At 43.0% G+C, this 72,089-nt stretch overlaps 1 protein-coding gene across 1 annotated transcript; it reads left to right on the top strand.

Moving 5' to 3' along the window:
* The first annotated feature begins 24,732 nt into the window (after positions 1-24,732).
* On the top strand, positions 24,733-61,677 carry FOXO1 (forkhead box O1). Its single transcript, XM_072134461.1, has 3 exons — positions 24,733-25,916; positions 57,028-58,350; positions 60,250-61,677. Exons 1-2 carry the CDS (start codon positions 25,380-25,382, stop codon positions 58,336-58,338), a joined length of 1,848 nt encoding a protein of 615 aa, XP_071990562.1. The 5' UTR covers positions 24,733-25,379; the 3' UTR covers positions 58,339-58,350; positions 60,250-61,677.
* The last annotated feature ends 10,412 nt before the right edge of the window (positions 61,678-72,089 follow it).

Genomic DNA, 72,089 nt, shown 5'->3' with positions numbered 1-72,089 from the left:
GACTAGAAATATTCAATTGGAAAAGGTATGCTAATTAACTCTACGTAATCTGACACCCCTGGAGATCCTATGTAATCTGACACCACAGAGGAAGGGATTTAGGGGAAACAATTCTATATAACATAACCATCAATGTTATTTAGGTGTACAAAGGCATCTAGACCCTTCTTGAAGCTCTCTGCTGTCCCTGCTGTGACCAACGCCTGAGGCAGGCTATTCCACAGATTGACAGTCCTCATAGTAAAAAACCATGTCGCCTCCGGTGATTACTCCTTGATCTATCTAGACGGAGACAGTGCCCCCTCGTCTTTTGATTTGATTTATTCTGAAACAACTTACCACCATGTTTTTTGTATGGATATTCATATACTTATATAAATTACCTTATATACTCGAGTATAAGCCTAGTTTTTCAGCACAAAAAATGTGCTGAAAAACCCAAACTCGGCTTATACTCGAGTCAAAAAATAAATATATCTAAACTCATCTTTCCAGTGACCCCTGTATATCTTCTGTGCGATCTGTCCGGCAGCGGCGGCAGGCTATATACACTGGGGCAGGGTCTGGCTGGCTATATACACTGGGGCAGGGTCTGGCTGGCTATATACACTGGGGCAGGGTCTGGCTGGCTATATACACTGGGGCAGGGTCTGGCAGGCTATATACACTGGGGCAGGGTCTGGCAGGCTATATACACTGGGGCAGGGGCTGGCTGGCTATATACACAGGGGCAGGGGCTGGCTGGCTATATACACTGGGGCAGGGTCTGGCTGGCTATATACACTGGGGCAGAGCCTGGCTGGCTATATACTGGGGAGGCTGTGACCAATGCATTTCCCACCATCGGCTTATACTCGAGTCAATAGGTTTTCCCAGTATTTTGTGGTAAAATTAGGGGCCTCGGCTTATACTCGGATCGGCTTATACTCGAGTATATACGGTAATCATGTCCCTTCGTAGTCGTCTCTTTTCCAGACAAAATAAATCTTTTCTCATAACTAAGACCCTCCATACCCCTTATCATTTTTTTGGCTCTTTGTTGAACCCTCTCCAGCTCCAGGGCATCCTTTTTATGGACCGGTGCCCAGAACTGGACAGCATATTCCAGGTGTGGCCGAACCAATGCCTTTTACAGTGGTAATATTACATCCCTATCCCAAGAGTCCAAACCACTTTTGATACATGACAAGATGTTGCTGGCTTTAGAGGCAGCTGATTGACATTGCATGCTGTTATTTAATTTATGATCTACTAGTACCCCCAGGTCCTTCTCAACAAAGGACTCAGATTTACACCCCCAAGGACATATGTTGCCTGTGGATATCTAATTTGACACCTCAGGAGATTCTGCTTAATCTGACACCTCAAGAGATTTTACATAATCTAGCGCCTCAGTGAGAATCTGACAACTCAGGAGATTCTGCATAATCTGACACCTCAGAAGATTCTGCTTAATCTGACGCCTCAGGAGATTCCACTTAATCTGACTCTTTAAGAGATTCTACGTAATCTGGCGCCTCAGTGAGAATCTGACAACTCAGGAGATTCTGCATAATCTAACACCTCTGAAAATTCTACATAATCTGACGCCTCAGGAGATTCTACTTAATCTGACGCCTCAGGAGATTCTACTTAATCTGACGCCTCAGGAGATCCTATGTAATATGACACCTCAGGACATTCTACGTAATCTGACGCCTCAGGAGATTCTACGTAATCTGACACCTCAAGAGATTCAACATAATCCTCAGTGAGACTAAACATAATCTGACACCTCAGATTATCTGACACATCTGATTTTGTTTTGTTGCTAGCTAGTTGGAATTCATCAGAGATTTGAAAGAGGGAATCAGATTAGAAAAGAAGGAGGGAGGATGATAAAAGCCAAAGTAAGATGATATAGAAGCAATGAAATATTATGTTATTATTAACTCACTAGGGTCAGACTGGCCCAACCCAGTACCAGAAATCAGAAGGACAATCTGATTTGGGGGTGACTTGGATCTATATGATAGGGGTTGAAGCATAACGACGCTGCTGCCTAATATGTCAGGGAATTCCAGAGTTTTAAGCCTGAAGTAAAGGTTCACATGTTTATGAGAATTGCAAATTCCTAATTTACTCCTATCATCATATTGCCCGAGTCGTAGCAATCCAATAACCAAGAAGGGAAGCTGTGTGGAATTCACAATTCCCATGGTTGCTTTTCAGAAGTTTTTTATGTTGGTAGATCATGGGCATGACTGGGAAACGAGATCTCTGCAGATCAAACATCTCCATTAAGCTTTATGGCAGTGACGCAAGTAGTAAAAACTCTACGTTCAGTGCTCTCATTGCGTTGAATGTGCATGCTCTGCACAATCTCCGTTCAGTCCAGCTGCAGGAAGAGGTTTGCGGACCTCCATTCCCAAAGATTGCCCCATATCTACAAAATAGGGGGAACCTTGCTGAACACAGGGTGTTACAGTGATATCACAAGAACAGGGGCCCTTTATACCCCTCATTGAATGGAGAAGCTGGTTGTGCATTCACTTTATTTGGAACTGTCAGAGATACCAGTGGGTGCTGGTTGGTTATCTCCAGCAGTCCCATAAAAATGAATAGAGCAGTTGTACATGCATAACCAGCCATCCCATTTATTTGTGGATAAACATGACCCCCATTCTCCAGATAATTGGAATCAGTGGCGTAACTACAGTGCTAGCAGCCATAGCAGCTGTTAAGGTGTCCACAGTGTCAGGGGGCCCCGGGTATCTGAACTGACACACTAAAGAATGGAGGATGTATAGTCAGTTAGTCAGTTACAGACAGACCCCTCTGACCTCTGCTGAAGCTTTCTGATTGCTTTACTATAGTCCCAGATTTCAAAAATCAGCTGTAAGGTGTCTGTAATGGGGCTCTGTCTATACAAGTTACATCCCTGGTTGGAGGCCCCAGCTGTCAGACCTCCACTGATCAGCAAGTCATTCTTGTAGGAGGAAATATCATGATATGATTAAAATAACCCATTAACAAAGCATATAAATCAGTGTAAATCAGATTTTTTAAAAATTAAAGCTCCTTTACATTGTAAATTTATTAGTATATAGAGCTTTTTGCTGATATTTTTTATTTAGCATTAAAGAGGACCTGTCACCCAATTTATTGGCACTAGGAGCTGCTTACTAAAGTAAGTAGCTCCTAGTGCTCGATCAAACACCCCAGTGTTAGAGTGATAGCGTTACCGGAAACCTCCGGTATTGCTATCTAACACTGCGGCAGGGTACAGTTTCATTGTCGGACAGCTCGCAAAGCTGTCCGACGTATTCATGAGGGGGCGGGGTTGGGGCGTGGCTATGGGCGGTGACTGCTGCCTAGTGCGCGGCAGTCACTGCCGGCCTATGGAGCTAGCGGGGCGGTCCGGGGAAGAGGCAGTGCCTCGGACCGCCCCCTCATGAATACATCGGACAGCTTTGAGAGCTGTCCGATGATTACTTTGTACTCCGCCGCAGGTTTCCGGTAACGCTATCACTCTAACACTGCAGCATTTGTTCAAGCACTAGGAGCTGCTTACTTGAGGTGACAGGTCCTCTTTAAATATTAGATAATATTCTAAATGATATAATGTAACTTTATTGCAGCCATTAAATATAGTGAGAGTCATTTTAGTGGCACGTTCTTCCTATATCAAGAATATAATAAGGTCAAATAGAAAAGACAACTTCCTGCATCTCTCCAGAAAGGCAGGTGAAAGCAAAGCTGCTGAACAAGTTTTGGTCTGAGACACTTGTCAGGCTGCTGTCAGGGTGGGTATTTCCACCATAGTTTCAGACTACACCCACCAGGGTGAAGATGTAACCTACTATATCTATATGCAATATGGAAACTTGCTTTTTGTGGTCTGTGATAATAATTATTTGGTGTAGAAAAAGAATGACAAGGCATACATAAGAGCATGACAGCTAAAATGTGATAAAATGTGAAATTCACTAAGATTATACACAGATGATGCTTCTAACATACAACCAGTCATAATCATAAACGGGGTCGGGCAGTGTCAGAAAGTGGGACACAAAAGTGAAACACAGTGTACATGAGCTAAAGGGGATGAGTAAAAGTCTGTCTGATCTTTCTGTAACCCTCTACAGTTTCCCCATTATATATGGGGTCACTATACAGTTTGAGGGGAATGACCACAGGAACGGGGGTATTATAGATGGTGGGCATTATACTATGTGGTGACCACTAAGGGGGCATTACAAAGTGTGGTCCCATTAAGGTGGGTATTGGAAATACTAGGGTGTGGGAAGGAGTGAGAAAAGGGTATGGCTGAAGGTATAAACGTTTTCACCTTCTGTCCCTCTTTGTTCATCACACAAGTTATGTTAACCAATAATAATAATAATAATTCTTTATATAGTGCACACAGATTACACAGCGCTGCACAGAGTTTGCCAAATTGGTCCCTGTCACCATGGGGCTCACAATATAATCAACCTACCAGTATGTTTTGGAGTGTGGGAGGAAACCGTAGGACCCAGAGGAAACCCAGTAAATACTGTAAATAAGTACAGGCAGTCCCTTACTTAAAGGGAACCTACCACCACCTATAAAGGTAGATCGGGTGGTAGGTGGATCAATGGGACGTGAGGATAGCCCTTTTAAGGGCTAATCCTCACGTCCCCACACTTTTTTGTTAACTTTTATTAGACTTTTATGCAAATTTACTTATGCGGCTACTGGGGCGTGGAGTAGCCGCATCTGAGGTTACACGAGGCGGCTACTCCACGCCCCGGTAGCCTCCTACTCACCATCTTCGGCGCGCAGCTGCGCGTAGCTGCGCGCCCTCGTCCGGTGATCCTGCCGTCTGCGCATGCGCAAAAGAGCAGTCCCGCGCCTGTTTTGGAGCAGTGACCACGCAGGCGCGGGCCTGCTCTTCTGCGCATGTGCAGACGGCAGGATCGCCGGACGAGGGTGCGCAGCTACGCAGCTAGCCCCAGTAGCTGCATGAGTAAATTTGCATAAAAGTCTAATAAAAGTTAAAAAAGTGTGGGGACGTGAGGATTAGCCCTTAAAAGGGCTATCCTCACGTCCCATTGATCCACCTACCACCCAATCTACCTTTATAGGTAGATTTGTGGTGGTAGGTTCCCTTTAAGGATACCCAACTTACAGACAACCCCTAGTTACAGACGGACCTCTCTGCCCAATGTGACCTCTGGTGAAGATCTCTGGATGCTTTATTTTAGTCCCAGGATGCAATTGTCAGCTGTAAAGTGTCTGTAATGACATTTAATTGATAATCCTTGTTCCCATTACAGCATAAAAATGTTGAAAATCCAATTGTCACTGGAGCTACAATTATAAACTATACGGTTCGGACTTACATACAAATTCAATTTAAGAAAAAACCTAAAGAACTTATCTTGTATGTAACCTGGGGACTACCTATATATTAAAACCCCTTAGCATTGAGAATGTAGTTTTAGAGCTTTTGCTCATTTTTGAGCAGAACTTTAGCATTATACTATTGTAATACAATCTTCTAATTCACTTTATTGCAGCCATTAAACATACAGATATTATAGTGGCAAATTATTCCTATACAAAGCACATACTATGGTTAAGTAGAAAAGACAACTTACTGCATCTATGTGGAGAGAAAGCACAGCATGTTATAGAGCAGGAGGAGCTGTGCTAACATACATGGAGTTTGGGGAAACAAGATTCACTATAACTTTTGCATCAATGATGATAGATCATCCCTGATAGAGCGAGTTCACGCATCCAACTTTTTAAATTCAGTCATCCAGATCAATAAATGAATTGTAAAATGATAACATATAAATGACTGATTGTATCTCTCTTCTTTTTTTTTTCAATCCTGCATAAAAAAAAACCCCTGAATTAAAAAAACCTAATCTCACTAATCTAACAGATAAATGACTGCTGTTGCGTCATCTTCTTAATTAAATGCTAATTAAGGAAAATAAGGTTATTTAATTACTAGGAAAACAACATAATCCCCTGGATGTCATTTTAATATAAATCCATAGCACAGGTTATTACTTAGTACACAGGGAACATACAGAAGGCTTTACTCACTATACCTCCACCTACATTTCTTCTTGTGAAAAATAGTAGAAAAGGAAAAACGTCTCACCGAGTCTAATCAGTCCCTTCCACTGCACGGAAAAAATCGGGGTCAGTCCACACATACACAAAGAAAGAATAATCCAGCATAGAAAAGTATTAAAAACTACTACTACTTTTTTTCTAAAATTATTAAAAACATAGTAACGCCACGGCAAAAGAACAGTTACGACGCGTTTCGGATCAACTCTGATTCTTAGTCATAGCTACAACTAATAATCGGGAGTTGATTTTTTTTTGTGTATACATTTCTTCTTATATCACTCATTTGGGTTCTGTAATTCTCTAAATTTATCATATTCAGGTACTGTTGAAGCCGTGATACAATGGGGGTCATTTACTATGGGCCCGAATCGCGTTTTTCCGGCGGGTTACCCGAATTTTTCAGTTTTTTGCAGCGATTTTCCTTGAATTGCCCCGGGGTTTTGGCGCACGCGATCGGATTGTGGCGCATGGGGGGGCGTGACCATAAGAAAACCCGACGGATTTGGAAAAACCGCCGTATTTTTTTTTAAAAAAGTGTCGCTAGACACGCGCTTACCTGCACCCAGCCTAGCTTGGTGAACTTCAGTGCACTCTGACGAACTTCAGCGCAGCAGCGACACCTAGTAGACATCGGGGGAACTACCTTAGTGAATCGCCGGAAGACCCGAATCCTCCACACAGAACGCGCTGCTGGATCGCGAATGGACCAGGTAAGTAAATCTGCCCCAATGAGTACTTACTTTACCTTAAAATAGTCTTTTTTTAGGCCTGAGGGCATGGTCTTATTCGGTTCCTTGTTCATTCTCCTCAACAAGGATTTCTAGTTTCACATCCTCTTTCTTCTACAGTAGAACAAGCAGGACTTTTACTTTTCCAACGTCTCTGCATAATGACCCAGATTTATCAAATGTGCAGTCTGTACTGTGTGCAGTTTGCCTGTGTATAGTGCAGGGAGTTCCAGATGAATTAAAACTGGTGCACGATCTTCATTACTCTGGTGCCCCCTGCACTGTTGGGGAAGTGGGCACCAATTTTTGGTTCATGCTGCAGAATTGTGGTGCAGACACAATTGTGGCGCATGTCAGTAATAAATGTGGTGCAAACTCTGACTTCTTTAAAGGGAACCTACCACCACAAATCTACCTATAAAGGTAGATTGGGTGGTAGGTGGATCATTGGGACGTGAGGATAGCCCTTTTAAGGGCTAATCCTCACGTCCCTGCACTTTTTTGAGAACTTTAATTTGATATTTATTCAAATTTACTTATGTGGCTACCGGGGCGTGGAGTAGCCGCTTATGAGATTACACGAGGCGGCTACTCCACGCCCCGGTAGCCACTTTACCCCTCCTACTCACCCATCTTCGGCGCGCAGCTCCGCGTAGCTGCGCGCCCTCGTCCGGGGAGCCTGCCGTCTGCGCATGCGCAGAAGAGCAGGCCCGCGCCTGCGCGGTCACAACTCCGAAACAGGCGCGGGCCTGCTCTTCTGCGCATGCGCAGACGGCAGGCTCGCCGGACGAGGGCGCGCAGCTACGCGGAGCTGCGCGCCGAAGATGGGTGAGTAGGAGGGGTAAAGTGGCTACCGGGGCGTGGAGTAGCCGCCTCGTGTAATCTCATAAGCGGCTACTCCACGCCCCGGTAGCCACATAAGTAAATTTGAATAAATATCAAATTAAAGTTCTCAAAAAAGTGCAGGGACGTGAGGATTAGCCCTTAAAAGGGCTATCCTCACGTCCCAATGATCCACCTACCACCCAATCTACCTTTATAGGTAGATTTGTGGTGGTAGGTGCCCTTTAAGTGCACATGCTTTATCGGAAGCCCTGACACAAAACTGGCGCCGACACTTCTTAAATACATGTGCAAGCTCCAAAGACGTTCTTTTCAGTGCTGAGTATGACAGAAAACTGATTCAGCCAGAATAATAGATCTGGGCCAATATCTATTAGATAAAGATGGATAAATATTGTACAGTATATACAAGAAAGTAAGCGGCGTCCAGGAGGTCAGAGGTAAGTTTATTAGACTTAAAGATACAAGATGCTGTAGATAAAGCAGAGATATATAGATATCAGATAGTTAGCTAGTTAAGTAGAGATGTAAAGAAGATAGATATATGATAGATAGATAGATAGATAGATAGATAGATAGATAGATAGATAGATAGATAGATAGATATATGATAGATAGATAGATAGATAGATAGATAGATAGATAGATAGATAGATAGATATATGATAGATAGATAGATAGATAGATAGATAGATACATAGATAGATAGATAGATAGATAGATAGATGATAGATAGATAGATAGATAGATAGATAGATAGATAGATAGATAGATAGATCCAAAAACATCTGGAAGCAGGAGAAATACAGGGATAACTGCTACACGGCAAACTGCTGGTAAAAGGCACCAAAAATTGTGCAACCCCAATGCCCTGATTGATTGATTGATTGATTGATAGATAGATAGATAGATAGATAGATATGAGAAAGAGACAGGATAGGTACTAGATACTAGAAATTAGATACTGTGGATATATATGGGATGATAGGTGGATAGATATAGATAAAGGATGGGTCTGCTAGATCTAACTAGCGCTGACCACCGGTAGGGAAAGTATCAACGGCAGTGAATCACTGACTCAACTCCAACATAAAGATGTTGTTACCGGCTCCATTTTTTGGAACCGTTTTTCTTTTGGGCTCGAGGAGCAGCTGACTGTGCCCGGACGTGGAATTACCTGAATATCTGCACCTCATATATGACTACATGCATACTAGCCATGGAGGCTTATGGTGAGCACCCATTCCATGGGAACCATTCTATTCCATTCTTTCCGTGTACCTGACGATATTACCCCAGGCGCAGCCCTCCGTTGTTTGTTTTTCTCTCTATATACAGTTGGATAGATATGATCCTTTTTCTACCCACTTGATTTTGGAGGGCAGTCTCATTTTTTTTGAGTAAATAGATAGATATGTAGTTGGATGGATAAATAAATTGTCACACAATTTATTGTCCCCTGTTTTTCCAGTTGAGTAACATTGCTACTGTTTTATTAGAAGGATCCCCTAAAATGGGGCTTATGATGAGGTTCGCCTCTAATCTGGACAGCAGTGCTCTCTTTCCTTGTCTTACCCATACATATCTGTAAATGCATTGTTGTAGGCGTATAGGTAAGGTTCTCTCCCCAGCTGACCTGAAGTACAAAAGTTTCATGTATCATATGACTGGTGTATGAATCATCACATAAATGTCTTGTTATGAAATCCATCCATATCTCTCAGATCTGTGGATTTTACTCGCAGCAGCCTTGACTAACTACAGAGACACATAGTGAACTGTATAGCAAACTGTAACATGAAATGGCCATTAAAAACATGAATAATATACACAAGTTGCAATTTGCGCCACACGAACCAGATGAATCACTGTTGTGTCACACGAGTTTTGGTTTTGCGCCTGAATGAAGCGCATTCAGCGACAACCATCTGTAATGAGTTCAGTTTATTGGTCTATTTAATCACATCTGATGACTTTGCGCTACAAACTATATTAAGCCACAGGTATGGCGCAAAAGGTAAATTCCAAGTTAACTACCACACTGTGTGAATGTAGCCTTACCTCAATTCCTTGTTGTTGATGAGGATGCAGACTCCCCAGGGGCTGCAGTGGACGCAGTACGTGCGATCGGTAACCAGGTCCCAGTGTATTGTTTACTTACCCGGTCCATTCGCAATCCAGTGGCGAGTTCTCTGCGGTGGATTCGGGTCTTCCGGTGATTCATTAAGGCAGTGCCTCCGACGTCCACCAGGTGTCGCTCCTGCGCTGAAGTCCGCCGAGGTCCGCCGGAGTCCACGATCCATTGCCGGGTGAAGGTAAGTGCGTGTCCAGCGAAACTTTTTTTTAAAATGCGGCGGTTTCACCCAATCCATCGGGTTTTCGTACGGCCACGCCCCCGATTTCCGCCACAATCCGATTGCGCGCGCCGAAATCCCGGGGCAATACAGGGAAAATTGGTTGCAAAACGGAAAAATTTGGTTAACTCGTTGCAAAAACGCGAATCGGGCCCTTAGTAAATGACCCACACTGGGTCCTTTTTTATCAATTGAATGCGTTTCCCTAGAAGCGCATATGCGATGAGGCCGAGGCCCGCCCCCTGTGCGCTAGCATTGCATTATAAACGCAACGCAAGCAGAACGTGTGACCACGGCCTTAGGGCCAGGAACTGGCTGGAGTGTTGTTGCGCTCATAATTGTACCTGAATGAAAAGTCGCTAATAATGATGAATAATTAGAAAATTTAAAGTCGCTAGAACAACCACAAAATCAAGTGATCTGGTCCATGAACTACTTTCTACAACTAGTATGACTAAAAGGGGAATGGCCTTAATGAAGGGGCATAGCTTCACATAAAATGGGACACGTGGCAAAAATGATACAGTTGGGTCAGAATTTTGGCATATCTGGTATAAACAAAACCAGCTAATAGGTACAAAGTTGCCACACATGAATGTGGCCTAAGGGTGCTTGTACACAGAGCGGCCCAGTAAATTGCAACCTGGAACAAGTGGAAGAAGTGGAAGTGCTGCAAACAGTAATACTACATACCCCTCAACTCATTACTGTTGTGGGCCCCATTGACACCATGGGCCCTATAGCAGCTACTATGTCTGCTATAGTGGTAGTGAAGTTCATTGCTCACTAAGGCTCCGTTCGCACTAGCATACTGCAGTACTATGCAGTCCTACAGTATATGCTATCTAGTATAACAGTCATGGTTCCAGCCAGTGTGAACAAGCCTTATTACCGTACTTCAGTTTTGATCTGTATCAAAATTCTGTATCCCTCATATTTGATAGGATTACTGCTCTTTTTGTGGGAACCACTTTGCTCTGAACAGTTTGTGCATTTAGTTTGTCAGTAAATTTGCACAATTCATGTTTGTCAAATAATGCTAAAAAAAACATAATTTGGCAAACACAGCGGACTGCCTTACAGAAAGGAAAATCATCCTAGTGCTAATTTTCTTCCTTTTTTTTCTCTTAGTTTTGTTCCAACGCAGAGGTCCGCTAATAAGATGTCTATTGTGTTTCCAGGGCCTCGATCTGACTTATTTATTATGGCTCATTGATGTCAGTCTATTAAGTGCTGAAAGTACCTGCAGAGAATGTATGTAGAGGGCAAAGAAACCTCATACGCCAAGCTGTTGGAAATATTTTATTTTGGCTGCCCCATTTAGCAGAGCGCATTGTTTCATAAGTGCTTGAAAAGTTACTTTTCTGCCAATTCTCAGAAAACTTTTCTTTGACAATCTGTTTTCGCTTCAGTTTTGCAGATAGGTTCGAAAGTCCTGCCAGGAAAATTCCCACAAATTGTAATAGGACAGGCAGTCCCCGGGTTACGTACAAGATAGGGTCTGTAGGTTTGTTCTTAAGTTGAATTTGTATGTAAGTCGGAACTGTATATTTTATAATTGTAACCCCAGACAGAATTTTTTTGGTCTCTGGGACAATTGGATTTTAAAAATGTTGGATTTCATAGTTTCATAGTTTATATGGTTGAAAAAAGACACTTGTCTATCAAGTTCAACCAAGGAAGGGAAGGGATTGGATGAGGAAGGGATTTAGGGGAAACAATTCTATATAACATAACCATCAATGTTATTTAGGTTTAAAAAGGCATCTAGACACTTCTTGAAGCTCTCTGCTGTCCCTGCTGTGACCAGAGCCTGAGGCAGGCTATTCCACAGATAGACCGTTCTCATAGTAAAAAAGCCCTGTCGTCCCTGGTGATTAAACCTTGATTTCTCCAAACGGAGCCAGTGCCCGCTCGTCTTTTGATTTGATTTAATCTGAAACAACTTACCACCATATTTTTTGTATGGACCATTCATATATTTAAATAAATTAATCATGTCCCCTCGTAGTCGTCTCTTATCCAGACTAAATAAATCTAGTTGTTTTAATCTTTCCTCATAACTAAGACCCTTGCCTGGGCAGTTCCGTGCACGCAACTCTTTGGTCGTCAGTATTGGAGTGAGTAGAGCTGACACAAACTCTCTCCATAACTAAGACCCTCCATACCCCTTATCATTTTTGTGGCTCTACGTTGAACCCTCTCCAGCTCCAGGGCATCCTTTTTATGGACCGGTGCCCAGAACTGGACAGCATATTCCAGGTGAGGCCGAACCAATGCCTTGTATAGTGGTAATATTACATCCCTATCACAAGAGTCCATACCACTTTTGATACATGACAAGATCCTACTAGCTTTAGAGGCAGCTGATTGACATTGCATGCTGTTATTTAATTTATGATCTACTAGTACCCCCAGGTCCTTCTCAACAAGGGACTCTCCCAGATTTACTCCCCCAAGTAAATATTTTGCCTTTGGATTATTGGCCCCCAGGTGCATAACCTTACATTTATCCACATTAAACCTCATTTGCCAAGTGGATGACCAAACATTCAGTTTGTCCAAGTCACCCTGCAGCCTGTGAACATCCTCCATAGACTGTATTACACTACACAGTTTGGTGTCATCTGCAAAAATAGACACAGTGCTATTAATTCCTACATCTATATCATTAATAAATATATTAAATAGTAGTGGGCCAAGCACAGAACCCTGAGGTACACCACTCATAACTGGTGACCATTCTGAGTAGGAATCATTGACCACAACTCTCTGGATACGATCCTTTAGCCAGTTTGCAATCCAATTGCAAATGATTTCTGCCAAACCAATAGCCCTAATTTTACCCATCAGGCGTCTATGAGGGACAGTGTCAAATGCCTTTGCAAAGTCCAAGAACACAATATCCACAGCTGCTCCTCCATCCAGGCACCTGCTCACCTCTTCATAGAAGCAGATAAGGATAGTTTGAAAACTTCTATTCTTAGTAAACCCATGCTGGCTGTCACTTATTTGATTTGCTATTTGATGTCACATACTCCAGTATATAGTCTTTTACTAACCCTTCCAGTATTTTCCCCACAATGGAAGTTAAGCTTACAGGCCTGTAATTGCCTGGCGAAGTTCTAGAGCCCTTTTTATATATTGGCACCACATTTGCCTTGCGCCAGTCACTTGGCACCACACCAGACATTACGGAATCCCTAAAGATGTTAGACAGTGGTACAGCAATAACAGAACTGAGTTCTTTAAGAACTCTGGGGTGTAACCCATCTGGTCCAGGAGCTTTGTACACATTGATTTTATTGAGCTTAGATTGGATCATGTCTACATTCAGCCAGTCTAGTATATCACAGGATCCATGACCCGCACTGGCACCACCCACGTCAGAAGTTCTTTCTTCTATCGTATAAACGGAGCTAAAAAACCTATTAAGTAACTCCGCCTTCTCTTGGTCTCCAGTCACCGATGCCCCATTTTCAGAATAAAGGGGTCCAACCTGTTCTGACCCATTTTTTTTTGCATTGATATACCTAAAAAATTTCTTGGGATTTGTTTTACTATCTTTAGCCACCTGTCTTTCATTTTGTATTTTGGCTGATTTGATTTCTTTTTTACAGATTTTGGTAAGTTTTTTGTAAGTTTTGAAAGCCTCAGGTGACCCGTCAGATTTATATTTTTTAAATGCCCTCTTCTTCTCTTTAATTGCCCTTTTAACTGTAGCTGTAAGCCACGCAGGGTGTAATCTAGCCCGTCTATACTTGTTACCTATTGGAATAAATTTAGAAGTATAAAAACCCAGAATAGATTTGAATTTCTCCCATTTAACATTAGTATCTTCATTTGACAGAATCTGATGCCCATCTATATCCTGTATTGCAGCCCTGAATTTTTGGAAATTAGCCCTCTTAAAATTCAAAGTTTTCGATTTTCCCACCTGTTTCTCTTTTTTAAAGTTTAAGAGGAAAATAATTATATTATGATCGCTGTTCCCAAGGGGTTCCCGGACACTGACATTTTGGATAATCCCTCATTGTTAGAAATCACAAGGTCCAATAATGCGTCACCTCTTGTGGGATCTTCTACAAGCTGCAACATAAAATTATCCTGCAGAAAGTTGATAAAATGTCTCCCCTTCACAGATGAAGAAGAGCTCTGACCCCAGTGAATATTTGGAAACTTAAAGTCTCCCATTATCACAATGGTCCCCCCCTGTGCAGCCCACTCCATCTGTTTATATAGGTGACCCTCTATTTCCTCAGAGATGTTAGGGGATCTATACTAACTTGTGGATCTCCTTATCCACTGCCTTGGTCCCACATACACTGCCCATCTCACCACCCTCCAACATAACCTGCCCCCTCTCTGACCTGTCTACCCCTTCAGTGTCTTCCTTTTCCTCCTCCCCCGATCCTAGTTTAAATACTCCGCCACCCCTGCTAGGATCTTCTCCCCCAGCACAGCAGCCCCCCTTCCATTTAGGTGCAAGTTATCTGCGGAAAACAGCTTGTACCCCAATGAAAAGTCAGCCCAGTGCTAAAGGAACCCAAATCCCTCTGCTCTACACCAGGATCTGAGCCATGCATTTAACTCCCTGAGCTCCCGCTGTCTGCTCTGTGTAGCGCATGGCACAGGTAGGATTACGGAGAATACTACCTTGGAGGTCCTTTCCTTAAGCTGTGAACCTAGCTCTTTAAAATTATTCTTCAGGCTCCTCCACCTACCATCTATTCTGTCATTGGTACCAACATGGACCACGACAGCTGGGTTATCCCCAGCCCCTCCCAGTAATTTATCCACCCTTTCCACCACATGCCGAACCCTGGCACCAGGGAGACAGCAAACCATTCGGTTGAGGCGGTCTTGGCGACAAATTATTCTATCCGTCTTCCTTATTATAGAGTCCCCTACAACCACTAGCTGCCTTGGCTTACCTGCACTCCCATCCACCCTACTACTAGCTGGTCTGCTCCCCCGGCAGTAAGGGAGAGCAGGATCCGCTAGGGCTGCCATTTCTGACACTGACGTCCTTACAGCATTGCACAATTTAGCAATTTTGCTTGGATGTTCAGAGTCAGAGTTGGCCTTCCTTTTCTTTGACCCCTTCCTACCCCCTCTATTTACAATAACCCAGCTACCCACCTGGCCCTGCTGGCTTTCCTCTCCACCCTCCACTTCTACCATGCTTATTGCTTGCTCAGTGAGCAGCATACTTCTCTCAAGATTGTCAATTGCTCGTAGCCGTGCAATATCTTCCTCCAGATCTCTAACACGAGCTTCCAGTAGAAAAATATGGGCACATCTGTCACAGCGGTATTCACCCTCGAACTCTTGCTCCAGCATTAACAATAAATCTTAATTGCAGACACCTGTGATAACTGTTACAGCTGTTTATTGGAGACTAGGACTAAATTACAGCAAATTACCAAAATCCAGAGGTCAGTTTGTAACTAGGGGTCATCTGTAAGTAGGGGACTGCCTGTAACTTCCCAGGATCAGGATTAACATCCAGCGCTACAGCGGTGGGCATTTTTAAAAGGAATTTCACATTTCATTGGGGGGATTTATCAAAGCTTTACACCAGTTTTCTGACATAGAAGACTTGATAAAGTAGAAATTCCTGGCTCACGGCTAGGAATTGCAACTATTTCTCCCCTTTTTTCTTAAAATCAAGGGCATAAGAAGCTAAAAAAGTGTGGATCCTGCCAGGAAGTGCACACACCAGTATGTAAGTGTGTTTGGTTTCCTACATCCAGGTGGCTACATTCACACGAACTGGATCCTGACTGAGAGGAGAGGGGGAGTGAGCTCTCCTCACCCCTTCCCTCTCCATTGAAAGACAAGCATCCACGATGCAAATCTGCCCGAACAAATAGGACATGTCGAATATTTTTTGATGCACTCAGTTTCACTGCAGTGAGACACCTCACCGCGACCGGGTGCCATAGACCCCAATAGGGGATGTGATCTTGCTGTTTTTGGCGATTTACTTACAGACATTAGTAAGTGCTCAGGTTCCTCCCTAGAATCGTGTCTCTTACACAATCATGGGGCCTTTTTATCCTTTTGCTTGTGCCACATCTGTTTGTGGTCAAATCTTGCAAATTAGGTCCACATCCAGGGAATTGCATATCCATTAAAATATAATTATCTCTGCATTGCTTCATCGGTTTGTGGCTGCAACGTTTTGTTTCTGCTTCTAATAAACTGCACAATTATTATTGGATTGTGAGGTATTTTTGACTTTACAGACTTCCATTAAGTCTGAAGTTGTTCTGTTCTCACTTGTCTCATAAGCTAGTGACTAGTGAGTGTCACATTATTGGGTGGTCTCATGTTTTCTTTTACTAAGGCTGTTGTCTAAGTTTTCATCTGATACACTGAAGGACAAGAGACATCAACGCGTGCACCAAATTAACATAGGACAGCGCAAAGTCACTTGGATATAAACACTGCTTGCACCAAATGTATTATTTGCATAGACTAGTTTTCACAATACGACTGAGTTCACAATTTGCAAGTTGGTGCAAATTTCCGTTTAGGCGCAAGTTTTGGCACAAATTTACACCAGTCCCCACGCCAGTCTATGCTGTGACTTTTGATGGTTTTTTTTATGCGACTGTCGCCAACAATGCGTGCGGAAAAACACAATGCCAGCAGATTTATCAAGGGCCAAATCCACTTTAATGAATCTGTAAGCAGCGGAGCTCCAAATACAGACCTAGAACTGTCTTAAGGAGTCGCTCTAATTAAAAATTACCCCCCTAAGATATAATTAATACAGGCAGTCCCCGGGTTACATACAAGATAGGTTATGTAGGTTTGTTCTTGAGTTGGATTTGTATGTAAGTCGGGACTGTATAGTTTATGGTTCAACAACAGGAACTGTATAGTTTATAATTGTAACCGCAGCCCAAATTTTTTTGGTTTCTGTGACAATTAGATTTTAAGGATTTCGGATTGTCATAAGAATCAGGATTAACCATAAAACTTAATTAGACACCCGTGATAACTGTTATAGCTGTTTATTTTAGCCTAAGTCCAAAGTAAACTACCAATTACCAGAGGTCCGTTTGTAACTATTGGTTGTCTGTAGGTCGGGTGTGCTTAAGTAGGGGACAGGCCTGTATATAATAATTTATAATTACAATTTTACAAATTCAATTTACAATTTGATGACACTGCCCACACGTGTAGACCCTGACCCAACTACAAACCTTGGCCACTTTAAATTCCCAATCCGCCCCTGTTTCTGGATAAGAGATAGAGGTCGAAATGATTTGCCATGGGAGTGATTCACACAGTAAATGTTTGCTCATGTGTCAATATAAGTTTAGCTTCACCTTAGGTTCATCAAAGGTAAACCTGAGTTTTACTACTCTGATTCATCTAGCCCCAGCCATGAGCAATACTTGACTTCCTTGTAACCTCTGTTATAGCATCTACCATACTAGTAACCATGGGTTTGGTAGTAGTTTTACGGCTATTTACTAAAGGCAATTGTCCTGGTTCTATAGAAAAATGCCTAAAAACGATGTTTTTTTTGCAGCAATTCAATGTGCCAATCTCATTTCTGCTATTTTGGTGTCAGCACTGTATGACGGGCAATGGGCCGCTTACAATAGTACCTGGCACTTCTTCTCTATTGCTAAATCAATGTTAGTAGTTGCAGAGAGATTAAATATATGCAGAGTCATGGATTTCGCCTTCCAGCGTAGGCTGTTTTTTTTTTAAAGCTCCCTTCTGCAGAAGTTTCATATTGCCAGTCATGAGGAGAGTAAGTTCAGAGGATCTGGCTCTGACGGTCAGCCACAGCGAGCTGCTTCAGCCAGGACGGAGCCAGAAAAGAGAAGACCTCCTATGAAAGCCCTCTCTGTACAAACCGGCTCTGCGAGGCTGCCAGCTGGCATCGGGGGTCTGTTCATGGATTGTCCCTGACTTTCTGGTAAAAAAATGTCACATACAGTTCTCTCTTTCGAAATAGGAATGTTGGTTAACAACAGATCGGCCCTCTCCGCTTTCTAAGGCTTTTATTACACTTGAGACCTACAAGTCTTATATAATAGTAATTTATTCACTCAGAAAGACACAAATGTGAATAAAAACGAAATAAATTTTATTATTAAAGCGGTCAGCGGTTTCGATGATTTCACAACTAGGATTAAAGGGATAGTCCATGCCGCATAAGTGATGAGATATTTCTAATACAGGCAGTCCCCGGGTTACGTACAAGATCGGTTCTGTAGGTTTGTTCTTAAGTTGAATTTGTATGGAAGTTGGAACTGTATATTTTATCATTGTAATCCCAGCCAGAATTATTCTGGTCTCAGTGACAATTGCATTTTAAAAATGTTGGGTTGTCATGAGAACCAGGATTGGTGTTAATTGTTTTGGTGTTTATTAATAAAAGATATTATTTTGTTGTCCTATATACACATCTCCTTTTTCTTTTCCTTAATGCTATAAGAACCAGGATTAACAATAAAGTTTATTTGCAGACACCTTAATCCGTTACAGCTGATCATTGTAGCCCAAGGCTAAAGTACAGTAAATTACAAACATCCAGAGGTCCGTAGAAATATATGAGACTTAAAGGGAACCTGTCACCACATTTTCACAGATACAGCTAATGACAAGTTCCCGTAGAGCCCTATCAACTAATGGATAACCTTCTTTTAGCTAAAAATTGTTTCCCTTACACTAGCATATTAACTATATGCTATATTACCTAGCATCAGAGGGGGGCGTGTCCTGCTCAGTTGGCACCTCCCACCTACTCATTCCCATGTCCCATGCTTCTTCTCAGCATGTCATATTACCAGGGTGATGTCATCTAAGGTCCTTTTACCCAGTTACATTTGCAACAACTACCCCATGTATGTATCTGATCACATGAAATTACAGCGGCCTAGTTCCTTATCAATTGTAACTAGGCTGGTGTCAAGAAACCACTATGATAATGTCTTCCACTGTAAAACACAGTTTTATTGATATACATTAAAACATATTTAAAAACACACACCCCATGTGTGTGAAGTGAAGATACTTTACACACATGGGGTGTGTGTTTTTAAATATGTTTTAATGTATATCAATAAAACTGTGTTTTACAGTGGAAGACATTATCATAGTGGTTTCTTGACACCAGCCTAGTTACATTTACTAAGTATCTAATTTCTAGTGTTTACCCATGTATTTGGGACTTACTGAGGGTTTACATACCATATCACAGCGGCCTAGTTCCCCAATCAATGGGTAGAGGCCCTCAGTGACATATTGAAAAGGAGTTGATGGCACCGGCTGGATCTGACTCATTCGGTCTCATCCTATATCGAGCATCATTGTTATTACTGGATTTGTATTTGCTTACCAATAAAATCTCCTTTAACAAGAAAAGGTTGCGTGTCCCGAAACGTTTGCAGTTCTCCATGTAGGTGGATGAGCCTTAGTAGACAATTCAGGTACTGCAAGATTCTTACAGCATTGTTTAGCCAACACTAAAGTGTAACACAGTCATATTTATCAGAAAACAGAGACTGACCGACCGTGGAGACGACTGGTCACCAACCTGGTTACTAGAGATTCCTAATGAATGGGAATGAAACATACAGAACTTCTCCAATATAGAAGGTCCATAAAGGATGATTTTGGAATCACTAGGCTACCAGCAAAGCATATTGCCCCAAACTAAGAAAGTTTTGATTAAAGGAAACCTACCACTTGAAGTGGCAGGTATAAGAAGGAAATACTGAGCACCAGCTGAGGGAGGTACGTGCTCGGCACACCATGCGCGCGACCGTGCACGCGGCTCTCATTCACTTCCTATGTAGCTGCGTGCACGGTCGCGCGCATGGTGCGCCGAGCGCGTACCTCCCTGCGCCAAAGCAGCTTCGGCCATACAGTTTAAAAAGTGTTTTAAACCGCGATACTGCGGTTTAAAACACTAACAAAAATAAGCTCCGGCACCAGCTCACCCTGACCTGGTGCTCGGTAGTTCCCCCTTATACCTGCCACTTCAAGTGGTAAGTTTCCTTTAATAGAAATAAAAACATAAAAAAGAAAAAATCAAGTAAAAATTATATATAGAAGGGGAAAAACACAACCAATTCAATTATAGGTTGCATCTGTTATAGTAATAAAATTAATTACATTTTTTTTTTTTACTGACATGTCTTTCAGTACAGAGGGGTATAGTTATAACTATTTCAGTGAAAACCCCCATAGAGGTCTATTGTGCTACCTCCCCTGAAGAGCAGGTCCTATTCCAGCCCATATTGCAGCTCCAATCAGCTTCCCAAAAACTACCCATCCGATGCATTGGCAGGCTTGTTGCATATTTAAATAATTATATAAATACACATACAGCATAAACATACATACAGTGTATACTCACCATACTCACCAATACATACAGTACCTTATACACCCATGCAGCTTATACACAGACATACAGCATATACACATCACATATATACACATAAATATACAATACCATATGCAGACATGCAGCCTATATACACATACAGTATAGACGCACCACACACATACATAGAGCATATACCCACCCAATACCCCAGATGCTGGGGCCCCCTGACACTATCGGCCCCATAGCGGCTGCTGTGGCTGCTACCGCTGTAGTTACTCCCCTGAATCAATTTCATTTATACATCAAACCCCTTTAATGATGTGTTTATTTATAGAATATCCTTGTACGCAGTTAGACAATCTGATAATAATAATTATAACAATAATGTAGAAATAGTGAAATAGTTAGGGGTTAAATTTCCTTACTGAGCTAAATGGGAAAGGATGTAGATAAAATCTGCAAGAAAACCCTAAATTGTCCCCAGATCCGATCTTATCTAAAATCTGCTGCAGATCTGACTTGAAAATGTTAGCAACAGTTCTGTTTGGAGTGAAGTACCCTAAGGCCGCGTTCACGTGACGCACAGTTTTGCCTTTTTTGTCGCTTTTGACGCACTCCAAAGGCTTGAACCATGATCACATGCTGAAGTTACACTGCGTGTTAGCAAATGCAATCGACACGAAATGTAACCTCACCGTGTGATCACGTCTGAAGCCTATTGAATGCGTCAAAAACACACCAAAAAAACGCAATGCATCATGTGAATGCGGCCTCACACAGCTTCTGCTAAATCAATGGGGATCCCCTGTCAGGTGTCAGCCCTTGATATCCAGCCGTTGTACTGCACACATTTGTGACATTGATCTGCATGGCTCAGAGGTGACAGGTCACATTCTTTAAATAAGTCTTGTCTTAGAAATTCGGAGCCAGTAGTAGCTGGAATGTGTTCACCTGTATGTAAGGTGTATTTATAGAACGCTTGCATGCTAAGCCCCTAAGCAATGGCTACATCAATCTGCTTATGGGCTCACAAATCAATGGCGCACAATTTAATGTCCCCATCTGTTTACTTTCTGCCCTTTAACTAGTATTGAAGGACTGAGCCCATAAACTTAAAATACTTATCACCTATTTTTGGCGTATCCCACGGCTCAGCTGTATGAGGTGCTGCGCTGTGCACCATTCAGTTTCATTGTATCCATTTGTCACATGGTCTATGTGGGGGGCTAGAAATGGAACCATGTGCCAGATTGGAAATGAGACAAAATGACTGATGGGATCCAATATTTTGAGGGATACCATTCTAGGGAACAGGAATGAGAAGAGGAACCATGCTGACATAGTGACACGTTGACTTGTGTATAGTATTATGCAGGCTCATTAGTTCTAGTCTGGGCCGGGTTCTTTGTAATCTGATGGTTTGATCCCAAAGCATAAAATACTGTAATTTGTAGACTACAAGACACATCCCAGATTTAGTAATCCAGATAAAAAGGAAACATATATTTGACACTAATTCCCTGTTGGTCACAAAAAGCACAGCCCACACAGCTCTGCTACATCCATTCACTCACAAATACACAGCTCTGCTACATCCATTCACTCACACAGCTCTGCTTGCATTCATTCACTCACACACACACAGCCTTGCTACATCCATTCACTCACACACACACAGCTCTGCTACATTCATTCACTCACATAAACAAACTCAGCAATTCTACCTCCATTAACTCACAGACATCTCTTTTTCATACCGAGTCCCAGCTGTAATTTCTTCTCTGGTCCTATGAGAGGGTTTAAGGACCTTGCAGTGATCAGTCATATGCATCTGACGTCACTGTAGGGACTGCAATAATACTCATGTCATATAGCAGGGAGAGGATAAACAGTGCTGAGGCTCTAGTGATGGGAATTACAGCTTTTCTTAGTGAGCTGGCTCATTAGGCTCCACTCACTAAGAAGAGCCGACTCTTCTGGTTTCTAAAGGCAAAGCTCCCTATTACATCTATAATAGGGAGCCGCAGTCCATCCACTACCCCCACTACCACTACTTATAAGCCGATTGTATTGAGTTAAAGGGGGCGTGGTGAGCTTGTTAGGGCTAGGGTTAAGTGAGCCATCGGCTCACTGAGGGGAACCGACTCCCCTTGTTAATTTAAAAGACCCGGTTCGTTCGCAAACAACATATCACTATGAGGTTCTGCTCTCTCATTGAGATTGGGTGAAGCACTTCACTCGCTCTCCAGGACAGCGGTCAGGTGTGTCTCACAGTGCCGGATCCTCTTGACCCTCGGACTCTACGAGGCAGGTACTTTTCAGAAAGATTTTGTCTTGCAAAAAGCGAGTCTTGTAGTCCTAAAAATATAGTATAAAAAATACTATACATGATTGTGGACTCCTTCATATTACATGTTTGCCGACTCCTTTGGATACTTGATACTGCGTTCTGTATATGTTTTCCTTTGAGAAAACCATTTTTGTAAAACAGATCTATCAGTGCAAATTTGGGGGGTTTTGTTGTATATTTATGTATTTACATTTTATTGTAAATGGGCTCTGCAGTAGTGAGCCTGCTCATTAGCGTGAATGAAGTGAGCCGGCTCACCTCAGTGAGCCGATAGCTCACTAAAACCCACCCCTGAATCGGGTAAAAAGTGGAGTGGTGTCCAGTGACTGATTGGCCTGCCGTTCAGGAGCTGAATCTTCTTAGGGAGCGGAGCCTAATGAACCGGCTCACTAAGAAGAGCCAGAATTCCCACCACTACTCTGCAGGGAGTCACCCCGTTACCCAGTGACTGGCTGAGAGTCTCTTATCCACATTTAAACTATTGAATGTCAGCTCATCTCCTTCCGGATGGATTAGAACAGGGGTTCTGAACCTGTAGGTCGTGACCGCGGAAGGGGTCGAATGACCAAAACCCAGGGGTCGCCTAAAGCCATCGGAGCCTCGATTTTATCGCGTTTTGGGTGCAAATACAACATTCTTGTACATGGTTTGGGGTCACCGCAACATGGGGAACGGTATTGCGGGGTCACAGCATTAGAAAGGTTGAGAACCACTGGATTACGGCACATACAAAGAGATTCGGAGAAAGCCGTTCCCGCTGCAGATGTCCTTTAAGAAAGTAGTGGTAAATTCTTTATTTCATCTTGTTACAATCCATACAGGACAATATATAACTGGAAAGGCACATGAACGACTACCAGGCAAAGCCTGCACGTATCCATGAGCCATGAGTAAGATTATGTCAATACGTGCAGGCTTTGTCTGGTAGTCGTTCATGTGCCTTTCCAGCTATATATTGTCCTGTATGGATTGTAACAAGATGAAATAAAGAATTTACTACTACTTTGTTTTTTTAAGAAGAACGTCTACAGCCGGTCCCCCCTCCCCTAGACGTAACAAGCAGCCTATTTAGGACACTCTACCCATATCAGTAATCTGGGCCTAGTTATGAACATTGCCTTTAAAAAAAAAAAATTTCTTACTGGATGATTATATATGGGATATTGTTCCATTATTCTACACCACAACAAAACTGCGCCGCTGGCGGATTCCAGTCTTTTGGCCTCCTCCATTATACACCTATGGAGGTCACCTTAATGCGTAAAGGGAAGGTGAGGGCTGCCAGCTGTCACTGTATGCGCCCATCACCTCATCGAGCTATGTGACTTTATAACCGCAACCTGTTGTGCAACCACTACCAGGGCATGCTGGGAGTTGTAGTTTCCCAGGTTCTGTCACGTCAGGCTGCTAGCAGGGCATGCTGGGAGTTGTAGTTTCCCAGGTTCTGTCAGTCAGTCTGCTAGCAGGGATTGCTGGGAGTTGTAGTTTCCCAGGTTCTTTCATGTAAGTCTGCTAGCAGGGAATGGCGGGAGTTGTAGTTTCCCAGGGTCTGTCAGGTTAATCTGCTAGCAGGGTATGCTGGGAGTTGTTGTTTCCCAGGTCCTATCATGTCAGTCTGCTAGCAGGGCATGCTGGGAGTTGTAGTTTCCCAGGTTCTGTCACGTCAGGCTGCTAGCAGGGCATGCTGGGAGTTGTAGTTTCCCAGGTTCTGTCACGTCAGGCTGCTAGCAGGGCATGCTGGGAGTTGTAGTTTATCAGGTCCTATCACATTAGTCTGCTAGCAGGGCATGCGGGCAGTTGTAGTTTCCCAGGTTCTATAACTAAGTCTTCTATGAGGGCATGCTGGGAGTTGTAGTTTCCCAGGTTCTGTCAGGTTAGTCTGCTAGCAGGGTATGCTGGGAGTTGTAGTTCCCCGGGTCCTGTCATGTCAGTGACTTGTTGTTATCACGCTGGGGCCGCGTGCTCGGGCGCCTTATCTCCGCGGGTCATTCCCCTCTCTGCTCTTTGGATAGCGCCGCCTGTGTGTGGCCAGTGCGGCAGACACGTTGCACGCAAGGGACATAAACAAACCACGCAACTCCTCGCCATCCCACACACTGCCATCATCATCATCATAATAACAACATGGGATCGGCCGGCGCTGGATATTAACCCCTTCCTCTTTAGCCCGGAGATGGCACAGCCAATCACATGCTCCCATCCACAAGCCAGGGAAAATCCAAGCTAGGGTTAAAGTCGTGACGTCGCTTTCCTCTTTCCCGCCCACTCAGCGGTAACACTTGGGTAAAGTTAGTAGAAGGAGGGGTGGTGACAGTGACAGCGCGCGGGGATTGGTTGCCGTCCTGTCACAGAGATCCCACCCACCCCTCCTTCTTTGTCGAAGTGGGAGGTGCCGCCTCGTGACGGTGGGTTCCAGTAAACGGCAGCCTGTTGCCGGGGGGGCAGGTCGGACATTCAACAGGCGGCAGCCGAGGAGAGAGGAGCTGCTGCGCGGCGGAGTGACGCACACTACTTGTTGTGAGGTGACGCAGGCAGAAGTGTGACGCAGATTCATGAAGTGACTGAAAAGTTTTTATTTCCCCCCCTTCCTCCGCGTGTGGTAAAGAGTGAAAGCGCGCGCCATGGCCGAAGCCCCGCAGCCCCCGCTGGTGGAGATAGACCCGGATTTTGAGCCTCTGTCCCGGCCCCGGTCTTGTACTTGGCCGCTGCCCCGTCCGGAGTTTAACCCCAGTAATTCGGCCAACTCGTCCCCGGCTCCTTCCCTGCAGCCGGAGCCCTCCGCCGGTAACGTGGACTTCATGAGCCTCCTGGAGGAGAGCGAGGACTACGACTTCCAGTGCCAGGACGTCCTGCAGCTGCACCCCCACACCCCGCAGCCACAGCAGCAGCAGCACCCCCCGCAGCTGCAGGCGCCCCCCAGCGTGCCGGCCCTGTCCCCGGCCTCCTCCCCGGCCCCCCTGGGAGCCCAGCAGCCCCGCAAGAGCAGCTCCTCCCGCCGCAACGCCTGGGGCAACCTGTCCTATGCCGACCTGATCAGCCAGGCCATAGAGAGCTCCCCCGAGAAGAGGCTCACCCTGTCCCAGATCTACGACTGGATGGTCAAGAGTGTCCCCTACTTCAAGGACAAGGGGGACAGCAACAGCTCCGCCGGCTGGAAGGTGAGCAGCTTTACTGTACTGTCGTAAAACTGTCAGATCGGAGCGATCACCTGCGATCCTAGATCCATAATCACGATTGCCAATGATACAACATTCATGTGGCTTTTCTAACTTAACCCTAAGTTACTTAAGTCTGGGGAAAAAAAGAATTGGCTATAAAGTGTCACGTTACAAGCCCTTAAAAGTCAATTGGTGACTTATGATGTCACTCATTGCCATGGCAATTGCTAAACAAGGAATAAGGGACCAGATCCAATTCTAGTTGGAGAACTCCTCAGCGCATACTGAGAGTTGTAGTCCGCCAATGTATGTAAAATATAAGTCAGTTCTTCCCCCAGAGGAGATCCCTGACACCTGATGTGCCAGTACTTGGGTGTCAGATTTCTGTGCCATGTAACCCAACTCCTCGTATTACACCGGCACCACCGCCTCCTGACAATGGGATGATCTCTGCTAAAGGGGATTGTCTGGAGGGGATGAGACGCTGGGGACCACGTCTGTGTCTGCACGGATATTAGACGGGCTCCAAGGCTCAGGGCTGATTAGAGGAGCCATCCCATGATAATCTGCAACTTACTGTAATAGGGCTCAGAGGAGTTGCCTGTCACTGGTGTAGATGGTGTGTGTATATGCTATGCTGTCACTGCTATAGATGGGGTGTGTGTGTGTGTGTGTGTATATGCGCCATGCTGGTACTGCTATAGATGGTGTGTGTGTGTGTATATGCCATGCTGGTACTGCTATAGATGGTGTGTGTGTGTGTATATGCCATGCTGGTACTGCTATAGATGGTGTGTGTGTGTATATATATGCCATGCTGGTACTGCTATAGATGGTGTGTGTGTGTATATGCCATGCTGGTACTGCTATAGATGGTGTGTGTGTGTGTATATGCCATGCTGGTACTGCTATAGATGGTGTGTGTGTGTGTATATGCCATGCTGGTACTGCTATAGATGGTGTGTGTGTGTATATGCCATGCTGGTACTGCTATAGATGGTGTGTGTGTGTATATATGCCATGCTGGTACTGCTATAGCTGGTGTGTGTGTGTATATGCCATGCTGGTACTGCTATAGATGGTGTGTGTGTGTGTATATGCCATGCTGGTACTGCTATAGATGGTGTGTGTGTGTGTGTGTGTATATGCCATGCTGGTACTGCTATAGATGGTGTGTGTGTGTATATGCCATGCTGTCACTGCAATAGAAGGTGTGTGTGTGTGTATATGCCATGCTGTCACTGCTATATATGGTGTGTGTGTATATGCCATGCTGTCACTGGTATAGATGGTGTGTGTGTGTATATGCCATGCTGTCACTGGTATAGATGGTGTGTGTGTGTATATGCCATGCTGTCACTGCTATAGATGGGGGGTGTGTGTGTGTGTGTGTGTATATGCCATGCTGGTACTGCTATAGATGGTGTGTGTGTGTATATGCCATGCTGTTACTGCTATAGATGGTGTGTGTGTGTATATGCCATGCTGTCACTGCTATAGGTGGTGTGTGTGTGTGTGTATATGCCATGCTGTCACTGCTATAGGTGGTGTGTGTGTGTGTGTGTGTGTGTGTGTGTATATATGCCATGCTGTCACTGCTATAGGTGGTGTGTGTGTGTGTGTGTGTGTGTATATGCCATGCTGTCACTGCTATAGGTGGTGTGTGTGTGTGTGTATATGCCATGCTGTCACTGCTATAGGTGGTGTGTGTGTGTGTGTGTGTGTATATGCCATGCTGTCACTGCTATAGGTGGTGTGTGTGTGTATATGCCATGCTGTCACTGCTATAGGTGGGGTGTGTGTATATGCCATGCTGTCACTGCTATAGGTGGTGTGTGTGTGTGTGTGTGTGTGTGTGTGTGTGTGTATATATGCCATGCTGTCACTGCTATAGGTGGTGTGTGTGTGTGTGTGTGTGTGTGTGTATATGCCATGCTGTCACTGCTATAGGTGGTGTGTGTGTGTGTGTATATGCCATGCTGTCACTGCTATAGGTGGTGTGTGTGTGTGTGTGTGTGTGTGTGTGTGTGTATATGCCATGCTGTCACTGCTATAGGTGGTGTGTGTGTGTATATGCCATGCTGTCACTGCTATAGGTGGGGTGTGTGTATATGCCATGCTGTCACTGCTATAGGTGGGGTGTGTGTATATGCCATGCTGTCACTGCTATAGGTGGGGTGTGTGTATATGCCATGCTGTCACTGCTATAGGTGGGGTGTGTGTATATGCCATGCTGTCACTGCTATAGGTGGGGTGTGTGTGTGTATATGCCATGCTGTCACTGCTATAGGTGGGGTGTGTGTGTGTATATGCCATGCTGTCACTGTTATAGGTGGTGTGTGTATATGCCATGCTGTCACTGCTATAGATGGTGTGTGTGTGTGTATATGCCATGCTGTCACTGTTATAGGTGGTGTGTGTGTGTGTATATGCCATGTTTATGTTGCTGGGTTATATGTGTGATATGCACTGATTTTAAAGAGAAGATTTGTGTATACAGGTTCATCTCAGAGTGAGATGTATGTATGTGTGTGATAAAAACCCTACATATGGCTAGTATAAGTATGTGTGGCACCCTCTCTATTCTAGCATGGGTTATACATCTGGGTTGTTGTTGGGCTTGCATATATAACTTGTGGTTAAAGTTCTCTCTGGCAGGGGTTGTACTGCTCCCAGTGGGTTACATCTATGGTACGCTGTATTAGAGGATGCATACATTGCATTTCCTCTAATGGTAGGACATGTGTATAGCATGCACTGCCTGGTATGGGTAGTATGTTGTGTGGTACATTCTCTCTGCTATAGATTAGAATAATCTATATGGACCCCCTCCACCCTTTACAGTGGGCAATAGTATATTTTATGCATGCTCTGTATTTCAGGTGGGGGGATGTAGTGCTTCTAGGATTGTTTTATATTACATTACATTATTTTGGTACTTGTCGCACTTTTAGTATATTGTATCTTTGCAGTGGGTAATACCTCTTGTGGGGTGTGTGTATGACTTGCTATCTGTCGGTACCTGTAGTACATTTGTATCTTTGCAGTGGGTAATACCTCTTGTGGGGTGTGTGTATGACTTGCTATCTGTCGGTACCTGTAGTACATTTGTATCTTTGCAGTGGGTAATACCTCTTGTGGGTTGTGTGTATGACTTGCTATCTGTCGGTACCTGTAGTACATTTGTATCTTTGCAGTGGGTAATACCTCTTGTGGGTTGTGTGTATGACTTGCTATCTGTCGGTACCTGTAGTACATTTGTATCTTTGCAGTGGGTAATACCTCTTGTGGGTTGTGTGTATGACTTGCTATCTGTCGGTACCTGTAGTACATTTGTATCTTTGCAGTGGGTAATACCTCTTGTGGGGTGTGTGTATGACTTGCTATCTGTCGGTACCTGTAGTACATTTGTATCTTTGCAGTGGGTAATACCTCTTGTGGGTTGTGTGTATGACTTGCTATCTGTCGGTACCTGTAGTACATTTGTATCTTTGCAGTGGGTTGCATGTACAGTAGTCGTAGTACTTTTAGCAGGTTTTAGGTTTGTCCATGTATTGATTTGCATGTGACTATAGTTGTATGTGTGCTGCTCCTCATTGTGACCCGACAATAGTACATTGTGTAGTGACACATTTCCTGAGTGTATCCTGAGGAAGAGCTCATTGTCAGGTCACACTTTTCTGAGAAAAGCAGGGGTTGTACATGGAGCTGTATAGTCATCCATCAACAATCATTGATCTCTTGAGGCATCGTAAGAGAAGAGTCCTTGTGTTTTATTGCCTTGTTTATGGTATATTTTTCTATATTTTTAATAGATCTTCCCTATGTGGCTCTAGACTTGCAGTATTTGCAGTCACATCCAGTCACAGACCGGTCTATGTGTAACATTCGGTTGTTGCAGTCATATAACCAGTAAATTCCAACCTGTGACTCTCCTACTCCCAGTGCATGCTGGGAGGGGTCGTTTCGCAACAGCTCTAAATCCCCAGGTTGGAGACCCCTGATGTAAACAGACAGGAGGTATGTCTGTCCTCTGGTACATGGTGTACTGTCCCATATGTTATCAATCATGGACCAACCTCTTTCACCGGAGATCATGAGTTCTGAAATCTCACTTGTGTGACTTTTTATTTTCTATATTTCTTCCTTATGTGTCTATTATTTACATTTTTATATCATTTTAAAAGGGGAAATACTAAATGTCATCAATAAAAATGACTCTCGGAGAGTCCCTTATCCAGGTCCTGATTCTCCCTCAAGTGTCAACAACCTATCGGAAGGTCTTAGAAAGACGTATGGACACATTGGGGAATGTTAATGTTTTGTATTCATAGAGGTTGGTTTATTTTACTAGTTTCTGAAAAATAGTTCTACAAAATGGGTCTGATCACTACTGCGCAAAAAGACGTAACGGTCAATGTTTTTCTGGTCTTGGATTCCCCCCTTAAATGTTTATAAAGGGTAATGAGAAGAAGTTGGTTTATGACTGATTTTATGATTAGATATACGTGTGTGTATTTGCTCTCCTCCGATGTGGACCACTTGTGGTGTGTATATATGTTCTCTATAAGAAGATCAGAGTGGTGGAAGGTCGCTATTATGGACTTGTATTGGTTGTGTATTTGCTCTCCTCCGATGTGGACCACTTGTGGTGTGTATATATGTTCTCTATAAGAAGATCAGAGTGGTGGAAGGTCGCTATTATGGACTTGTATTGGTTGTGTATTTGCTCTCCTCCGATGTGGACCGTTTGTGGTGTGTGTGTGTATATTTGTTCTTTATAAGAGGATCAGAGTGGTGGAAGGTCGCTAGGATGGTCTTGTACTGGTTTTATAGTTTGCATGGTCTGTAGCTCCCTGGTAAGAGGCTGTGTCTTTATGAAGTATCTTTATAACTTTGGTGAGAAGTCAATGATTTACAAGTTTTATGCCCTGTATCTTCAAGGTGGCATCCTCTCCAATGACTATTTGTGTTAGTTGGTGCCAAGCAGTTTTCTTCCATAAAGGTGACTCATGACGCTGTATACAGTAAGTGCCCTTTCCCTGCCGGGAACCTCCATGCTCAAAGTTCACCCAATATCTCCGAGCCCTTCCAGAGCTGTTGTCAGGTCCTCGATGGGGAAGGTTCTCCTACATTCCTGCAGGGATTAAACTTTACACGCCATCCGAGAAACAAAGGCAAATTGTGTCTTCACCTCTTTTTATTTTTGCCAGAAGGGTCATTAGTATTTAGTAGAGCATTTTATTTTATTTTTTGTTCTGAGCTGGTAAAATGTTGAATAATTAGCGCACCTCGTCAGCCTCCCAACCTGTAAAGACCTGAAGATCCGCACCATAAACCTGCTCTATAAACGAAGGCTTATGCTGAAGGTTTTATAACAATGGCAACAAATGCTCCTGACGACTAATATCTTGTAAAAGTAATGAAGCACTAAACGGAAAATAATTAGTATGTGAGTGTACGAATACAGCGTGCGACGCGAGGCTGGTGGGGATTCGTGGAGATGCATTGAACGTAGTGCATCCGGTATTTTTAGGTTTTACATGCTTTGTTTTTGGTGTTATTTAGTGCTGACTGGCTTAAAATAGTTTTTAGTTTTTTTGAGTTTACTTGGTTCATAGATTCTTTACCCATAAACGGTGGATTGGAGTTGGTCATTATTGGCTTTCATAGGGGCTATCGGGAATCAGACCGTGTATTCCTCAGCATTGTATGGCGGAGACCGGTTATAGCCGGTGGTGGGAGCATGCTGTCCCCTTCATGTCCCTATTTGGGGGCAGGGGTGCGGCACCCATGCTGAGAGAAAAGAAAGGTAAATATAGCCTCTTCTGTCTAGCTTAAAATTGGCAATTCTAGACAACCCCTTTAAAGGGACGGTCAAGTAAATTATTTATACTATTGACTGTTTACTTCACCAATAGTGACTTGCCATTTGTGCTGAGGTCACCGCTGAGGGCTGTGATTGGTTGTAAATGCGCTATTCCCCTTTTGGGAAGTAACCGCTGACGTCTCCCAAAGGAAGTAAACAAACATGGCCAGTGCATGGAATAGAGGAATATTTTTTTAATAATTTAAAAAAATCCCTGGACAATCCCTGTATCAGAACTTTATACTACCGTCCTATGTATGCGAAATTAATGTACTCCTCTCCAAGATAATCCTATCCAGATGAACAGAAATGCATCCCGGTCACATGAATCCTCCAGCAGGCCCCAATGGGGAATTAGCAGGTGCCCCATGTCATGTCCTTATATAATCTGTAGGAGGAAGATAAATCACTGGATGTGGTTTTCTGTAGTAAGATGACATTACTGGGGCCAGGCTGGTGTCAGCAGAGGAAATAGCAGGGGTGGAGCAGACTGACAGAAACCCACAAGTGTGCGAGATGTGAATAATCCCAGCGTCTCTCGTACTATGACTAATTCCCCAAAACTCAGATAAGTGTCCTGTACAGATGTGGTATTTGCATAGGTTACTCACACCGGGGCCGGGAGGGTAATGGTGTGATCATGGAACCTGATGAGTGTTCAGTATTGTTGATGTGCGGGGGGTGACCTGTAGGTTTGGGGTAACTGCAAAATAAACATCTGTGGGAACTTTTCACACCAAATGTGTCTGGTGTGTGTTGTATGTAGAGAGCTCCAGCGGCACCTCTACCACTCACCACTATGCTGCATCAGATTCTTCTGCCCCATGCTAGGGCAAGTCTGTCGCCCCTCCCGATGTCTCTGTGCTCTGCTGAGGGCTACCATTTTTTCCCCTTCACCACGACGGCACCAAACAGAGAGAGGGATCCGCCCCCAGGGACAGGAAACCTGAGCATAAAAACATGCTCCTCCTATTCTGCCTCAGTGGTTTCCTGTCCCTGGAAGGGACCTGAGCGTGGGTGAAGGAACCTCTGGTTGGTTCCGTCGGGTGCCCACAGTTTCTGCTTACCGAGGGGCGCGTCGCGTCTCTCTGCGGGAAAGCCGGCTCCACGTGGACCTCTCCTCCTGTCCTGCGCCTCGCCGGATGCGCTGTTGTGCGGATACGCGCGACCGGAAGTGGTCACTCTTCACTTCCGGGTCGCATCGGTGCTGCCGGAACGGAGGTGGACAGAGTGATGGCAGGGGAGAGAATCCCGGTGAGTTAACCACCGGGGTATTTTTTGAGCAGGCTGGGCTCGTTCTGTGCATATGTGTATATGCAAATAAGATCGAGCCGGCAAAGTAGGAACCGGAAGGGGGTGTGGCCTGGCTGGATTTTCTTCACATTTAAGCGCCATGCAACAGTAAGCATTTGGTGCTTTGCAGCTCAGGCCAGGAGAATGGCGGATAAGCGTGAGCTCCCTGAACCCCTGAAGAACCCAACTCCGGTAATGATGGTGTGGTGAGTTACCCGATGGGGCATTTTTACTTACACACACTAATGTTCTGATTCTTAACGGTTTTTTAGGGAGAAGATACTCCCAAGAAAGCCACTAGGAAAACACACCACAGGGAATGTAGGATGTGCAGTAGGAAGTTGCCGTCTGGTTACGAAAAGAATACGTGTTCCTCCTGTATTGGGAAAATTATCTCAGAGGAATCCTCCTCATGGCTGGAGACCCTTCGTTCAGTAATTAGAGAAGAGGTCCAATTGACAGTAAAAGAAACGATTAATCCGACACCTATATTACCGGATAAAAATCTTCCGGGGCCTTCCACTGTAACAGCTCTGGAAGACCCTTCAAACTCTGAAGAAGAGGGTATTATTCAGGATGAGACAACCTCTTCGCTCTCTGAAGAGGAATTGACGGGGCGTCCTTTATTCCTAATGGAGGACACTGATCAGTTGTTAAAAATGATTAGAGCCACTATGGATATTGAGGAAAAGAGAGAGCCAAAATCAGTCCAGGACATTATGTTTGAAAGTTTAGCGGAAAAGAAAAAACGCACTTTTCCCATTCACAACACTATCTCCACACTAATTTCAAAGGAGTGGGAAAACCCTGACAAGAAATCTTTTATTTCCAGGGCGATTAAAAGGAAATACCCTTTTGATTTGGAGCAGACTTCATCCTGGGGCCCTCCACCTAAAGTGGATGCTTCAATCATAAAAATGGCCCGTGGGGCTTTCCTACCCTTTGAAGATATTAGTTCCCTAAAGGATCCTCTAGATAGGAAAGCGGATGGATACCTTAAAAAAACTTGGGAATCTTCGACAAATGCGTTTAAACCGGCTGTGGCAGCCGCTTGCACGGCCCGTGCAGTACTGATGTGGTTAGGCCATTTGGGGAATGATATACAAAATAAAGTCCCTAGAGAAAGTCTGCAATCCTCTATTGCAAATATACAGAAAGGAGCAGCTCTTTTAGCAGATGCCTCGATTGATAGTCTAAGACTATCTGCAAGATCGGCGGCACTATCAAACTCTGCAAGAAGAGCCCTCTGGCTAAAAGACTGGTCGGGCGATTTGGCCTCTAGGAGTAGACTGTGTAATATACCCTGTAATGGAGATTTTTTATTCGGTCCCGTCCTGGATGATTTGCTAGAAAAAGCGGGGGATAAGAGGAAAGGATTCCCTTCCCCTTATGTTCCCTATAAATCAAGATCCTTTCGGTCCTTTCGTAGGGCAAGGTTTGAAAGGAGAAAGGAAGACTCCAGACCAAATTCCTCCAGGCCACAGAGGAATAGGGGTTTCTTGTTTAACCAATCTAGGAATCAGTCCAAACCAGCCCGTTCCCATCCACAATGACATGAGGCCCCAGGTAGGAGGAAGACTCTCCTTTTTCCTCCAGGCCTGGAAAACAATATCGGACAGCAACTGGATCCTAAGTACCATCTCACAAGGGTTAACCTGGGACTTTACAACTCTCCCTCCTCAGAGATTCAGAATCACAAAAGTCCCGTCCGGAAAAGGTGGACTAGCAATGATGTCGGAAATTGCTACTCTTCTTTCCAAAAAGGTACTGTGTCAGGTACCGTCGGGGGAAAAGGGTCAAGGATTTTATTCAACTCTTTTCTGGGTGAAAAAGCCCAACGGGTCATTAAGAGCTATAATAAACTTAAAAGGTTTAAATTCACATCTTCAGATCCCAAGTTTCAAAATGGAAACTTTAAAGTCTGCGGTAAATCTGCTATTCCCAGGATGTTTTATGGCGTCGATAGACCTGGCAGACGCTTATTACCATATTCCAATTCATCCGGAATACCAGAAGTACCTAAGACTTGCGGTTCAGGTAGATCAAAGGATCTTACATTTCCAGTTCAGAGCACTTCCCTTTGGCATTGCCATCGCACCAAGGGTTTTTACAAAGGTTATTTCAGAAATGGCAACCTTTATAAGAAAAGAGCCAGGTCTGTTCATCCCGTACTTAGACGATTTTCTACTAGTTGGGGCCTCAGAACATGCAGTAAGGAACCAGGTAGACAGGGTATGCAAAATCCTAGATTTCTTGGGTTGGATCAGAAACCTAGAAAAGTCTTGTATAACCCCGTCAACACAAAAAAGTTTCCTGGGTGTACTGCTGGATTCCCAGTGTCAAAAAACTTTCCTTCCTCTAGAAAAACAAGAGAAAATTACAAAAGGAGTAACCGACCTAATCTCCACTCCCGAAATCTCCATCAGAGGAGCCATGTCTCTTCTGGGTTGTCTAGTGGCAAGCATTCAGGCGGTCCCCTGGGCTCAGTATCACACAAGGGAACTCCAAAATTTTCTCCTCAGCACATGGGACAAGCGTCCAACATCCCTAGACAAGAAAATAAGGATTCCAGACGTAGTACTAAAATCTCTAGACTGGTGGTTAGCTCCCCAAAACTTAACACAAGGTCTCCCATGGGTGTTAGACTGGGAAAGAATAATTACTACAGATGCCAGCCCCTGGGGATGGGGGGCCCAAGTAGTAGATCAGTCTTTTCAGGGCAACTGGGAACCTCAGGAAGACGGCCTATCCTCCAATGCAAAAGAGTTATTGGCAGTACTAAAAGGGCTAAAAACAGCGCTTCCACTCTTGCGGGAACAGAGGGTGTTAGTAAGGTCAGACAACACTACTACTGTAGCCTACATAAACAAACAGGGAGGCACAAGAGGGTTACACCTAATGCAAATTACTTCTCAGATCTTTCAGTTGGCAGAAGTTCACTTCAAATCCCTAAATGCAGTACATATAAGGGGTACAGAAAATGTCCAGGCAGACTTTCTGAGCCGAAATATCATCTCCCAAGGAGATTGGGCTCTGAACGAAAAAATTTTCCACATGATAACAAAATTGTGGGGGTATCCAGAAGTAGACCTCTTCGCCAACAAAGGGAATCGGAAAGTAAAAAACTTCTTTTCCCTAAATCGCAGAGACCATCCCCTGGCCATAGATGCATTCTCCCAGAATTGGGGACACTACCATCTACTCTATGCCTTCCCTCCCATGGTGTTAATACCAAGAACGGTGGGGAAGATAAAGCGGGACAAAGCAAGAGTGATTCTCATTGCCCCGTTTTGGCCACGCCGTGCTTGGTTTTCAAGTCTCAGGGATATGTCAATCGCAGACCCGTGGATACTGCCCGACAGGAAAGACTTGTTATTCCAGGGTCCTATCTGTCATCCTCAAGTGAAAGGGCTTCATTTAACGGCATGGCTCTTGAAAGGTTAATCCTACAAAATAGGGGACTCTCTTCTCGGGTAATATCCACTTTGCAGAATAGCAGGAAGCCTATCACCTACAAAATTTATTTTAGAACATGGAAGGCTTTCTTTTCATTTGTAGGAAATCATGACATACACATAGATAACCCAGACTTTAAGCTTATTCTAGACTTCTTACAGTCGGGGCTTGAGAAAGGGTTAAAACCAGCGACATTGAAGGTTCAGGTGTCAGCCCTAGCAGCTCTTTATGACCAGGATATAGCTAGTCACCCCTGGATATCTAGATTTATTAGGGCCTCAGTGAAACTTCGTCCTTCTATTAGATCTAGACTCCCCCCTTGGGACCTGTCATTGGTCCTGAAATCATTATCGGGTCCTCCATTTGAGCCGTTAGAAAGTATCCCAATTAAGTTTCTCACATTAAAATCAGTATTTTTAACAGCCATCACCTCGGCAAAGAGAGTAGGTGAGGTAGCAGCGTTGTCATGTAGACCCCCCTACTTTTCTGTTCTACATGATAGGATTATTCTTAGACCCGATCCTGAGTTTCTTCCAAAAGTGGTCTCTAATTTTCATAGGTCCCAAGAGGTAATACTTCCATCATTTTGCACAAATCCTAGGTCAGAAGGTGAAAAATCTTTTCATAACCTTGATGTTAGACGCAGTATTCTCCAATACTTAGAGGTTTCAAAATCCTGGAGAAAATCAGATAGTTTATTTGTTCTCTTTTCAGGAAGAAACAAAGGCTCCAAGGCTTCATCTGCAACCATCGCCAGATGGATTAGAGTCACTATACAATTGGCTTACGAACTGGCTGAGAAATCTGCCCCAGAGAATATTCACGCCCATTCTGTCCGGGCACTAGCCACCTCTTGGGCAGAATTCAGACATGCCTCCTTGGACCAAATTTGTCAGGCTGCATGTTGGACTACCCCCCACACCTTCTTCAAACATTATCGGGTGAATGTGGCGGGGTCATCTGAACTTTCTTTTGGGAGGAAGGTTCTCTCCCCTGTTATCCCTCCCTAATACTTTTTCTCTGAAAATCTCTCTGGTTGGTGCCGTCGTGGTGAAGGGGAAAACAGTAGTTACTTACCGGTAATGATGTTTCCTCGAACCACGACGGCACCTGGTATATTCCCACCCAGGGTGTTCTTTCCTAAAATCTATGTTTCTATAGGATAATTCACGGGTGTTGCATACAAAAAAAAACAAAAAAAAAAACACATATATATATTATATATATATAAATTACGCATACATGGAAAACGATATATAGATTTATATGTTTCTGATGTACTAATGATATGGCTCTTCCAAGTCTCTGTAAACACTGAGGCAGAATAGGAGGAGCATGTTTTTATGCTCAGGTTTCCTGTCCCTGGGGGCGGATCCCTCTCTCTGGTTGGTGCCGTCGTGGTTCGAGGAAACATCATTACCGGTAAGTAACTACTGTTTTCTTGTCAAAATTGCCTGCCCCAGTACAGTTGGCACTCTTTGGGGGAAAAAATGCGTTGGTATGATGGTCCATTTACTTCTACAATGCGGCAAAGTTCTATAGAAAATACATTTATATACAGGCGGTCCCCTACTGAGGGCAGTGCTGGGGCGGGCTAATTAAACATAATAAACATGTACTCACCTCGCTCAACGCTGGGAGATGGGGACGGATGGGAGGACCCGGCCACATCGCGGACCAGAAGCTCCCTGTGCGCGGCTTCCGTGCCCCTGTAAGCAAACAGGGGCACGGATCGAATGGACCGCGGAGCGGGACATCAGTGGCGCCGGAGGAGGTAAGTGGATGTTTATTATTTTTAAATAGCCCTCCCCAGCCTTGCCCTCACTAGTTTTTAAAACCCGGATAACCCCTTTAAGAACACTTAAGACTTACATATGACTTGAGACTTGTATATGACCCCTAGGTTACAAACGGACCACTGGATATTGGTAATTTACTGTACTTTAGTCTTGGGCTACAATAAACAGTTATCACAGGCGTCTGTAATGAAGCTTTATTTTTCATCCTGGTTCTTATGACAACCCAACATTTTTAAAATCCAGTTGTCACAGAGACCAAAAAAGTTCTGGCTGGGGTTACAATTATTAAATATACAGTTCCAACCTACATACAAATTCAACTTAAGAACAAACCTACAGACCCTATCTTGTATGTAACCCTGGGACTGCCTGTAAATGTTTAACATGTCTATAAAGATGATGAAGGCGATTCATCATAATGTACCGATTACGGACACCTTTTCATCCCACCAACACCCATTGCTCTACTCTCGGCCCATCCTATCACAAACTTTTAGGGTGATGCCACACATGGCGATTTTAGTCCGTTTAAAAACGCATGCATTTTTGAAAACGCATTTGGTTTTGACCGTTTACAATGCATTTAGCTGCTTACAACCTGTTTATCTATTAAGATAATTGGGAAAAACAGACAAAAATGTATGCTTTTTCAAACTGACTGAAAACGCATGCTTAACGAGGGACTAAAAACGCCATGTGTGGCATTGTCCTTAGTGGATAACAGCTCTGACAATTGTTGACCTGAAAGTGCACGAAAAATGGGAACGATAAGTCTTTATTTTTATGTTTCTCTTATTTTGCAGCGCTGTACAGATCATGGGCTACAAGTGCAAACAATATAGGACATTATAGAGTAATTACATCAATGGATAATACAATGATCATTCGGTCCCTGCTCGCAAGAGCTTACAATCTGTGAGGAAGAAGCCGGGTGGCCTTATTACCTTTTGCTAGATTTCAGCGCGTTTTGCAGTGACAGACCTGCTCTTTGTGTTACTATTACATGCTGGAGTTGTGCCTCTCTTAATCCCAGCGGTTTGTAGGGTAACACGCCTGACTGGCTGACAGCTAAGCGATGATAGATCCCGTCCTATACCCGGCTGCTGTGTAATGTATGCGTCACCATCTTACTCAGTTTCTGTACACGAGGCTTTGGGGTTTTCTTTTCTTTCTATAGAAATTTCTGTAGAAGTGTTCAGACCTGACGTGTCCCGTATACAGCTCCTGACTGATAATAGTATGCACTCCAAAAAACGGCCTGAGCTGAACTCCTCCTGAGAGAGTAGTGTATGTACGGATGCCGGGTACATGGAAATGCTGGACAATATACTAAATATTGGAGAGTTACAGGCTAAAAAAATATGTGAGCAGGTGCTAGGAACTGTACAGCGCTGCGGCTTTACAGATAACAGATTTTTCCATATATGTTGTGGTATTATGTATGGAAATTTGTGGGGAAAATCTTCCTATCTGTGGGTCAGATGTCCCATACTAGCGGCATTACTGATCTGTATGGTGCTGATCCTGTATTCAGTATGGGCCTTGTAGTAGTAGCAAATGCACTAAACGTGGAATCTCATGTTTATTCATTTATTTTTTTCTTGTGAAATAGGTGACTTTGTGGATGTTTGTTTTTCTTATTTATTTTTGTAGCACCCTATTATTATTATTATTATTATTATTATTATCATTCTCATCATTATTGTTATTATTAAGCAAACAAGACTACACTTGCCGCTACCTCCCCTTGTGTCCAGCATAACCTTCCATATTGGCCTCAGACAGAGGCTGCAGGGTGATGGCCGTGTCCTGTCACTGGCCTCAATAGCGGAGCGTGCACAAGACCCCACTGCTGCATCCCCTTCTGCTTCCATACTGTTTTACTTTGCCCAACTCTTACCAACAGTGCCAGCTTTTATGTCGTGGTCACAGTTCTAATAACATTTACCATTGAATCTGGTATCGGGTAATTCAACACTGACCTACCTGAACTGTAGGTTTTCTAAGAACAGAAACCAAACTGAACAGAGGGAAGCAGTCAGTATACAAATAAATAGTTAAGGTAACATCCCAAAATAGCCAAATATTTCATAATAGAGCCTGCATCAAGTGATCATCCTTATAGTATGTCATGTTCATTGCAAGATACTTCCTGACTCTTTTACTCGGTTGGATATCTCAAACACACTACTACTACATTTTGTGCATTTTCCTTCTCTAATAAGACTACTTGCTATAGAAGCCTCTAAGGATAACTTACTAGATCTGCCTCTTGTATTTGTAGTGCTAGTCTGATGGGGGAATACAGTTCACTGGACAATACAATGTCTTTTTAAGCTTTTCTGCAAGCCGGCCCACAGCTGTAGAGGAGCAGAAGAGGACAGGAATGAGAAATGCTGAAGTTTATCCTCCGGCAGTGTCCTCAGACAGAGCCAAGTAATAAGGCTGCAAATTATGCAACATTAGGGACGTTCTGAAGAGTTCAAGTTAACGGACTTGGATTAGAGATCACAAAGTATAACAAAGCAGTTCTATCCCTCAAGCACGCCAGCCTGCTCTAAGGGGAATGATGGATAGGAAGACTTGCTCACTTTTAATGGGTTTCCCACCATAGACTTCATTTCATGTTATGTGACCAGATCTTTGAATTCCCTTCTGTAAATTAAAACAAATATACGACATCGTTTATACTTTACAAAACACTACTGGTGCTATTTAGATGATAAAACCCTGAACACTGGCATACTGTTATTAAGGATAATAGCTGGTGATTCTTTTTAATTTTTTTTATTTTTAAAAGGGTAATTGTAGCCTGAAGGGCTCTCGGGGGCATTACAGGTGCCCCTTCAGGTTCCGGCTGCAGGGGCTCTGGTAATGCCTCCCTGGGGCCAAGAAGACTAATTTACATAATGATTTTTTTTTTTTAACCAAGACTTATCTTTTGACGATGGTATGCAGGTTTTTAACCCCTACAAAGCACTGGTGGATAAATGTTGTGGTAGATTTACTTTAAATTATAATATTTCAGAATAACCTTGTCCCTGCAGGGAATATTGTAAGACTTCTTCTCACTTAGTTTCTATAAGAGGTTGGAGACGTAGTCCCTGCTCAGGATCTTCATTTCGGCAAAGTCGGCAAAAATTCATCTACCTCTGGAAGATCTGTGTTGTGTTGTAACTCCAAGACTCCAAATCTCGGCAATCTAAATGGATTCCTACTAACTACATAATGATGAGTTTTCCACTCCTAAGCTTCAGCACTGTTAAAGCCTCTTCTTCACATTTGAGCATTCAGCAGCTTATCGCCGGCAGAGCACATGACCAGCGAAGCAAATCTGCTAACCTTTAACCTAAAAACAGCAGCCGCTATCTAACACTCTTTAACTTTTCCTGAGAAATCTGGCAGCTGGGGAAAGGGCATCTACAGGGAATAACATGTGTGTGCACCGGGTAGGAGGTGGCGCTTATCAATGGGGCCATCATTAGGATAGTAAGGGGGGTAAAAAGGATCCAACTGGTTCCATGTACCTTACGTAATATGCTTTCCATAATCTCAAATACAAAATGCAGAGTGCCATATTGTAGCTAATATTATTCCTTCCTTTCAATAAATGGGGTCCCCAGAATTATATGGAATTTGACTTGTACTAGCCAAAGTATAAAATGTATGCCGCCCCCTTGACTATTACCAGCTGATTTGCATATAAACATCTGCCTTTTCTTTCCCTACTTGGTGACTGGTCTGCTTTAAGATAGATGGAACTGATTTATTTATTTTTGTTGTAAATCTCCCTCCATATGATCCGTTATATTCTGCCCTCACATTAAAGCTATAGCACAGCGCCCTCATGGGCTACTTGTTGTAAACCAGACCACCTGGAGGTGGCAGCTCGCCGCTGGCCAACAAACAGTGGCTTGTCTCTGAAGAAATCCAAGGTGACGATAACTAATGTTATTTACAGCACAGACAGGAGCGCAGGGTAAATTCTTTCCCCGAATACAGCGAGAGTCTGTGACCCCCTCACTTTATATATGGCACATGTGTTTACTATATTACTCTGCTGGTATCAGCAGATTCCATAAAGCTCAGCCAAGATTAGTGGGTCGTGTTATGCGTCCACTTAAGCCATTACAATGCTTTGATGTAAGGCATTAAATAAAAGGATGTAGAAATGTGGTGCAGGGACGTTCCCCACGAACCAATTACTTCAGTAATACAATAGCAAACCTTTGCACCCGCTTGTAGCCTACTCCTGCCCTTGCTTGCGACTTATGCCTTCCACACAAAACAATGGGCGCTATGCGGACAGCGGATCCACTCTGCAGCGTGAGAAGAGTACATGCTGGTGCAAGGGGCCTTAGATTTGGGGATATGGACACATCTCCAATCTGAACATGCATTTTATTACCGCAGGACCCTGCCTGTCTTTGCAGTATTTTACAGCAATGTAACCTGCAAGTTGATCCTATTGCCCCGCAGGGACAGCTATGTGATGTGTATGCTCAGCCTATGTTGTATACTGAGGGACTGTATAAAAAGATCTATTAACCACTGTCAGTCCTGCGCTGCATATATGTAAATCCACTTACGGTATTTGTTACTTTTAGCAGTGCATATACAATAACCGCTTTGTACATAGTTCAGTAGGGATGAGAAAGAAATATGTAGGAATTACCGAATACTGTCACACCAGTGCCCGCCCACCCATGTGCTCAGCTACAGCCGGAGAGCCATAGTTTGGGGGACACCTCCATGCGCCAAGTTTCGCAATGCCCATGGACTTTGGGTTGGAAATTGGCTTTCTGCATTTAGGACCCCACCCAACAACTCGTTGCATCTCCTCAATAAGCTGGAAACTGTTTGATAACTGAATGTGCTACAGAAAACAGACGTAGTTTCTCGCGCTGGCCCGAGGGCAACCACAGGGGATTTCCTTATAGCTCACATAGCTAAAGGGATGCATGTAAACCATTATATGTCATCTACAGGCAGCAGGAGGAGCTGAACTCGTGGTACACGGTCTTATCCGTCAGCAGTATGTTTTAGAGCAGGGGGGCCCAAGCACATTTGTATAGTTGTATTGCTATTTCTACAGTAATGGCTGCCTAGCTACATTTTACTTTTATCTGTTCAGCTCCTCCTGCTCAATAACATTCTGCCTGCAGATGGGACACTATGGGGGATATTTATGTTGGTGCATCTTTTGGCTACATATGATGTTCCCCCTGCTACTACACTGTGCTACTACAGGTCCTGCCTGGCGTAGAATTGTGCCTTAACCTGTTACAGATGCATGCGTACGCTACAGGTAGTGCATCACCGGCCATGCCCACTTGGTATGGAGGTGGCGTATAGAGGAAAATAATCACAATTACTGGCAATTGCTATTGTGTCAGGGCTTGTACTCTGAAAAACTGTCGATTGAGTCCTGAAAAATGTGAATATTTTGCTCAGCTCCTCTATAACGTGCTATTTATTCATATTAAGACATCTCCACGTATCTGTGGATGAAGCGGACTTATCCATGATGGGACAGAAGTGACCTGTCTCAAATAAATAAATATAAATATTTGAATGTACATATTTGTTCCTTCTGTTGGTGTTCTTGATGCCATACAAATTGCCTCTGCACATGATGTGTTTTACGCTGTACATTTTTGGAGTAATACAGTTATATGCAACAGTGCAGCATAGTCTATGAGCTGCTGTATCAAAATATTAACACTTTAGTGGTCGGAGAAGCCTGTTACACTGGAAAAATAGCTCTGCCAACGGCTTCTCCATGCGATTAAAAAGGAAAAGTCTATTGCCAACACGGCGAGATCAAATGTAGCAATTATAATTGGATAATAAGTATAGCGATGAGTAATTACTGTCTGCTAAGTGACGATGTAAAGCTGCTTATAATTGCAGAGTTATTCCTTATACAGCAAACTAAACAGAATGGATGTGAGACTAGCAATTAATTTCACACACGTTAGTAATTCATGATCCTGTTATAAACCGTCTCGTTCTCTGAACCTATAGCTTGTACTCCCCTGGCATGTGTGGCATGGGGTACCACGTCGTGTGTGCATGTTCCTTCTATGCTTTATAACCTAAAATTGGCTAGTAATGGGAAGCCATGAGATCCCGTTTTGGGGGGGGGGGGAGAGGACTGGCGTGTCCTTCTTGGCACCTCCTTTTAGTTGGTCTAGTTTGCTGCACAATAGTATTAAAATTTCTAGCACACGTGCTATTTTCTGTCCTATTGCACCACCTACTTGTCGAGGACACGTCTCTTTTTTTTGGAAGAATTTGAGAAGCTGCCTAAAATTTGGTCTAAAACCTTCAGTAAATGTGTGGAGGGCATATCAGGTGCAAATTAATTCAGTTTTCTCGCTTAGACAGATTGATACGTCTACCACACTGTTGGTAATGTACCCAAACAGTACAAACTAATTTCTTGGTGTTCAGGTATGCAGGCCAAGGTTACAGCTGTGCCTTCTCTTCTCATCTGACATTCCATGTAATGTTCTTTGCGTGTGTGTGTGTGTGTGTGTCAGCAGGGCTGGGAAATGCATTCATATTCCAGGATTGTAGCTGGACTTGGAGTACTCTGGTGCATTGTGTTAGATCTCTTCACTGAGCACAGCAAAGCCCCTGAGTAACTGCTGCAGTAGTCATACTGAAGCCCGTTACAGCAGTGAGGGGAGTGGTGCTTGGAGAAGAGATCTCCTACTTTAGATCCATATGAAGTGATAAATGGCACAAAACTGGACCAGAGGTTCTAGCTCCCTGCAGCTTGAGGAGTCATTGGATGCAATAATTTCAAATGTGATTATCTATTTTTTCTTAAGAGAAATGATTTGGGATAATAAGTGAATGTCTGCTGTTGGCTGGAATACATGTGCCATTACCTGCAGGATTTTTTGGTTTTCTTCCGTCATATCCTTAGGTTACCCTCATAAATATTTTTTAAAGTGCCCTGCAAAATAATACTGGTGAAAGCTGAAAACACGGAGGCTGGCGGCATAACAGTACCGATGGGTCCATGTTGGCTGCTCGGACACAAATAATATCAATGTAGGAGCCGGATATTTCGGTTTTCCTCCATAACAAAGGGTCAGCTACAGAAATAGGCAGCAGTTGTTTACGCTTCTGCGCCGATCAATTAAATTCTTTTTGGCACCCTCGCCTTGCTTGTTCTCTCGCTCAGATTTTTTTTCCGCCAAGCTGTTTATGCCTTTTTGGTGTTTTTCATGTGCCACACATTGTATTTTTTTTCAATATTTTTTTCTAGTCCATACCAAGAAAACATTTTCTTTTATGTAAACTGATTTAGCTGGGGTCTTTGTTAATACAAAGAAATACAGGACCACTGAATGAGGACTTGGCTATTTTTATATTTTCCTGTAAAAACTGCTTTGCCACCGATCCACAAAGTCATGATGTTTCCCCCTGAAGCCCTGTGTATTATTTCAGCACTGACTTGACTTGAACTTGCTGACGCTGGGATGTTTGAGAAGCTAAATCACAAGGAACAGGTTGGGGCAGACTCGCTAGGCGCCAGGTCTGGGGATTACCTGCTGCTTCTAGTAAATGTTCCTAGGGACAGTTTTAACACTTGAGCTTTTGATGTAAACATTAACAGGATTGTTTTCATTGGTTAGGAGGAGGACGACCACTGATCGCCTGGAAGCTGCAGTTTTACTAGATCTATGTGGTTGTGATGCTTTCTAAGACCCTACACGGTGCTCCTTAAATCCAACGAGGTGCCGAGCAATTAGTTTTACATAATCCGGGCGTGGATATTATCCTGCCATTACTTAACGAGGAGTGACTAAGGGCCGTGATGAGATGACGAATGCAGTGTGAGGAGCTATGATTCTCAATGCGTTAAATATGGTTTATGTAATGGTGACATCATCCATCTGTGTCCTGTGGGGAATGTGTGCATAAAGATGGGGTAGTACCAACTAAAGTGTGTGGGTTTTTTTTTTTTTTTTGCTTATGGTAGAATTTAGAATTTTAAACTTATATTTATTCATTAATCTGACACCCCTACCCTGGCTTTATTCTCTGAGTCACTGATGTGTGACCGCTAGGATCACTCAATAAACCTCCCCTCAATGGTGCCTTTGATGCCATCCAAGGTTAAAGGGCATCTTTTACCAGGATGAAGGACTGTAGGCAAATGAGCCTGAGGGGCTCCAGGCTCCATAGGTGTTAATTGAGCCTGGAGCCCCTCAGGCTCATCAGCATATAGTCTTTAATCCTCATAGATGTCCTTTAAATCAGTCTCTTCCCATCAGTACAATCGCTCCTCATACTTTTTCTGCCTTTGCTGGTTGGCTCCACCCATCATCGCTTGGCTCCACCCACCATGGGGTGCGTGAAAAACTGACCATGCAGTGAGAGGGACAGCATTCTGGTAAGGACAGGGAGAGGACTGGCAGCCTGTAGCCACCCCTGATTATTGTTTGTTCTGAGATTGCAGCTCAGATGTATATAGAAATGAATGGAGCTTGGTGGCTCTACCCATAGTCAGGAGAGGAGCTGTTTTTGAAATAAAGCATCCGTATTTTAAAACTCTTTTAAATCCATCAACCATTATAAAACGAGCAGATGTTATCTTTGATATTATTTTGTGTGTTGGTTTGGTTTGATGTTGTGATGTTAGTGTATGTACAGCCTCTGCCTGGCAGCTCTGTATAAGGAATGAGGCTTCTGCACATGTCAGTATAATTTTTTTTCTTTTGGTGATTGAGCAGTATTCTTAGTCAAATATTTTTAATTTTGGTAATGAAATAAGCCCCAATATTGACTTTGTCCCTTTGATAACGTCAGAGTTGGTGAGAATGTAACAAACTCCACTTTTTGTTGTTTAGTGGCTGGCCTTGGGAGCGGTGCGCTGTCCGTCACTGCTGTGCCAGGGGTCATTGGCAGGTAGGTTTTCGTGACACAGTTGGATAAGATCTCTGCAGCGACCTACGTAACACATGCAACGGGGACTGTTTGTTGTTTATTGGAAACTTCTTGTTAGAAATTCATGACCTCTGACCATGTGGAGAGCAGGTCTCCCCCCCCCCCTGCACCCCCTCAGCTCTTTGGAATTAAACCATTTTGTCCAGCTAATCTGAAAGCGAAAAGGTTGGCAAGTGCTTGTGTCCCGGCTTCAGTGAGCTGCACATGACACCCCAGCGGCCATTAGGAGTCACTCGGCTTGCGTGTTTGTATGTTCTATGAACAATGGACTTTTATGGCCGTGCTGAATCTCTGCGACGGTGACACATTCACAAGATATGCTAAATATCATTAAAATAAGGTGTGGCCAGGGTTGCCTCGCTGTGATCCAGAGATGTGGTCCAGAGACCATTGAAAACTTTCATTATTATTATTTTTTTTAAACTAGGTGGTAATCTCGCTGAGGCATGGTCAAAGTACAGTACATTAGGGCAACCCAGGACAGGCCCTTTATTTATATGTAAAATGTCTCCCTTGTGTGTTGTAATGAAAAGCTGAACTGCTTGCATTCTCAGATTGTATACGATTTATGGGAGGGGGTTGGGGTATTGTGATTAAAAAAAATTATGGAGAAATTGGTTTTACAATGTGTGTGTGTTTTAAAGCCGAGAGTTTAGAGTTGTCTAATTCTTACAAGCTGTTGGTAGGAAGCCAGACCCCCACTGATCTAACACCAATGACCTTTTCTAAGGATAGACTAATGGTGTTTAAAGGGTTACATCCATTTCGGGACATACCTTTTCATACAAATATAATAATTATCAGTAGGAAACTTAATTATTTCCTGTGGCTATAAACCGATCCCTGGCTCGTTATAACACACAGCTCTGATTATTCTCTGTGATACATTGGGTAAGGAAAGTATTCAGACCCCTTTTTTAAATTTTTCAAACAATTATTCAAACAATAAGAATTAAAATATCATATACAATTTAGACCCTTTCCTGTGACACTCATATTTATCTCATATGCTGCCCATTTCCTTCTGATCGTCTTTGAGATGGTTCTACTCCTTGATTGGGCTCCAGCTGTGTTTTAAACTGATTGGACTTGATTAGGAAAGGCACACAACTGTCTATATAAGACCTCACAGTGAATGTCAGAGCACATGAAAATCATGAGCTCTACGGAACTGCCCAATAAGCTCAGGGCCAGAATTGTGGCAAGATATAGATCTGGCCAATGTTACAAAAGAATTTCTGAATCTCTCAAGGTTCCTAAGAGCACAGTGGCCTTTATAGTCCTTAAATGGAAGACGTTGAGATGTGCTGAAAAACGTCCCCTCGGCTTATACACGAGTCACAAGTCACTTAAAAATTACTTTAAAAATAATAAACTTATATATTCACCCTCCGGTGGTCCCAATCTGCAGCGTTGCTCCCCTGATGTCCGCGGGGGTCCTCTTCTGGCTTCCGCGCCCGTCTCCTGTCTTCTGTACATCGCGCCGGGCGCTGCCATTGCTCTCTCCCCCATCGCCCAGCGTGATGTACAGAAGACGGGCGCGTAAAGGGGGGGGGGGTTTGTGACCAATCCATTTCCCACCCTCGGCTTATACTCGAGCCAATAGGTTTTCCCAGTTTTTGGTGGTAAAATTAGGGATCTCGGCTTATACTCGAGTATATACAGGTTATGGATAGAGGGTTGTGAGAAGTTCTCCAATACAAGGCAAAAAGAATTTTCTGGCAGCACCATCAGGTAGCCAGAGAGCCACATCAGATAGCCTCACTGAAACCACAATACAAACCGCAGGGGTGCATGCTCTACTGTCTACCAGTGTCTATAATAACACTTATATAATTATAATGTACAGAATTGGTTGTTCTGATCATGAAAGGGTTACTCTGGCAAGCCCTGGAACTGGCCTCCTCTGACAATACCTGCTTATTATACAAATTGTGCTTTGTTGTGCAGCCCTAAAGCTATTATCAGGCCGCATACCATGTACCACTAGGCCAAAGGTTGTCAGAACGAAACTTCAAAGTCTGGAAGTTAATGTGAACAGGAAGCTAATGAGAGAAAACCGGGCATTCCTGCGCTGGATATACATCACTCTTCCTCCCTTACATCCCCATGGCCAGTTATGGCTCATTCCTTAGTGGCCAGGAGGAGAGGAGCATTGAGTAAAGGCTACAACATATTTTGTCTAAAAATAATTAAACTGCTCTGTTGCCCATCGCAATCGAGCAATGATTTTATATTTCAACCAGAAAATACATAATAAAAAGGAGCTGTTGTGATGGCTTTTTGAGCTTGATGTGTCAAGGTTTGACAGAAAAAAAAGCCTAGTTTGGGTGATTTGTCACTTCTAGAAAAATCTATAATTTTGTTTTTTATTTGTAGCTCTAGGCTTCAGCACGGGGCATTGGATTACTAGGGGAGGCTGCGGCACGGGGCATTGGATTACTAGGGGAGGCTGCGGCATTTGGCATTGGATTACTAGGGGAGGCTGTGGCACGGGGCATTGGATTACTAGGGGAGGCTGCGGCACGGGGCATTGGATTACTAGGGGAGGCTGCGGCATGGGGTATTGGATTACTAGGGGAGGCTGCGGCACGGGCCATTGGATTACTAGGGGAGGCTGTGTCACGGGCCATTGGATTACTAGGGGAGGCTGCGGCACGGGGCATTGGACTACTAGGGGAGGCTGCGGCACGGGGCATTGGATTACTAGGGGAGGCTGCGGCACGGGGCATTGGACTACTAGGGGAGGCTGCGGCACGGGGCATTGGACTACTAGGGGAGGCTGCGGCACGGGGCATTGGACTACTAGGGGAGGCTGCGGCACGGGGCATTGGATTACTAGGGGAGGCTGCGGCACAGGGGAATTGGATTACTAGGGGCCTCGGCTTCTACTCAAGTATATACTATAGTATTGTTTCTACGTCTTTGCATTTTTTTTTTTATTTCCCTTTCCATGTCCATAAGATGACAAAGAAACCTTCCTTCCTTCCATGGAAAGCTCTGATTAACTTGCATAAAAAATAAATCCTTTGGCCAGTAAAGTGACTGGATCTATGAGTAAGTGCCCCTGGTTTATCATGTCTGATTTGCTTTTAATACCCCCTGACCTTTCATCAGTAATCTTAATTCCAGAGCAGCCGTGTATATGTTGTACAGATGAGCCTGGTCTATCCCCGGATAGGTGATGAAGGCTGTCCTCCTCCATAATATCTGGTATATCTGCTAGTTTTGTCGGGGTAGACGGCCCCTTTAATGTTTTTCTTGTTGTGTCCTGTTCACAGTGCAGCCTTTTGCAATGTTTTTACCTGTAAATGACCTCTTGTCTTGTCCCCCGAGCACCCACCCGGTCCCATTTTTTTTTTTTTTAAGGGAAATAGCTTTATCTGATCAATCGATCTTTTGCTGCACGTTGTGTCGGGACAGTTTTGTAATGTGTTTTTGTGTATCTTTTTACAAATAAAATAAGAGCACTTTTTTTTCCCTTTCCAAAATATTGATCTAGATGAGTGTTTTATTAATGAGCGGGACAAGTTTTTGTTCCTCTTTACAACGGTTCTTGGTCTGCACCTGCAGATGTATTTTTTGTCTGGTCATACATGAGGGACCACTGAGGGTGTCGGTGTTTATCTTGCTGAGGAGACGGCTGTCCAAGGATGAATGAACTTCTGGAAAATAACCTAACTGAACGTCTTCTAGTATCACCGCTGTGTGTACTGGAGGAATTCTTTTGCATGTAGTCTATCCAGCCTGGGAATGGTTACATTGAATCAGCTATACTAAAATAGATGAGCGGTGGTCCTGGACAGCACCAGTGTATTGTGGCCACTACTCAGGGGATCAACCTGTTGTCACGTTCAAGCTGTCAGAACCACAGGGTTATTTTGTACTGCAATGTGGGATTTTAATAGAAATTAAGCCATTTTATAAACCAAGAAGGTGGGGTGACGCTTGTCAATCAACCGGTTTAGAGTAGCAAGAGGTGGCATAGTGGACTCCCAACCCCCCCCCCCCCCCCCCCCCAAGTCCACACTTGCTTTCCTGTTCCTGGTAGTGTTTGAGTAAAACCTCCCCGCCCTGAGTCACCCTTTTTGTGAATTCAACAGCGTGAACATAAAAGATCCTTTTTGTGGATATATATTTTTGTATACGTTTTTTTTTTTTGCATTGGCCACATGTGTCTAAAGGGAATCTACCCCTACCTTTGTATGCATTGTTAGTAGCATCAGGGATTTGGAAACAAATGCATTTATTTTCCAGGATTGTAGCTGGACTTGGAGCACTGTGGTGCACTTATGTGTGTGAGATCTTTTCACTGTACTGCTACCCAGCCCTCCCCCCGAGTAACTGCTGTAGTATTTAAACAGAAGCCTGCTGTAAGATCTCGCTCATCAGAGTGCTCCAGGACCGGCTACAATACTGGAATATAAATGCAATTTTCACAGTCCTTCTACTACAAACAACACACAGGTACGGTTACACATATCTGCAGGGCCGCAATATCTGCAGCTTTGTATCATCTAAACTGCTGACAGGTTCCCTATAAAATAAAAAAATTAAAGTGGTATAATAACGGCACTAATACGATCCTACCATTGCACCCCCTTGCATCATTGCCATACTTCTTACTCGCATACATTTGGTATAGTAGCGGGACATCGCTTACTGATGAGACCAGTGACTTATAGGGGCTGTCTGGGCTTTTTAAAAGTTTGTATACGGCTTTGGGGGCAGGGAGTATATAAAAAAAAATATTATACTCCGGCTGCACCGACAATCACTGCCGCTCCTGTTTGTTCGCTCGTGTCCTCACTCCTGCCATGCGTCTGCTACACACTGGATCTGATGGTCAGGGCCTCTGTATACCAACCAAACCTGGAGGAGGTGCCAGGGGAGCGGAAGATCTTCATCGTTTGGAAGCACAAAAGTCCAAACATTGGAGAATTTTTTTTTTTAGGGCTGTCGTCCCCTCTCTCTTTAGTTTCTTCATTTTTGCTACAGTGGTATCAATAAAAATGGTTGTAAAAGTGCACATTACCTTTGATACAGGTTCAGTAGCAAATAAGCTGACGTCAGTAGAGCAGCTTGTAAAATGCTTTTATATGGGACAAGGTGCCTGTGTGCCCCTACCATCCCTACTGATCCCTGCTGGAGGGGAGAGGACTCTCGCTGCTTGTGGTTACTGCCTGATGTAGTTTGATATTCATAAATTTGGTTTCCAATGATGTGGTTGTATTTGTTGTGGTTTGTTATTCTGCGTGTGGTTCAGGGCTCTGCCCTATAAAACGTGTATCCAGGTTTTATTATTTAAAGTGTTGGGCTGAGTAATCTTGGCATTAGGATGTTAGATTTTATGGGTATTTGGTTGTGTTCAGTGAGGTGCAGCAGTGAATATCTGTCGGGAACAATATACAACACACACACACACACACACACACACACACACACACACACACACACACACACACACACACACACACACACACACACACACACACACACACACACACACACACACACACACACACACACACACCCACACACACCTGTGGTTATGTTCTTATATCTATCCACGGCTTCCTTCCTTCTAAAATGAATTTTAACATTATGCTCTAGTAGTGCCCCCAGAGCCCTTCTGTTCTGTAGCTTTGCAGGCTGTTACACTGTGCAGGAGCACTTCCTCCTCCCACCGTGTAATATTACATCCGAGTAAGAGAAGTCCTGAAAGGGAGATCTGTCTCCTCTCTGCTCATTTGTGTATGACTTTGGAGGAGATTTTTATAGGTGAACAGGTGAATTTTCACATAAGAGAAAATTCTAGAGAGGACATTTCATATCCTACCTGAGGCGGCTGGTAGTTTTAATGGGATTTTTGCGTTGAGAAAAACGGATAGGTAGTACAGATTCTGGTCAATACATTGCATCCGCTCCAAGGTAAGAAAGACCAGAGGCCTGAAAATATGGAAGCAAATTGGTAACATAAACCCCCCCGGTCCTGGGAGAGGACATGGGTGACTGTCGTACCATGTGCTGCTAGACTGGATGTAATCTTGATGGTTGTTTTCTTAAGATGTGCGCAGCTTCCTGTGACAAAGGAATTTCCTGCGTGAACCTCACTGCCGCGTCGGGAGCAAACAAGTTCTACCTTTAGGTTTACAATGTATGTCTCACTGTAAACCTGTGAGAACCGAAATCCTTATCTCCTCACAACTTACGAGATGTTCTCATTTACTGCCGCCTTGTGAATTCCATTGTAACAAATGCAACTTGCTGATCCTCAAGGTCTTCCACATTACATCTACGAGGTCCCATTCCCCATGTTTACTGCAGGTTTCATGGTTACTAGGGCAGAGGAGGCAGTGGGTGGCGCAGGCCTCGCTCTCTGAAGTGTAGCAAAGGTGAAGCGGTGGCCTGTTGAGGGAGGCTGTGCTTAGGAGATGAACTTTGAGCGGTGCCAAGGTCATTCATGTATGTAAAAATATACTGTATGCATATGTACATTAGGCTCCACTTTTATATTTTCCTAAAAGGAGAGGTTAATACAACATGGGTGCCGGGGTGACAGTATCTATTGCATACCGTATATACTCGAGTATAAGCCGACCCGAGTATAAGCCGAGACCCCTAATTTCAACACAAAAAACTGAGAAAACCTATTGACTCGAGTATAAGCCGAGGGTGGGAAATGCATTGGTTACAGCCTCCCAGTATACAGTCTGCCAGCCCCTGTAGCATACAGCCTGCCCAGCCCCTGTAGCATACAGCCTGCCCAGCCCCTGTAGTAGGAAAAAAAATAATACTGTACTCATCTTTCCGACGTCCCCCATAGGTCCTCTTCTGTCTCAGACTGTCTCAGACAGAAGTGGACCTACGGGTGACGTCAGAAAGGTAAGTTTTGTCTTTATTTTTTTTAGTTGACTCGAGTATAAGCTGAGTTAGGGGTTTTGAGCACACATTTCGTGCTGAAAAACTAGGCTTATACTCGAGTATATAAGGTACATATGGGGAGACTTATCATAAGCTGAACTGTTCTAGTAGCCCATGGCAACCAATCAGAGCTCAGCTTTCATTTTCCTACAGCTGTTTATAAAAAGAAAGCTGAGCTCTGATTGGTTGCCATGAGCAACTAGAACAGTTTTAGCTCAGACACTTCTGATAAACCTCTTATGACACCCCTCCCCTATCCATCAGTCCCATAGAAGTGAATGAAGAGGAGGTGGACATGTATGGGGTGCATGGTCAGCTCATGAAACCACTGAGGATCTCTGCAGTTGAACACTAATTTGGGATATTAATATGAAGTAGTATATGTTTATTTTACTTATACCGGCCATATTTATAGGACTGTACACTGTGATGGCCGTATTCTCGGACTGAGCACTGCTCGGGACCTGGACGCACAGCTTTATAGATGGGTGTCATGCATTGAGTCCAGGTCCTAGGACATAATACTGTCCGGAGTGTCCTAAATAAGAATGTTTGGAATAGCTGATAACTTAAATCTCTTTCCAATACACTGTGCTCTGGCTCTGATGGGGAGGGCTCATGATTCCCTCCCCCCCCCCCCCCCCATTCTGTAACTGGGCCCATGCAGTTATTTATTCAATTGTGTGTGTATATATATTATTGTTGTGGTGTGCAAAAAAAATTCCAGGCATAAATGATCACTTCATCTCAGCACAAAGGGTTAATGGGCAGGCTGCTGGATTTAGCCGCACAGGCTGAAGGCTCTATTCATTCGGTATATTTTTTTTCTTTCTCGTCCTTTCACACATTCCTGAGCATAATTCCACCAGGACCAGCGAAAGCGCTCGGCACGACATGCAACTGCACCCAGGACGCCCTTTCTCCACAAGCCGTGTGCACGCCTGACCCCTCAAACACACTGATAATTTCACCAGCCGCGCAGTCATTTGTATAGCTTCCAGTGTGGCTTCAGGTCCGGACAGATTTGCTAGTGAAATTCTCCACTGCACCGTCTATGGAAATCTGCGGGAACCATATTTCTGTCATCAATTGTGTTTTTACAGAGGGCTGGGATCACATGACCCTGAAGCCACCCATGTCCGGCAGTAGAAATTGTCTGACCACGTTTGTTTTGCTGCTGATTGACTTTATGGGACAGTCCGCTTATGTAATACATATGCAGATTTCCCATTAAATAAGGTTATCTATAGTTCAGATATCATTTTAACATGAGTGATAAGTATTGTATTTTTTTTTCCCCCATAAATTTTAATTTGTTTGCTTTATACCTCTTTCAATGGATAGTAGTATCTGCCCCAAAAGAAGGTACGGATGTAGTATGATGCTTCATGAGGAAACAAAGGATCACAAAATGCCCCTTGAAATAAGTCTCCTTGAGCGATCTAGTACTATGCTCCGGACTGATCCCAAAATAGTGGTCTGACCTGCAGTGATTTACATTTGCAGCTTAGCGGATTTATAAATTGCATCCTTGTGCTATGTTTAAAAAAAAAAAAATACTAGCATTTGGCTGTGTGCGTGTGAACCCATTGAAATACATGTGTTGTTGAGCTAACTAGCAGCATGTATTGTGCACAGGCTACATGCACACAAATGTGATTTTGGGTTTAGATCACACTATGAAGTTTTGCGTTCCATTTAGGACCGGTGGAGGTGGGAGGCTTCACCACAATACGGGCAGGAATGGGATGGGATCTAGCGGTTGGGGCTCGGTCGCAGTGCAGTGGGACATGGTGTGCTCCCCTCTGTGACCACACACAATAGACTTGTAGCTGCCATATATAGCTGTGTACATAAGGCCTAAGGCTGGGTAGGCACTGGTCGGTTCCACATCCAATTCTCTGTACCAGAATATTTTCCTCTATGTTAAGAAAATAAATAAAAGCTACCTAAACCACAAAATAGTGTACATTTTGCAGCTGGATTCTTGTAATAATTTTTTGGGCATCCCTGCTTAAAAATACACATGAATTATTCACTAGCTGTGGAAGTCCTAGGTGAGCAGGTGCTTGTTTTCCAGCACCTAGGCCAGGATTCTGGCAGAATTACCCCACCCATGCCCACATGCCATCTAGTGGATCCACTACTAATGCCCTGCTATGTGCTATGTAAATATCATATATTGCTACGGTATCAGCCGTATGTATGTTCGAGTCCAGTAAGTGACGAGGTATTTTTAATAAGCCGCTCGCTCTGCGTGAAAACAGGAATTTGTGTAATGAGCCAAGCAGACGCTTTCCTGTTAGGAAATTTAGTCTTTTTTTTTTCCCCCCTCTCCAAAATATTTTTCTTTTTTTGGCTGTGACATGAATATGTGACCACAGATGTCCCTGCTGTAGTAATTCTTTTTTAGGACATAATGGGTGATGTAGCTCAGGGTGATAAATGGTCTGTACAGCCAGTACCCAGGTTACGTACAAGGATCTGTACTTGGAACAGGTATATTTTGTAAGTTTATTTATCGTGCATTGTATGCGTCTTTCTTTAAGGTCATTTCACTGATATCTACTATGTGTGTGTGGATATAATGAATCCTTTAGCACTGTAGGCCTTTCTTTTTTTATAGGTCCTAGGTTAGGGCACAAGGCTACAGTTGGAGTGTATTTGACATGACCTCTCCCCTTTCTTAGATGTGATTATTTGTATAGTAACTACTTTCGCAATGAGTAATAAGCTGATGGGTCACTATATGCCTTTATACACAATGATATATTAATTATTTATTGTTTTTTATGTTTTTCAGAATTCAATTCGCCATAACCTCTCCCTTCACAGCAAGTTTGTGCGGGTACAAAATGAAGGGACTGGTAAAAGTTCATGGTGGATCTTAAATCCAGAAGGTGGAAAGAATGGGAAGTCTCCAAGAAGACGAGCTGCCTCCATGGATAACAACAGTAAGTTTGCCAAAAGCAGAGGAAGGGCTGCCAAGAAGAAAGCCTCTCTACAGTCGGGTCAAGAAGGCAGCGGTGATAGTCCAGGGTCGCAGTTCCCCAAGTGGCCAGGAAGTCCTAGTTCACACAGCAATGATGACTTTGAGGCATGGAACACATTTCGTCCAAGAACCAGTTCTAACGCCAGCTCCATCATGCCAGAGGAGGAAGATCTTGGAGATGCCGATGTACACAGCCTTGTGTATCCTCCTTCTTCTACCAAATTGGCATCTACTTTGCCAAGCCTGTCAGAGATTGGAAACTCTGAGAATATGGAGAATCTCCTTGATAATCTGAATCTTTTATCTCCAAACGCCTCATTGACTGTTTCAACACAGTCCTCACCCGCCTCCATGATGCAGCAGCAATCTGGTTATTTATTCACGTCACCAGAGACAAATATGGGAACACCTGACCCAGAATTCAGAAAATATACCTATGCCCCGGCTGGCATAAACTCCTTATCACAGATGTCTATGCAAAGCGTTCCAGAAGGTAAATCGCCCTACAGGGCTGTGGGCCCTTATAATGTTCCTGCTGGACTTCTAAAGGAACTGCTTACCACAGATTCCCCACCACATAATGATTTGTTGGCTTCGGAGTCTCCGGTTTCTCAAGTCAACGGTAGGGTTCTGAGTCAGAATGTGCTGATGGCATCTAATTCTGGAATGTCCGCATATGGCACCCAGCCACCCCACAGCAAAATGAACACCATTCCCCATGCACATCAACAACATACTCAGCAGACCTCCATGAATGGTCGTGCCTTGCCCCACACCGGGGGTACCATGACTCACAGTGCTGGCCTCAGCCGCCTATCGACAGTGAAAACTTCATTACAAGTGCCTATGACTCAGCCCCTTCATATGTCCGGCATGGGTTCTTATCCTACAAACAGCTGTAATGGCTATGGCAGAGTTGGCATAGTTTCCATCCACCAGGAGATGCTGCCTAGTGACTTGGACGACATGTTCGTTGAACGCTTGGACTGTGACATGGAGTCCATTATTCGGAATGACCTCATGGAAGATGGAGAAGCAGATTTTAACTTTGATAGCCTATTATCAAACCAAAGCTTTCCTCACAGTGTCACAACCACCACACACAGCTGGGTATCGGGATAGAGGCAGAAAGTTGTAAGTATGGCGCTTGTTTGTCATCGTTTTCTCACATTTCACATAGTATTAGTAATAAATGCCTATTAGTGTCCCAACCACTAGAGTCCCAAGCCCCTGTTCATGCTCGCTGACGTAAAGAAGTGATAGAACGTGGGCTCTCTAGGTCTTTGGGGCTCAATGAAAAATATAGACATTGTTCATGGTCAACGCTGTCCATCCCATAGACTTGTGAATCTGGCTCCTGCATAGTGTTGTCTTGTGTAGCGACAACCCACACAAACTCTACAGGCTTCAGCACCCATAAAATATGTAACTTTATGTACTTGAATCTGGATCTGTTCTTGTTGTGATCATGTACCTAACCTGATATTAGGTGAGGTATTTGTGATTTTTGTTAGCTGATATCCCTCAATTCAATGGATCACACCCACGGACACATTCATGTCTATGGGTTTATGCATACGACAGTGGATTCCACAGATTCATGTGCGAGCTGTTGGTCCAAACTGAAAAACTGTTGACACACTGACTAGCACATGTAGCCTATAGTGTATAGAAAAGTAGGAAAATTTTCATTTTATTTTCATACTCTTTTCATAGTTTTGAGCTATGGCTTGCATCAGTTTGTAGGAGTAACTACTTAAAGGGGTTTTCTCGTCTGGGCACTCACATTCAGTTTGATAAATCTGATATATATAAACATTTCTTCAATTGGATGTTATTAAAAAAAAATGTTCCTGTGTGAAGATAATTTCTCATAAATGTAGTCATTTTGTCCCTTAGAAACGAGATAGCTTCCTCAGATACGGCCACCTCTACTGGAGGGATTGCACAAAGAAACAAAAGGTTATTGTATATGAAATGTCTGGGAGTTACTGCAGGTCCCACAGCCGTCCTGTGGTAATCATCGCTGAATCCTGGTGGTCCGGCAGGAATCTATAGCGCATGTCTGGCCACCGCTGCCAAAATGAGATGTGGTCGTATCCGAGGAATCCATCTCGTTTCTAAGGGACAGAATGACCACACTTATGAGAAATTATCTTCACACAGGAACATTTTTTTTAATAACATCCAATTGAAGAAATGTTTATAAATGGAAGATTAATGAAACTGAATGTGAGTGCCCAGACGAGAATATCCCTTTAAGCAATTCTCATGGCTGCCTCTGTAACTGGATAAATCGCTGTTTCCAAAGACAAGTTACCTGTGGATTTCAACTTTTTTGCACATGGTTTCTAATTGTTATAATTTGTAACTTAATACCTTACAAATCCCTTGCTACTAATTCTTGTCTGGTCCTCCACTAGTTTATCCGGCTACAGCCTGATAAATGGAGACTGGTGGGGGAGAAGAGAAGATGGAGGAGAATAGGGTGGTGAATAATTCAACTATCAGAAGTAGATCTGATGGTAGATTCCTCCTGCTGCCTCTGCCCTAATCTGTCATTTAATAATGGAGCTACTTCTGATAGTAGAATGCTCATGGTAAGTTTCCTTTGTATAGTGGGAGCCAATATATTACTGTTGTTCTCGTATAACAAGGCAACCAGGACCCCTTCAGACCCCCATAGACCTTTTCTAGTTGTAAACACTGTGTCCATGAGGTATAATAATGTGCATCCATGGTGTACACAGTCTATTGGATCCTTCATAGGTGATTTACCAGTAACATTGTTTGGTAGAAGACTCAAAAATGTGTTGTAATAAAAAGATTTAATATTGATCCATTATGCAGATAAGGTCACAAGTTACTAAAGGGCGGTCCCAAGCCTGGTACTTCCTCTGAGTACCATCAGCGAGCCCTATCTAATCTTCTTGGCTTTGAATGATATCCTTGGTATTAGAAATTGGCTATTGTTGCCCGTGCTTTGTTCTTGACTGTCATGTAATATAAAGGTTAATATTATTTCTATTTTAGGCAGCAACGCCATAAAGGACAGCAGAAGGATCCTCCAAAGATGATCTTCTCTAGCCTGTTCTTCATCAAGCCTGAAGAAATCTGGAAACATCCCAGTGAACACCAGTTTTGTGCTGGACCTCTCTCATTATGAAGTGCCAAACTGACTAAAAGAAAATGACTGGGGAAAATAAAATAAAAAACCGCTCACCTAATTGTTGCCATTGGGATGCTTGTACGAGCAGTAAATGATGACTTTATGGTGTTGTGTGTACCTGCTTCTTCGCTCTAGGTGCTTGCTGTGGACGTGAGGCCTGCTCAGCAGTGGGGCTTCTATTGTCAAGACTGGAAGCTACTAAAGCCCCTTAATGCACTAAATACCCTAACAAAAAGCATAAAGAGCTATCGCCAGCAAATGTTTTTTATTATTATTGCTATCTGTCTCTTTGGTAACTGCCAAAAATATGTCTAGCGGCAACAGTCTAATTTATTTACATTCCAAACTAACTGGGATTATCCCTGTTATAGGACCAACACCTACATAATCCAGGATCGGTGCTAGTATTTTGTTTCAAACAAAAAAAGATTTTATCTGTCCTATAAATTCTTTAAATTTTTGTTAATGAAAAATGTCTTAGAAAAAAAATACAAATAACTGGAATAATCTGCCTCGTTATCGGACGGCGCCCTAGTCTTTCCATCATACAGCGCCAGAGTTTGGTGTATGGGGTTCTTGAAAGACAATATAGGATATGGTACAGGTGACTGTGACCCATAAGAACATACTTTAATTTGCATATTTTGAAACCAGCGGGAGCCTAAGGGTGCGGTCACACGTCACAGTTAAAACTGCATCGCAATTAGTTTTGGGTTGGTTTTAGGTGGTATTACTTATTTTAACAAGATAAAGACATCAAATCAACAGGTGAATAAAATTTGTGGAACAGCTTTCTCCTTCAAAATCATATTCACCCATTCAGTTCATGTCTTTCACCTGTGAAATTGACAAAACTGCACCTAAAACCGCCTCAATACTAATTGCGATGCAGTTTTAACTGCAACGTGTGACTGCACCCTAGATCTCTGTTAGGCTCAGACAACCCAACCTTATTCAGCTGTGTCCTAGAGCCTGTAAAGACATTCACAGCCAATTTAAGGAATGGAAAATGAAAACCGGTAGCTTGACAAATTATCTTGATTCACGTGTGTATAAATATTCTGTCACCAGCTCTTGTTTAGCTTTATCTGTCTCTATGGTAACAGACAACAAACAAGCTACATGTAGTCAGATCTGCAGTAAATCACTCTTCTATCTAGGACTGATGGAGGAGAAGAGCAAGATCTGCCTACACATGGTTTGTTGCCTGATATCATGGAGAGGCACAGGTCTGCCTAGGAGCTGTTGATGCAAAATTATATATTTAGTCTTCATCTCATAATTTTTTTTTTTTTTTTAATAAAATAGTCAAGGTTTACATAGCCATTAATGCACAGCTGAGATGAGGTCAATCTTTCAGACCCCGTCACGCTCTGGCATGCTTGTATTTTGGGTTTGTCAGTATATAGTGCCTGGATTGTGTACCTCTCCTAAATTTGAGCACATCTCAGACCGGCTTTGTGTCGATCCATTTTGAGGCTTTAGCCGTCAACTACAGAGATAAGTTCTGATCTTGTACATAAAGCGTGTTTTTAATATGTATGTATAATTGTTTTTTTTATTTTTTTTTTCTCCCAGTTTTTGGTAAATCTTTGTCGATTTTATGATGTTTGTCTGAACTGTGCCAGCATTGTTATTTCCCACATAGCACAGGAGCATTCAGTATTTCAATGTGCGCTTTGTATCAGTTTTTGTACCTACAGGATTTGGGTTATTTTTGTTTTTTTTAAATCTCTCCACCCCCTTCCCCTATATCATGTTTAAATATTTTCATGAAAAGGAAAAATGGAGGAAACCGTGTATATAAGAAGTAAATATTTCTTCATTTTTGCCTAAAATGTATAATTATTTGTACCGCTTACTTGGGAGAGAATGACTTTTTTGTTTTTTCTTTTGGATTTTACATGTATTCCTCCCCCACCCCCAACTAAGCTTCTGTTATGATTTTGACACCATAGTACTGCTATGAAGTAGGGGGGACGCTCATAGCCCAAATGGAGATGTATGATCCCGGCCAAAGAATGTGTAACTTGTAGGCACAGGGTTGGGATAGAAGCGTTTGCCATCTCTTACGCTCATAGATTTGGTAGACGCTGACACTGAAGAGCTAAATGTTGCTTCATTTTCTGGAAGTCCTTATGGTTTTATACATATCTTCATCATCCTTATGTCTTCATGTTTGGTTAATGTATATACTGGAGTCTTAATTTTATCTAGGATCTTGTGAGAATTATTCTCCTAATGCTATACAGGAAAGAGAGGTCATCATTATCAGGCGGGTGGCCGCCAGACTATTGGCTCTCCCTTTGGACATCTTTATACAATGGGCTGCAGCAACTTCACGCCTCATAGTGGTTCAACACTAAATTGCATAAGGGATTCATTTTCTCACGGCACTGATTCAGTACAATATTACAACATGATAACAAAACCCTTAGAAAGCTGCAATTTACTTGCAATGAACATCACAGAAATGGATAGATCCACACTTTAAGCAGCAGAAGTAGATGAACTTGTGGTTGCCATCGGGACATGTAAGGGGAGGGCACATCCAAGTGAATGGGAGGAATCTGCATTACCCTACCCTTGGTAGCCAATTAAGAGGCTGCATCTTAAAGGGCCCCCCAACCCAATAATGATGATCTGAAGGTGAGCCACAAGTCTGAGACCACCGATCTGATACTTCTGGACCATCTGAACGATTAGGCTATTAAAACCCTGGTAAAAGTTGCCCTGATACTTTTGGATGGTGAGTAACATTTGTACCTACTAAATGGCCAATGACTGGGTCAATCATGAACTTTAAGGGCATCTACCATCAGAATGATGGACTGTTTGCTAATGAGCCTGAGGGGCTCCAGGCTCCATAGGTGTTAATGGACGCTAGAGCCCCTCAGGCCCCTTTGCATATAGTCTTTCATCCTGGTGGTAGATGTACTATAAGAAATGGCTTTCCACATGGGCCCTACCAGCCATTAAACTATGCCGAAAGGGATAAGCTAAAATCTGTCAACACTTAACATGTTAACTAACATGTCTTCCCCCTATCATGTCTGCCGTACGGCTATATACGCCCTATTTGCACATGCCCATATACACACACCTTGTGACCGTCTACTTTTAAACGGTCATATCTTCTGTGGCTCCTAGAAACTCTATTCTGGCGTCCGATTAAAGAGGAGAATCTGCTTCTAGGAGATGATGAACCAGAGGGATCCACTTTTAAAATGTTACTGTAAAAAAAAAAAAACTGCGACGGGAATCGTCATCTGTATATAAAATTAACAGTGGATATCTCAGACGCTGATTCTTATAGAAACATGATCCTGATATTATATAGACCCCTTTACGACTTAGAAACGCCCTTTTTTTTTTTTTTTTTTGCACTCCCCAATTTCAAAATTTTTTTTTTTTTAAATAAATGTACAGAGCTGTGTACAAATTGCTCCTCGCAGTAACGTTATGTATGATTCCACTATAACTGGGTTAAAAAAAATCCAAATGCTGTGAAATTGGTGAAAAATTGGTGTTCTGTAGCTCAACAAAATGTCTCTCGGGGCATGATGGGAGTTGTAGTTTTGCAATAGCTTGAAGGCAAAACCGTCCCTAATATTGGATAAATCAATTGGATAAATTTCCTGACACAGCACCTTATTTTCAGTTCTGTGTATATAAATGCGTCACAGAATGTCATGGTAAGATCCTCATCATGATGAAAGTAATAGCTGCATATTCTCTTTCATGTAGGCATAAATACTACACAAGTAGACCTAGGACTATCCAGAATGAAGCAACATGACCTCTAGTGTCAGAAAACCCCCTAAGCTTGTGCCCCAATATGTGGATTGTATGGACTTATCTATGCAGCAGCTGTGGGCCCGGCCTGTGCCGTTCTCCTGTTCTGTTCCCATTGTCGGTGGAGATGCTTTGTTCTTAGTACTATATATAATGTTTAGTTAGGCCTATATCGCTGCAGTTCTTGATGTTCCAGTAAGGTCCTTGCTTGGTGGCCAGCTTGTTTCCTATGTTAACTTATTCTGTGGCCCGTTAGCGATCCTGCCTTCTGCTCGCGCAGACATCTCGCCAGTAGTTTGTAACTGGACACATTGTATAACGTGCAATATTTTTATATACCGTAAGCAAGCTGTATCATTTTTGCACCAGCTCACGTGGGCTCAAGTAAAGATTCTTGGATTTATGACACCGGTGTCTGAGCAGGATCTACAAGGATCTTGCTGCTGAAGAGACCTTAGAGTCTTATTGCAAACCCGAAAATTGTTATAGCGGCAGAGTTGAGTACAGCCCATCATTGTACTTGTAGGGGGTCAATGAAGCGTAATGAGAACAGAGTCCAGTTTAGACTCCTCAACCCCAGAGAGTATATTTGATTTTTGATACATTGGGGGTTCTTTACTGACCAAATCGAGCATCTTTTATGGCACCATCTATCTCTACTTCCTATACTAAATGGGGGCAAAATTTTACTCTGATCCGATTTATACAAAGTATAAAATAAGCTTTTTTTCTTTTTAAAGATTTTCTTTTTAAGTTTTTAAAAGATTAATGTGCCCTTTCCTAAACTCTCTATTGTGTTTTTTGTTTTGTTTTTTCCCCCCTCCGATCGGACCAATATAAAATCTTCTATTTGCACTTGTTAAACCACTGGAAAAAAAAAAGTTATCAGTGCATTAACTGATATTTTATTCATAGCTTAGTTATAAAATAGATGAAATCCCTTAATTTATGACTGATTTATATTAATTTTAAGTTGTATATTCCTTAGAGGCTACACAGTGGTTCACACAAGCAAAACAATTCTGACGTTGGTTTTCTCTGGGTTTTTTTTTTTCTTTTTCCCAAACCTCATCCATTTAACATGAAGTCAATAAATCAGCAATATGTGTAATGGTGGCATGTAAAAAGCGCTTTCTTTTGTTGTGTTGCAGCATTTTCACATGTTTTATTTTGTTTCTTAACAATTCATGATTCAATATCTGCAGACAAGTGCCTGATGTATTTACAGACACAAGAACAATCTGTTGTATGAAGCCATAAATGTATATAAATGATGCTACAAATGACTGTCCTCTGCTTGTTGTCTCTTTTTATTTTCGATGTTGAGCTTTTATGTTTAGTCTTCATATAGATTTTTTGCTATGTAATGTCAGCATAGCTTCCTTCTATAGGGGTTTTCCAGGCATACTGGAAAGTCCTGTGGGGACACGGGTGCCACAAAGAAACTATACTTCCCTACTCTCGTTTCCACATCATTCCAATACTTCCGGTCTATGACGACTCTGCCCGGCCGGACGTGTGGGAGTTTACATGGTCTGCTTTGGCAAATCGGTGGGTTTCCCGGACCCCGGTATGTCTTGTTGTTGCTACTCTATAGTGAAAGGATTGGGCATACTGAAATCCAATATACAGGCGGTCCCCTACTTAAGGACACCTGACTTACAGACAACCCATAGTTACAGACAGAACCCTCTGACCTCTGGAGAAGCTCTCTGAATGCTTTACTATAGTCCCAGACTGCAATGATCAGCTGTAAGGTGTCTGTAATGAAGCTTTATGGATAATCCTTGGTCCCATTACAGTAAAAAATGTTTAAACGCCAATTGTCACTGGGGCCAAAATTTTTTTTGTCTGGATCTACAATGATCAAATATACAGTTTTGACTTTTGACAAATTCCAACTTAAGAACAAACCTCCGGACCCTATCTTGTACGTAACCCGGGGACTGCCTGTAGTAGGTAAATGTCTACAGCAACCATTCTCATCCGTGTCAAAGTAGGATATAAGAAGTTCCAGCTGATTTACCCCAAAAGGGTAAGTAAGACTCTACACAAAATTACTGCATCAAATGTAATGACAAACCTAGTGCTAAAAAGATGATGGTAACTGGCAGACCCCAGAACAAAGCAGTGGGCTCTGTGGTAACGAGGGATAATTATGTCCTGTGACCAAATCAGCTTCTAGTCTAAAGAGGGGCGCTAGCAGCAGCAGCATGCCAAACCTTGCTAGTACAAGCCGTTACATACCAGATAGGGTCTGTAGGTTTGTTCTTAAGTTGAATTTCTATGTAAGTCGGAACTGTATATTTTATAATTGTGACCCCAGACAAATTTTATTTTGGTCTCTGTGACAATTGGATTTTAAAAATGTTGGATTGTCATAAGAACCTGGAATAATAACAAAGCTTCATTACAGACACCTGTGATAACTGTTATAGCTGATCATTGTAGCCTAGGGCTAAAGTACAGTAAATTACCAATTACCAGAGGTCTGTTTGTAACTAGGGGTCGGGTGTTCTTAAGTAGGGGACCACCCGTACACACTTTCATAGTGCGAACCTGTGGCTGTGGCACACTCCTCAACTTGGTACTTGTGCCCAGCACCGAAGAGTTGAAGTCAGAATTTTGTATGGCAAATACATCTACAATCGACCACAACAATCCCATCTGTGGCGAGGGTCATATCAATAACATGAGGCCGGGGCATATAATGTACAGTATGTCTGCAGAGCAATACATAGTGTCTGTAATGGTAGCATGTGACATTCTAAAACTTGTCCTTTAACAATGGCTACAGCACAAGAACAATGCACTGGCATCTGAGACTGGAGTTTACTTCCACCAAAATTATAACTTGTTGTTTAACACATTTTTTGCACCTTCTGATGATGCACAAAACTAGTAGTTGAAGGTTAGATACCAGTGATGTACATAATAATAGATGTTAGTGGTTATCTAAGTGTTAAGGCTGCTGTCCCCCTGAAGTGAAGTTTACTGCCTTTAACTCGTATAAATGTTTCCACGTGAGGATAGATTTATTTTTTTTGTTTTCCTTCCTAGTAATATATGCTGGATATAAGGGCAGTGTGTCCAGGGTTCTGCTGCTTCCACATGTCCACACCGCTCCATTTCCAGGCCGTAGCACGATGCGAAGATTGGTAAAAAGCATTTAGGTTTTTTCGGTTTTTTTCAGTAACTCCATTGAAAAAGTGAAACTCCTATTTCGTATTTTATAATCATTAATAACAGCGTGAACTTTTTAAAGGGTTTTCTGTCAATGATTATAGCTTACCACCAAGGAAAACCCAAAAGTCATTGGGAGGTATTCTATTTTTGACTTTCAGAAGGAACCCCCCCAGTCCCCCCCCCAAGTTGTGTCTGTTGCAACATGTTTATTAGTTGTTGCCACCAAAATATTGGTGCTTTTCCGTCAATCACAAACTTTTTTTTTTTTTTTTTACTTCACAGTTTGGGCACCACATGGGAATCATTTTTTGGCACAATATTATGTGCATTATTAGAGCTGTAAAATGCTGGTCCATTTCACTTTCCGGACTGTGGAGACAGTTCTAATTCTTTATGGTCCTGTGCCAATTCATTAACCCCTCGCACCACAATCTAACAAAAGTTTTAGCATGATATGTGTGCCAAAAATGATAAATGCCCCACGTTATCTCAGAAAATTTAAATAATTAACCCAAAACACTTGCAAAGGCTTCCGACGCACTCTAAAAGGTCCAGTAGTCTGGTTCAGTAGGCGAAACAATCATTGGGAAGACTGCTGACTTGACAGATGTCCAGAGGGCAGTCAATGACACACTCCACTAGGAGGGTGAGCTACAAAGGGTCATAACTAAAGAAGCTTTTGTTCAGAGTGATGTAAAGGTGCACAAGCAACCGGATAACCGCAGCCTTGATAGGATTGTTAAGAAAAGGCCTTTCAATAATTTGGTCACGATTCACAAGTAAAGGACTGCTGCTGGAGTCAGTACAGCTAAAGCCACCACACAGAGACGTATCCAGGACATGGACTACAAGTTCCATGTGTCACCTACTCCTGACCAATAGACAACGCCAGAAGCATTTTACTTGGATCAGGGGGAAAAAGAACTCAACTGTTTTCAGAAGAAAGTAAATTTAGCATTTCGTTTGGAAATCAAGGTCTCAGAGTCTGGAGGAAGTGTGGAGAGGCACGATCTAAGCTGCTTTAGGCCTAGTTAGAAGTATCTGCAATCAGTGATGGTTTGGGGAGCCATGTCATCTGCTGGTGTAGGTCCACTGTCTTTTATCAAGACCAAAGTCAACACAGCCGTCTACCAGGACATTTTAGAGCACTTCATGCTTCCTTTATGGAGATGGAATTTCCATTTTCTCGTAGGGTTTGGCACCTGTCCACACTGCCAAAAGTACCAATACCAGGCTTAATAACCACAGTTTCACAGCTTGATTGGCCAGCAAACTCTCCTGACCCAAAATTCTCTATGGGGTATTATCAAGAGGAAGATGAGAGACACCAGACCCAACAAGGCAGCTATCATAACACCTCTGCAGTGCCACCCGCTGATCCTTACATGCCACGCCGCGTTGATACAGTCATTCATGCAAAAGGAGCCCCAACCAAGTATTGAGGGCATTTACTGTACAGACTTTTCATTTGCCCAACATTTCTGTGTTCGAGAAATGTTCTATACTTGGTCTTATCTAATATTCTAATTTTCTGAGATAATGACTTTTGGGATTTCTTTGGCTGTAAGACATAATCAACATTATCAGAAACACAGTAAACACTTAAAAAGTGTACTTTTTGAATTGCTGAAAAACCAAACTTTTTGTTGTGCTTTTCAATAAATTTGAATATCCACAGCATAAGCAACATGTGGTCCATCTCTAGCTATCGGGTTTCATCACGGAAGTGGATAGACCTCCATCCTGTTTGTCTTGCTCTGCACCACATTAGCCTTTTTCAGAATGGTGGCTTAAGGTCAATGGCAGGGGTGTAACTTGAGGGGCCAAGGGGCTTTATATAGTGTCACTTTCCCATATGAAAACACAAGTACTGTAAACCATTCACTACATTCGGAGCCTGGCACAGACTTTGCACTGGGGCCCATCAGCTTCAGGTTACACCACTGGTCAATGGAACACTTGTAGTAGACATCTGCTCAGGTAAGTGCCTTCTTGACGATTTGTGAAGATACTATAATGCCCTAGGCTTAGTACGTGACGTATAATTTCCCACGTTGGGTAGATACTTCTAACGTGATGACTCGTCAGTGTAATTTGCCTTGAAGCTCCTCTTGCTGACATTCCAGGTTGTCGTTCTCCCAACCTCCAGGATACGCACCGTTGAACTGTGTTGACATCTTGACCTTCACACGTAGCGATCTTCCAGACTAGTAAACCGTAGCTCTTACAGACTGTAGCTTGTAACAATCGCTGGCATGTTGATGAACAGGAAGCATGGCACAGTCGTATCACAAGACTTGATATGATTTATGAGTTTTCACGTGCATGAAATCTACTTCTGCTCTGTCTTTTAGGCCCCTCCCCCATGCCACGGATTCCATAGTTTCTTAACACTACCTGCTAACCTATGTATATGAAAGTTTAGAATTTCTTTTAGTCTACATAAGATATTATTTTGCTGTACTAAACACATTACCCATCCTGTATGTTTCCTGAGTTACAGGCTATATAGCACGCTTGAGCTGAATTTTCCCAGCTCCGTCGTCTCCTGCTATTATTTATAGAGGAAAAAATAGCGCAGCAGCCAGCACCATGAATTAATGGGAGCATGATGAATGTACCCTTCTATACATCTAACATATACACCTGGTCTGCAATTATCAAAATATCTAAGCAGGGTAGTGTCCGAAACATTACCTCACCAGAACCAGGAGTCCTGGGACGTGTAATAACAGTCTTCTATACATGTAATATCACACGGAGAACAGAAGGTGATCAGAATTCGTTTCTATATCGTAAAGGAAATCTACCATCAAAACCAATCATGATAAACCAGGGACACTTACTCATAGATTCAGGCACCGTGACTGTGGTAATCTTATATTTCTTATCCATGACCTTCTAATATCAACTTATAAAACTATTCTAATGAGCCTGAAGGGCTCTGATGAGTGTTTCTAGAGCCACTCCGTGCTGTAGCTTCACATGCTGTTACAGTGAGCAGAGCAGTTCTTCCCTCCCCCTATCTACTTTTGGTCATATGGTTTGGTGATAATTCCACATCAATTTTATGTTTCCAGTGAACTGATTTATAGTTTACAAAAGAACATGGATCAATGAATCATCTGTAATGAGCAAAGAGAAGAGCTTGATTATTGCCCTGGAACGCTGATGTTCCTGACACCCACAAGTGGGCATCCCCAACCCTCCTTTCTAGCTCCACATGAGGTGCTCGTCGCTTGGTTTGGGGGTTATTCCCCATGTATGGTACATTTCTAGTGTTTTCGATAGGGTTTTAAATTTGGATGCAGATTTGGTTATTGACCATCTAAAATAGTCGAGAAGAGCTTGAGTACAATGTTGGCAGTGGATCTTAAAAATAAAAGATTTTATGACACATGAAAAATTTCAGCGAAGGGAAACTAAATTAAAGGGAAAATCTGACGGACAGATGAAGAAAGTGCGTCATTGGGAGTTTTGTTTGTCTTCTCTCGGATGATCAGAAAGGACATCTGGAATGACATGAACCTAATGGATGTGGAAGTTTTAAGCATTTGGGAAATTAGTTCATTGATATACTATTAAATTATGTATTGGGGTTAGATGACATTAATGGGTTTAATTGGAACTTTTCAGAAAATGCTGTTTTATCTCCAGGCGGCATGTGTTAGAGCAGGAGGAGCTGAGCGGAGCATACAAAGTGTCCTATCTGCAGGTAGCATGTTATAGAGCAGGAGGAGCTGAGCGTAGCGTACAAAGTGTCTTATCTGCAGGCAGCTTGTTATGAAGCAGTAGGAGCTGAGCAGAGCGAGTTGAGAAGATTGTACTTAGTGTCCTGACCTAAGACTGTGGGGGTCATTTATCTTATCTCTGTTTGTTTTGGCTCGTTTCTCCATCTGCTACTTTGGTTATTTATCAATCTCAATTTTTCCTTGTGTTAAATGGTTTTTTTTTTGTAAAGATCTCTTTTTGAGACATTTGTCACTTCTTTCCATTTTCTAAGTTTTCCTTAAGTATGGTTCAGTCTGGAGTTTTTGCACCAAAACATGTTGCAAATTTTAGACATTTTGTGATAAATGTCATTTGCAGACATTTAGCACATCTGGAATAGAAGATAAATGTGTCTTACGACGAAAAACAAATGTCCCCAAAAAGGCGCAAAAATTGCAATGCGCCAAAAAATGTCTCAAAAAAGACAAATAAAGATAAATGATATAAAACAAAGGGAGCTGCACAGATTGATATAGTTTGGTGGGAAAATATTGAGTATAACCTTTAATTTTATCTAACACCATTTTTGGTATTTTTATTTCAATCTTCCATGTGAGTAAAATAATGTCAAAATGTTTTTCTAGCACCACATAATCTCATAATACTCTGACAACATTAAAAGCAGGTAACACAGGGTCCACTTTTGCCAATAGCTGATAATTCCAGTTTCCCCTTCCCATGGCATATATATATATATAGAATATTGTACTATAGAAGTCAATGGGACATCTCCAGATTACAGGCCACTATGGGGTTGCTGTAAAATATATGTGGTGACATTAAACTGTGAGAACCAAAAGGGCACCATCTTCCAGTCATCCAACATTTTGTAATGAAAACTAATTTTGCCCTAGTGATGGGTGCTAGAAAGATCTATACCAAATTTGGGGGTGTTTGATATATTCGTTAACTGGAATACAATGTAGCTAAAGTGTCATCTGTGACACTGGAT

Source organism: Engystomops pustulosus, chromosome 2 (assembly GCF_040894005.1).
Source record: "Engystomops pustulosus chromosome 2, aEngPut4.maternal, whole genome shotgun sequence".
In the NCBI taxonomy this organism is placed as follows: domain Eukaryota; kingdom Metazoa; phylum Chordata; class Amphibia; order Anura; family Leptodactylidae; genus Engystomops; species Engystomops pustulosus.
Note: the sequence above shows the minus strand (reverse complement) of the source record. Positions and strands in the feature narration are given on the sequence as shown.

What these genes read in the sequence shown, in the direction of transcription:
- FOXO1 (XM_072134461.1), top strand. Translation starts at nt 25,380, where the DNA reads ATGGCCGAAGCCCCGCAGCCCCCGCTGGTGGAGATAGACCCGGATTTT. An exon ending in ACAGCTCCGCCGGCTGGAAG is followed by an intron (nt 25,917 to 57,027) that starts GTGAGCAGCTTT and finishes TATGTTTTTCAG; the next exon opens with AATTCAATTCGCCATAACCT.